We start from the raw sequence: 70,658 nt of genomic DNA, 5'->3' as shown, positions 1-70,658 counted from the left end.
TACAAAAAAAGATGACGCAAAGAGGAAAACAATTAATTGTAGAAGATCCTGTCATTGAAAATTTGAGATCAAACCTCTCTCTTCAACGTAATGACCACAGAATACGAGTGAGTGTTCTTTTTCAAGCCCAAACTTTTCCGAGTTCATTCCAATTTTCTTCCTGGAAAAGGCACACCCTTTTGTCTCTTTTCCTAATTTCTACCTTGGTCTTCTCCGTCAACACAACTCCACTCTTGCTCACCACGTTACCATCTTCCCAAGGAATCCCCTCTTTGACTTCTCTTCTCTACACACACTACTCTTTATTTATAACCTCAAAAACTTCATCTTCCACATTCCACAATATCTATTATCCCACAACACCACTCCTTCCTAGTTCCTAGTACACTATGTTGTCACTTTCCAACGTACACCTTTCCACTGCCGTTCTGCTCAAACCCATTTTCCTTCATGGCTTGTCCGGTTTCCTCCACCTTCTGTTGCTCGTGGCGGTTGTGCTGTCATGGGTTTGGAGGAAATTCACAGCAGGTCCCGGGGATGAGTCTAAGAAGAAACCCAACAACTCCCTCTTCAAAACGACCGTTTTTTCTTCTCTTGCTCTTTCCGCTTTCAATTTCCTCCTCTGTTTCATTAACTACTTCTACTGGTATACAAGTGGCTGGTCAGAAGAAAAGCTCGTGACCCTTCTGGATTTGGCGCTAAAAACGCTTGCTTGGGGGGTTGTTTGCGTCTGCTTGCAAAAGGGGTTCTTCAGTTCCGGCCAAAGAAGGTTCTCGTTCTTCTTCAGAGCCTGGTTCACTTTCTACCTCTTTGTTTCTTGCTATTGCATCGTGGTGGACATTGTTGTTATGTCTGGGAGACGCGTTTCTCTGCCAACACAGTACTTGGTTTCTGATGTGGTGTCCACTTGTGTTGGTTTGTTCTTCTGTTACGTGGGGTACTTTGTGAAAAACGAGGTTCATGTTGATAACGGCATTCATGAACCTCTTTTTGAATGCTGATTCCTTGGAGTCAAAAGAGACCAAGGGTGGGGGACTCAGTTACTCCTTTCTCATATGCTGGAATTTTGAGCATTCTTACCTTCTCTTGGGTGGGTCCTCTTATAGCCGTTGGTAATAAGAAGACCCTGGACCTTGAGGATGTTCCTCAACTAGACAGCAGAGATAGTGTAATTGGTGCTTTTCCAACTTTCAGAGAGAAAGTTGAGGCTGATTGTGGTGGAATTAATAGTGTCACCACACTGAAGTTGGTGAAATCGTTAATAATTTCAGCATGGAAGGAGATTCTTATCACAGCTTTTCTTGTATTGTTAAACACTTTGGCTTCTTATGTTGGTCCATATCTCATTGATGGTTTTGTTCAGTACCTCGATGGACAACGGCTGTATGAAAACCAGGGGTATTTTTTGGTTTCTGCATTTTTCTTTGCAAAGCTTGTGGAGTGCCTGACCCAAAGGCATTGGTTCTTCAGGTTGCAGCAAGTTGGACTCAGAATCCGAGCGCTGCTGGTAACGATGATTTATAACAAGGCTCTGACCCTTTCTTGTCAATCAAAGCAGGGTCACACTTCTGGGGAAATAATCAATTTCATGACTGTTGATGCTGAAAGAGTTGGTGTCTTCAGTTGGTATATGCATGATTTGTGGATGGTGGCTCTGCAAGTTACACTAGCCTTGTTGATTTTGTATAAAAACCTTGGGCTGGCTTCAATTGCTGCTTTTGTTGCAACTGTTGCTATTATGTTGGCAAATGTTCCATTGGGATCATTGCAAGAGAAGTTTCAAAAGAAGTTGATGGAGTCAAAAGATACAAGAATGAAAGCCACATCTGAGATTCTAAGGAACATGAGGATCCTCAAACTACAAGGATGGGAAATGAAGTTTCTATCAAAAATAACCGAGCTCAGGAAAAATGAGCAAGGTTGGCTAAAAAAATATGTTTATACTGCAGCTGTGACCACATTTGTGTTTTGGGGTTCCCCCACATTTGTATCTGTGGTTACTTTTGGTACCTGTATGCTTATGGGGATCCCCCTTGAATCAGGGAAGATCTTGTCTGCACTTGCAACATTTCGGATTCTTCAAGAGCCCATTTACGGTCTTCCAGATACAATTTCGATGATAGCACAAACTAAAGTTTCTCTTGATAGGATTGTGTCATTCCTTCGTCTTGATGACTTACGATCTGATGTTGTAGAGAAGCTTCCTTGGGGCAGTTCCGATACAGCAATTGAAGTAGTTGATGGAAACTTCTCTTGGGATTTATCTTCCCCTAGTCCAACTTTGCAAAATATAAATCTTAAAGTTTTTCATGGGATGAGGGTTGCTGTTTGTGGTACTGTTGGATCAGGCAAGTCTACTTTACTTTCTTGTGTATTGGGAGAAGTACCAAAGATATCAGGCATCCTTAAGGTTTGCGGAACAAAAGCCTATGTTGCTCAATCTCCATGGATACAAAGCGGCAAGATAGAGGATAATATATTGTTTGGTGAACGCATGGATAGGGATAGGTATGAGAAGGTACTTGAAGCGTGCTCCCTGAAGAAGGATCTGGAGATTTTATCATTTGGTGATCAGACAATTATAGGAGAACGTGGAATAAATTTGAGTGGTGGACAGAAGCAAAGAATACAAATTGCACGTGCACTTTACCAAGATGCTGATATATATCTATTTGATGACCCTTTCAGTGCTGTGGATGCTCACACAGGATCTCACCTCTTTAAGGTAATTTGGTTTCATTATTTTGTTTATCATGTGCAATATAACCTGAGCTACTATATTTGTTTGTGCATTGCAGAATACAAATAATTTTCCTTGATTTAACTCTTTTGAAATGTGGTTCTTCCAACAGCATGACTCTAGTTGTAGTATTTATGTAAGTGAACCTTTCTGTTTTGTGTATGGCAGGAATGCTTGCTAGGCCTTTTATGTTCAAAGACAGTGGTTTATGTCACTCATCAAGTGGAGTTCTTACCTGCTGCTGACCTTATATTGGTGAGTGGATTTATAATTTTATTGTTATTAATGTAAAAATAGATTTTGTTTTTAATCCATCTTGTTATCCTTGTTGTTAGGTCATGAAAGATGGGAAAATTACTCAATGTGGAAAATATACCGATCTTCTTAATAGTGGTGCTGATTTTATGGAACTTGTTGGTGCACACAAAAAAGCTTTGTCTACACTAGATTCATTGGATGGAGCGGCAGTATCTAATGAAATAAGTGTGTTGGAACAAGATGTAAACGTCTCCGACACGCATGGTTTTAAAGAAAAAGAGGCTAGCAAAGATGAGCAAAATGGTCAAACAGACAATAAAAGTGAACTACAAGGCCAGCTTGTTCAGGAAGAAGAAAGAGAGAAAGGTAAAGTTGGGTTTTCAGTCTATTGGAAATGTATCACAACAGCATATGGAGGAGCTCTTGTACCATTCATATTGTTGGCTCAGATTCTTTTTCAAGCTCTTCAAATTGGAAGTAATTATTGGATGGCTTGGGCGACTCCCATCTCAGAGGATGTGCAGCCACCTGTTGAAGGAACGACTCTTATAGCAGTCTATGTTGGTTTGGCCATTGGAAGTTCTTTCTGCATCCTTGCCAGAGCGATACTTCTTGTCACAGCTGGTTATAAAACAGCTACTATACTCTTCAATAAAATGCACTTCTGCATTTTCCGTGCTCCAATGTCATTTTTCGATTCCACTCCAAGTGGACGAATCCTTAACAGAGTATGTATTTTCCATTTTTGTCATAATTTTTAGAGATATGATTTTTGTGTCTTAAATAGCATTTTCCCTCTAGATTAATAGTTCCCTGATTTTGTTAAATGTTTTCAGCAACTATAAATTATATAATATTGTCACTTGTGTCTCTTCCTGTTGTTCTCTTGCAGGCTTCAACTGATCAAAGTGCATTGGATACAGACATTCCTTATCAAATTGCATCGTTTGCCTTCATTTTGATCCAGCTTCTGGGAATTATAGGAGTGATGTCTCAAGCTGCATGGCAGGTTTTCATTGTCTTTATACCTGTGATAGCAATCAGCATCTTGTATCAGGTATTAATCTGACCATGTAACTACTGATAATAAGGTGACATATATTTCTTGCATTACTTGCATCCTTCTCTGTCAATAGCCTTAACAGCACAGCTTATGAACCAAACATATTTTGCAAAATTGACACCATTATACAATATTACATGATGATATATAACATCTTACAAGCTTATAATATTGCAGCAATATTATATTCCATCAGCCCGAGAACTATCACGCTTAGTTGGAGTCTGCAAAGCCCCAATCATTCAACACTTTGCTGAAACAATTTCTGGTACTTCAACTATTAGAAGCTTTGATCAGCAGTCAAGATTTCAGGAAACAAATATGAAACTGACTGATGGATATTCTCGGCCAAAGTTCAATATTGCTGGTGCCATGGAATGGTTGTGTTTCCGCTTGGATATGTTGTCTTCTATCACATTTGCCTTTTCCTTAATATTCTTAATATCTATTCCACAGGGATTCATAGATCCAGGTGAGTTATTCCTATCTGTTACAAATCAAAATTTAATCTGCTAATCTAATATGGAATTGAACATAATTGTTTCTCTTTTATAACTTTTTTGTGATTTTGAAGGCCTTGCTGGTTTAGCTGTTACATATGGACTTAATTTGAACATGGTACAAGCTTGGATGATATGGAATCTCTGCAATATGGAGAACAAAATTATATCAGTAGAAAGAATACTTCAGTATACTTGTATTCCTTGTGAGCCTTCCCTTGTTGTAGACGATAATCGGCCAGATCCTTCTTGGCCTTCATATGGCGAGGTTGATATACAAGATTTGAAGGTAGTTTGAGCTATTATATGTTTATGATTTTGTGCTTTTGTTTTCTTTCATTTTTCGGTCAATTGATTTATGAAGTTCATATCAAGGTTTTCCTTTCCGTAATGGCAAGAAATTAGCTTCTGAAACAGAAAAATCATGCCAACATATTTCATAGCATAATTTTTACCAGATGTTTGTGCGACGTTTGTAATGATGTCTTGCCCATGATGAAGGTTCGTTATGCTCCACATCTCCCACTTGTCTTGCGCGGTCTTACATGCAAATTTCGTGGAGGACTGAAAACTGGCATTGTTGGGAGAACAGGAAGTGGTAAATCCACTCTCATACAAACACTTTTCCGAATTGTTGAGCCTACTGCTGGCCAAGTTATGATTGACAACATCAATATCTCTTCAATTGGACTTCATGATTTGAGGTCTAGACTAAGCATTATTCCTCAGGATCCAACAATGTTTGAAGGGACAGTGAGAAATAATCTGGACCCCCTGGAAGAATACACTGATGAACAAATTTGGGAGGTCGGTTGGTTTTTTATGTGGACACTAAGTTTTGTTCAAAAGATTGTTGTATGTGTAATGTTTCACCAGATTTGTATTGCGTTCACTTATTTACATTCTTTTAAATAGGCCTTGGATAAGTGTCAACTTGGAGATGAAGTTAGAAAGAAAGAAGGAAAGCTCGATTCCAAAGGTTTGTCTTCGATCCTTATTGAACTTAAATGCATAGTGAATCTAACCTTGAACTTATTGCTAATGTTGAACTTGATGTTGTAGTTACTGAGAATGGTGAGAATTGGAGTATGGGTCAGAGGCAGTTGGTCTGCCTTGGCAGGGTGCTGCTTAAGAAAAGCAAGGTTTTGGTGCTTGATGAAGCCACTGCATCAGTTGATACAGCTACGGATAATTTGATTCAGCAAACTCTTAGGCAACATTTCTCTGACTCTACAGTCATTACCATTGCACATCGAATAACTTCTGTTCTAGACAGTGATATGGTTCTGCTTCTCAGTCAAGGTTAGGAAAGGATGTCATTCTTCAGAGAACTTTGATATTCTGTGCCTTCATGTTTCGTTGTCTGATTTGGTTAGGCATTGCTGCAGGACTTATTGAGGAGTATGACACCCCAACAAGGCTGCTGGAGAATAAGTCATCATCTTTTGCTCAACTTGTTGCTGAGTATACCATGAGGTCCAACTCCAGTTTTGAGAAATCTGATGATCATTGATTGAAACATACAGAAACAGAAGTTTGTTGACAATGACGAAAATCTGGTGGATTACATGGATTTTCTTGTTTTATTTATAGAAAAATGGATTTTATAAAATAGGGCTTTTAGCTGTGAAATACTCTATTCTCTTTACAAGGGTGAAGGATGAAATTATTGTGGTAAGATTTATACAAAAGTCAAATAGAAAATCGAGTTGGTTTTGATGCATTCTTAGTATGTGTAGACCAAAGGCAGTATAATGTCCTCTAATTAGTCAACTCGATTTAATAAGTTTCGAAAGAAGTCATATAAATTGTCTCACATTGTGAGAACTCATAAGATGTGTTCTATGGTATTTCCTTCTTTATGTCTATTATTATTGTGCCTTTTCTTTTAGCCTTTTGTAATTGGGAAGTGCGTGAAACTGTAATATCTCTACGCAATGTTTATTGGAATAAATATGGGAAGAACCTTAGAGGATTTATGGAAGGATGAGGTGAGAAAGGAGTTTGATAACAAAGGATATGTGGATGAGGCAGATTTGCACCAATTAATATACTTAAAGTGCACCATCAGAGATGCCATGAGGTTACATTCACCTGTGCCATTTTATAATTCCTAGAATAAATAGAGAAAGGTGTCAAACCAATGAATGAAATACCATGATAATTTACAACATTGTCTTGTCAATATTTGTATTAAATATTGAATGTTAAGTTAATAAATAGACTAAAGAGTTTAATAAGGAAAATAATTCACAGGTATCTAAAATCTACGTGACATTTAGAGAGAACATGACTGTAATATGAAAAAGTGATAAGAAAGAGAGAAATGAAAAGAAACAATAGCTATTTATGAAGTGTTTGATATATGAAATGCTCACACATCACTAAAAAATAGTACTAATAAGTTAGATGAATATGGGGGACTTTGGAGATGGAAATTTGGTTAAACTCTGGGAGGACAGGTGGATCCGAATACTGATTCTAATCTTATTCCTTGGAGTAGCGGTATGATGGTATATAAGAATTTACTGGTGGCTGACTAAATTAACCATGAAACTCTTCAGTGGGATGTTCAACATCTTTTTCAGGAACCTGTTGCTACAAAAATTCTTTCCATTCCCCTTCGAAGGAGATACAATAATGTGAAATCTGACTATTTTCATGCTCTTGGTACTCTCAAGCTTCATCCATCCAGTTTGGATGTTGATCCAATTTGTTCTAGATCTGGACAATTCATGTGTTGCTGCTATGTGAAGAGTCAAAGAGAGCTGCAAAATTGGAAATTAACAACATGGACCAACACTCCGACCAAATCCTATGGCTTTTTTTTTCTTCGATGTGGGACAATTTTGGATTTTCTGAAATGTGGGGAGGACATTTTCGTAAATGCTCTTTAAAAATTAACGTTTACTTAACACTATCATAAGAGGGGTGTCAAATATTAGTGTAATTTGCTCATTAGTTTTTGGTGAGAGTCATGGAAATAAATCAAATAATGTGTTGCAGAGTCTTATGGCACATATTTTTATTGAGCCTTGGTTGGGGTTACTGTTATGTGTTTTTCGTATGTCATGCTCTTTTGTAACTATTTCACTAAACTTATTTAATTATTAAATTATTTAATTATAATTATAATCAATTACCTGGATTATACAAGTCTATTAATTACATATACTCATTTTAAATTTTATATTTACTTTATTTTAAAATAATATTACTAACTTTTTTAATATATGTCATAATGGATATTATTTACAACATGCGTAATAAATAAAGAAATACTGTGTAATCCTTATCGACATCAGATAAAAAAATCTCAAGTTATGAGTTTTCGGAGTAAAAGCCTATTTAGAATGATCACATTTGCTTATAGCCTAATTTAGAATATTTTCTTTATCCATACTCTCATTTTTCTCTTGACTTCTTAGGAATTTCTTCATGAAAAAGAACAAAAATCTTATAAGATAAATTTTGAAGCAATAAAGAAACATAAGAAAAACACAAATGAAGAACAAGTTGATAACTCACTAAGGTGGATTCCGATCAATCTTATAATTCAAATTAAATCAATTAGTTTAGTTTAAATTTTTTCCCCATTTAAGTTAGACTTAAATTGAATGAATTCAAATTTAATGTTAATTGATTTGGATGATTCGCATTTTTAAATTTGAATCAATTTAAATATATATATATATATATATATATATATATATATATATATATTGATGGATCTAGGATCCTACATTACTGAAATATTTTATTTTAAAAATAAATTTAGTTATATATAAGAAATAAATACACCATTCATCAAGATCGATACAAGTAGTTAATTTAGTTAATTTTAATATATAATATCATAGATTTAAATGTTATTTCAAAAATAGTTATGGAATCAAATGGTTTAACTGTGATGGTTACATTTAATGACACTGCTAATCTTTTAAGGGATAATTTTTTTCACTAGTGAATATGACTAATCTCATTAGTAGTCTTTATAATAAATAAAAGTATAAAAGAAAATAAACAATTAATGCATTTAACATGATCATATGTTACTTGTATTTAAGGGACAAAATTCTCATTTATTTTATATATATATATAGGAATAAAGGTAGTAATAATTATGATATATACAATAATAAATACATAAATAAAGATATAAGAAGAATGAAAATGAGATAATGAATTTAAACATGTAAAAATTAGATGTACAAAATATAAAATATTTGTGATTTTATTAAAATAAAAGGATGTATTTGCTTACTTTCACTTGAGAATAAATTAAGTGGTTCAAACATAAAATTAGGAAGTGTAAAATATAAAATTATAACACAAATACTAGTGATTTGATTTTATTAAATTGAAGGATGTATTTACTCACACTCATACGAATATAGGTCTCTCTGTCATTGGATATATATTAAAGCTTTGTGCTCTTTTGAGTCTTTCATTGTATTTCACTTCATTTTGCCTTAAAATCAATGTTTATTGTTGGAGAATTTGATTTATTTTCTATTAATATATATAGAAGGGATTTTGTGATATAATTAATTAATTATGTGTTTTTTTATGATTTATGTTACTATTTATTTGGTATATGTCAATTATATTTAAATACATTATTTGTATTTTATGATAATATTATTTATTAATTTTGGAACAAAATCATGTTATTTTTAATTTTTTAAAATTATTTTGTTCAGATATTCAATGACTGAAAATCAATCAATCCATTCATCATCATTGATTTAGTTTGGGATGAAAAAATTAAAATCCAAATCAAATAAAACTAATTAATAAAATCAATTGATTGAATATTATTTTCACCTAAATCCAAACCAAACTCATAGTCAACTTTTTTTATTCGTTTGTAATTTCGTAATATGAATGATAAGTTTATTAAAGAATAACTAGAAATGTGAATAGTCAATAAGGTAATGGATAGTTCGTTGATAATCTCTGTTCTCCCGTGAGCATTTATGAGAATAACGACGATAAATATTTGTAGATGATTATCTTTGTTCTCCCGTGAACATTTATGAGAACGACGACGTGAAATAAAGGCGCGAATGGATTCATGCATCGTACTCTGTGTAAATTTAACAACAAAATTATAAAAAAAAAGCCATGGAAAAATTAACTGACACTATTAAAAAAACTATATTTGATGTGATAATTGACGCTATAAAAATATTTACCCTTTATATATTTTAATAACTAAATTTAAATACTTATACTTAATAGATAAAAAAGAATAATTATAAATTTTATTACAATTACAACTTCTTCCTACCAATTCTCTTTCTTTCTTTGTAAGGCAAATTTTAAATATATTTAATATTTTAAGATTTTTCATTTAATATTTCATATAGGAAAATTAGTATAAAAAAACACTACCGTATAGCATTATAAAAAAAGATGACGCAAAGAGGAAAAGAATTAACTTTAGAAGTTGTCATCGAAAATTTGGAGTGGTAACATTACCAAACAGATTTAAATAATGCAACACAGTACTAATGTTATACGTACAGTATAAAGTAAGGCCATTGGAAATATGGAGTAGTAGCATTACTTAAAAAAACGACTGATAACATTACTAAACAGATTAATTACCCCACTAGAAATTTGAGATCAAACCTCTCTCTTCAACGTAATGACCACAGAATACGAGTGAGTGTGTCTTTCAAGCTCAAACTTTTCCGAGTTCATTCCAATTTTCTTCCTGGAAAAGGCACACCCTTTTGTCTCTTTTCCTAATTTCTACCTTGGTCTTCTCCGTCAACACAACTCCACTCTTGCTCACCACGTTACCATCTTCCCAAGGAATCCTGTTAGGCGTTTACTTGTCAACTATGATCTACAAGCTAATGGTAACATTCTTCTTCCTGATTTTTATTTCTGATACTGTATTTATAACATGGAAATATGATAATAAAGCTGAATATTCAGTAATTATCCAGCTACCCTGTAACTAACTCGAAAATGGAATTGTAACAGAATTGGTTATTGTCTCAAACCAATTTCCTATAACAGAATTACAATAACAATTATCCTATTATCTACTCAGCAAGAGTATTCTGTGTAACTCAAATGTAATCCTGAAAGTGGGCTGGCTTCTTGATATTTCTCTTGGGCCTATCCTTGGTGGGTGCTTCTCTACTAATCATTGTCCTGTTGCTAACAACACCCTCCCCTGGAAACTCAACCTCGTCCCCGAGGTTGTAAAGTGAACGAAGAGCGTCCCAGTCCTCCTAGGAGGTATCCTCCGGCGCGAGGCCACGCCATTGAACCAGGACCGAGCGTGACGGTGGGTCCGTGGTGGTGTCCAGTTTCCAATCTAGGAAAGAGAGGGGCTCGACGAGAGGGTGATGATCAACCTGTGTAGGTGGAAGGGGGTCGTCCACAGGAGGAGGCTGGCCGTGATGGGGTTTTAAGAGGGACACGTGGAAAACAGGATGGATTTTGGAATCCGCGGGGAGCTGGAGGCGGTAGGCCACAGGTCCGACACATTCCGTGATCGGATAAGGACCGTAGAATCTCTTGGCAAGCTTGGAATAATGGGGGCGCATGGAGAGTTGCCGATATGGCTTGAGGCGGACATAGACTAAGTCACCTGGCTGGAAATGGACATCCCGACGGTGGCGGTCAGCGTGGTTCTTCATTGCCATCTGCGCTTTCAATAGACGACTTTGCAACTTAGTGTGCAGAGCTTGGCGGGTGGACAAGAGGGAGTCTGCAGCTTCCACTGACGAGGTGCCCGTGGTGTATGGGGGGAAAGCTGGGGGAGGCTTTCCGTACGTGATCTCGTACGGTGAGAGGCCGGTCCCGGAGTGAGTGGACATATTGTAACTCCATTCGGCCAAAGGGAGAAAGGAGTGCCAGAGGGCAGGCTTGTCATGAACGAACGAGCGGAGATACTGCTCCAGAGTTCTATTAAGGACCTCCGTCTGGCCGTCAGATTCAGGGTGGTACGCAGTGCTATAGCGGAGTTTGGTGCCACAAATGCGAAATAGTTCGCGCCAGAATGAACTGAGGAAGATTGGGTCTCTGTCGGAGACCAAACTGCGGGGAAAGCCGTGCAACTTGCAGACAATGTCGAAGAATAGACAGGCAACCTTATAAGCAGAGTACTTTGGGGGAAGTGCGCCGAGGTGGGTACCCTTAGAATAGCGGTCGACCACCACGAGGATGGTGGTGAAGCCGTGCGACGGCGGAAGGCCGGTGATGAAATCAAGCGACAAGTCCTCCCACAGGCCAGAGGGAATTGGCAGAGGTTGGAGCAAACCAGCGGGTTTACGGGCCTCATATTTAATTTGCTGGCAAATCCGGCACTGAGAAACGAAGCGGTGGACGTCACGGTGCATGTGATCCCAGTAGAAAGAGTCACGGAGGCGGCGCAGCGTCTTCTTTTCACCCATGTGTCCACCCAGTGGGGTGGAGTGGAATTCTTCAAGGAGCATGGGGATGAACGGGTTGTCAGGGGGCAACCACAGCTTGCCGCGAAAGGAGATGCGGCCGGAATTGATGGAATAGTCAGGGTGGGCCTCGGGTTGCTGGTGGAGTGTGGCAAGTAATTCGTGGTAAGCCGGGGATTGCTGTACTGAATGGTGGATATCGGCCATGCAGTCGAGAAGAGGAACGGAAAGGATCAGGCATTGGCCGGCGGGGGTGACTCGAGAAAGAGCGTCTGCGGCTGCATTGCCGGAGCTAGGCCGGTATTGGATGGTGTAAGAGTAGCCCAAGAGTTTGACCAGGTACTGCTGTTGTTCGGGAGTCTGGATTACTTGATTCATCAAGTCCTTCAGACTCTGATGATCGGTAATAATGGTGAAAGGATGGCCGAGGAGGTAGCGACGCCATTTACGGACGGCGGAAGTGATGGCATGGAGTTCCCGGACATAGGTGGAAGAACGTTGCAGCCTGGGGCAGAGAGTCTTGCTAAAATACGCAATTGGATGAGCATTTTGTGATAAAACCGCGCCGACGGCGACCCCTGAAGCATCTGTTTCCAAGCAAAATGGAATCGTGAAATCCGGCGGAATAAGAACGGGGGCCGAAATCATTACCTGTTTGAGGGTGTCGAAGGCGCGTTGGGAGTCGTCAGTCCAATGGAAGCCGTCTTTACGGAGTAATGAGTTTAGTGGGGCAGCCAATGGGGCATAACCTCGGATGAAACGGCGGTAGAAGCCGGTCAGACTAAGGAAACCACGGAGAGCGGTGGTGGTAGTGAGGGTTGGCCAATCCACGATAGCCGAAATTTTGGAGGGATCTGGGGAAACTCCTGTGGCAGAGAGAATGTGGCCCAAATACTGTAATCGGGTCTTAGCAAAGACGCATTTGGACTCGCGGAGGTAGAAGGAATCACGGGCCAGGGTGGAGAAGACAGCCTCGAGATGAAGAAGATGATCGTCCCAAGATGAGCTGTAGACCAAGATGTCGTCAAAAAACACCGCAACGAATTTGCGTAAAAATGGTTTGAGCATTTCATTCATAGTTGCCTGGAACTTTGCTGGGGCGTTACACAGCCCGAAGGGCATCACGCAGTATTCATAGTGGCCGGAATGAGTGCGGAAGGCGGTTTTGTGGATGTCCTCCTCTGCCATGCGGATTTGGTGAAATCCCTGGCGCAAGTCCAACTTAGAGAAACACGAAGCCGCACCAAGCTCGTCCAGCAGCTCATCAATGGTGGGCATGGGAAAACTGTGCTTGATGGTAATGGAGTTAAGGGCGCGATAATCGATACAACAGCGCCAGCTGCCATCCTTTTTTTTAACGAGGAGGACGGGGGATGAGAATGGGCTATGGCTCAGTCGAATCAAACCGGAATCTAGCATAGTCTGGACTTGCTTCTCGAGTTCGGTTTTCTGGCTATGTGGGTAACGATAAGGCTTAACGGTGACTGGTTTGGCCCCTGGGGTGAGGTGAATGTGGTGGGAAATAAGTCGGGCTGGCGGTAACTGGGTTGGCTCCTGGAAGAGGTGGTGGAATTTGGTTAGAAGAGGGTGAAGGGCAAGGGGTGGGGGTTCTGTGGCCGGGAGTAAGGTGGGGGTGGTAGAAAGTGGGGAAGAAGGAGCAGGGCCTAGCTGGAACAGGGCCGCGACGACCTGTGTTCGAAGCATCCGGCGAAGCTGGTGGGCCGAGGCTAGGGGGGGTGTAACCGGGACGTCTGCAAAGAGGGTGATGGGAAGGCCCAAGTGTGTAAAAGACATGGAGAGGGCGGTGTAATCAGTAGTAACCGGGCCCAAGGCCCGTAACCACTGGACCCCAAGGACTAGGTCAGCCCCACTTAAGGGTAACCCGAAGAGATCAGTGGTGAAATGGTGCCCCTGAATGGTGATGGAGACCTGAGGGTAGCGGCGGTCACAATGGATGACGCCACCGTCGCCCACCATAACAGGAAGGGGGGTCACCGGAGTCGATCGGAGGCCGAGGAACTTCGCCACGCGCAGTTGCACAAAATTGTGCGTACTGCCACCGTCCACGAGGATGGTGAGTTGATGACAGCGAACGGTGCCGTAAACGCGGAAGGTTTCCGGGGCGGGCATGCCGGATAAGGCATTCAGACTTAGCAGGGGAGGGGAGTCGTCATGGTGGAGGGGCAACGAGGTTGGTGGAGGGGAATCAGGTGGCTCTGTGGTGAGGGGTGGGTCGGGGTCCTCGGCCGCGATGAGAAGATGAATGCGGGGATTGCAACGATGCCCCGGAGACCATCTCTCGTCGCAGTGGTAGCACAACCCCTTATCTCTTTTCAGGGCTAGTTCTTCAGGGGTGAGGCGGCGAACGGGGGGTTTGTTTGTAGCCGAGGCTGAGGAGGAAGGTGGGGGGTTGGGGGGATAGTGAGGGGTGGTGTTAATCGGGAAATGGTGGCGGTGAGTACGGCGGCGGTCCAGAAGTTTATCTTCTTGAAGCTTGGACAGGGCCATTGCCTGGGGAAGGCACATAGGTTACAGGGCTTGAACTTCACGACGCAATTCGGGGTTCAAACCTGAAATGAAGCAGCTGAGCAACAGGGGTGGGGCGAGTCTGACGATGCGGTTGGCGAGTCGCTCGAACTCTGAGAGATATTCGTTCACGGTGCCGCGTTGCTGAATTTTGAAAAGGGCTCCATATGGGTCGTCGTAGTACGACGGGGCAAAGCGTGTCTCTAATGCTTGTAGCATTGCCTGCCAGGATGTGAGGAAACCGTTCCTCGACATCCATTGGAACCAACAGAGGGCGGGGCCCTCCATATAAAAGGAGGCCACGGTCAAACGCTCGGCATCGGAGACGCCCTGGTAGTCGAAGAATTGGGTAATTTTAAAGATCCAGCCGAGAGGATCCTTTCCATCGAAGCGGGGTACTTCCAGTTTCATGTGTGGTCGCGCATGATGGAAAGGAGGTGGTGACGGCGGGGTTTTGGGTGAGGGTGGGGTTGTGGTAAGGGCGGCAAGACGGTCGAGGACGGAATCAAGTTTTTGATTGAGGTCCGTGTTGGCTTGAGAGAGGGTGGCCTGGTGTTGGGTGAGCTTGAGAACGGCCTCCTCGAGACGTTCGATGGAGGTCTGGCGGGTGTTGTGTTCCGGCATGGAGGCAGGTCGGACCAGACTGTTAGGCGTTTACTTGTCAACTATGATCTACAAGCTAATGGTAACATTCTTCTTCCTGATTTTTATTTCTGATACTGTATTTATAACATGGAAATATGATAATAAAGCTGAATATTCAGTAATTATCCAGCTACCCTGTAACTAACTCGAAAATGGAATTGTAACAGAATTGGTTATTGTCTCAAACCAATTTCCTATAGCAGAATTACAATAGCAATTATCCTATTATCTACTCAGCAAGAGTATTCTGTGTAACTCAAATGTAATCCTGAAAGTGGGCTGGCTTCTTGATATTTCTCTTGGGCCTGTCCTTGGTGGGTGCTTCTCTACTAATCATTGTCCTGTTGCCAACAAATCCCCTCTGACTTCTCTTCTGTGCACACACTACTCTTTAATTATAACCTCAAAATCTTTATCTTCCACATTCCACAATATCTATTACCCCACAACATCACTCCTTCCTAGTTCCTAGTACACTATGTTGTCACTTTCCAACGTACACCTTTCCACTGCCGTTCTGCTCAAACCCATTTTCCTTCATGGCTTGTCCGGTTTCCTCCACCTTCTGTTGCTCGTGGCGGTTGTTCTGTCATGGGTTTGGAGGAAATTCACAGCAGGTCCCGGGGATGAGTCTAAGAAGAAACCCAACAACTCCCTCTTCAAAACGACCGTTTTTTCTTCTCTTGCTCTTTCCGCTTTCAATTTCCTCCTCTGTTTCATTAACTACTTCTACTGGTATACAAGTGGCTGGTCAGAAGAAAAGCTCGTGACCCTTCTGGATTTGGCGCTAAAAACGCTTGCTTGGGGGGTTGTTTGCGTCTGCTTGCAAAAGGCGTTCTTCAGTTCCGGCCAAAGAAGGTTCTCGTTCTTCTTCAGCGCCTGGTTCACTTTCTACCTCTCTGTTTCTTGCTATTGCATCGTGGTGGACATTGTTGTTATGTCTGGGAGACGCGTTTCTCTGCCAACACAGTACTTGGTTTCTGATGCGGTGTCCACTTGTGTTGGTTTTTTCTTCTGTTACGTGGGGTATTTTGTGAAAAACGAGGTTCATGTTGATAACGACATTCAGGAACCTCTTTTGAATGCGGATTCCTTGGAGTCAAAAGAGACCAAGGGTGGGGACACAGTTACCCCTTTCTCAAATGCTGGAATTTTGAGCATTCTTACCTTCTCTTGGGTGGGTCCTCTTATAGCCGTTGGTAATAAGAAGACCCTGGACCTTGAGGATGTTCCTCAACTAGACAGCAGAGATAGTGTAATTGGTGCTTTTCCAACTTTCAGAGAGAAAGTTGAGGCTGATTGTGGTGGAATTAATAGTGTCACCACACTGAAGTTGGTGAAGTCGTTAATAATTTCAGCATGGAAGGAGATTCTTATCACAGCTTTTCTTGTATTGTTAAAAACTTTGGCTTCTTATGTTGGTCCATATCTCATTGACGGTTTTGTTCAGTACCTCGGTGGACAACGGCTGTATGAAAACCAGGGGTATTTTTTGGTTTCTGCATTTTTCTTTGCAAAGCTTGTGGAGTGCCTGACCCGAAGGCATTGGTTCTTTAGGTTGCAGCAAGTTGGACTCCGAATCCGAGCGCTGCTTGTCACAATGATCTATAATAAGGCTCTGACCCTTTCTTGTCAATCAAAGCAGGGTCACACTTCTGGGGAAATAATCAATTTCATGACTGTTGATGCTGAAAGAGTTGGTGTCTTCAGTTGGTATATGCATGATTTGTGGATGGTGGTTCTGCAAGTTACGCTAGCCTTGTTGATTTTGTATAAAAACCTTGGCCTGGCTTCAATTGCTGCTTTTGTTGCAACTGTTATTATTATGTTGGCAAATGTTCCATTGGGATCATTGCAAGAGAAGTTTCAAAAGAAGTTGATGGAGTCAAAAGATACAAGAATGAAGGCCACATCTGAGATTCTAAGGAACATGAGGATCCTCAAACTACAAGGATGGGAAATGAAGTTTCTATTGAAAATAACCGAGCTCAGGAAAAACGAGCAAGGTTGGCTAAAAAAATATGTTTATACTGCAGCCCTGACCACATTTGTGTTTTGGGGTTCCCCCACATTTGTATCTGTGGTTACTTTTGGTACTTGTATGCTTATAGGGATCCCCCTTGAATCAGGGAAGATCTTGTCTGCACTTGCAACATTTCGGACTCTTCAAGAGCCCATTTACAATCTTCCAGATACAATTTCGATGATAGCACAAACTAAAGTTTCTCTTGATAGGATTGTGTCATTCCTTCGTCTTGATGACTTACGGTCTGATGTTGTAGAGAAGCTTCCTTGGGGCAGTTCCGATACAGCAATTGAAGTAGTTGATGGAAACTTCTCTTGGGATTTATCTTCCCCTAGTCCAACTTTGCAAAATATAAATCTTAAAGTTTTTCATGGGATGAGGGTTGCTGTGTGTGGTACTGTTGGATCAGGCAAGTCTACTTTACTTTCTTGTGTATTGGGAGAAGTGCCAAAGATATCAGGCATCCTTAAGGTTTGCGGAACAAAAGCCTATGTTGCTCAATCTTCATGGATACAAAGCGGCAAGATAGAGGATAATATATTGTTTGGTGAATGCATGGATAGGGAAAGGTATGAGAAGGTACTTGAAGCCTGCTCCCTGAAGAAGGATCTGGAGATTTTATCATTTGGTGATCAGACAATTATAGGAGAACGTGGAATAAATTTGAGTGGTGGACAGAAGCAAAGAATACAAATTGCACGTGCACTTTACCAAGATGCTGATATATATCTATTTGATGACCCTTTCAGTGCTGTGGATGCTCACACAGGATCTCACCTCTTTAAGGTAATTTGGTTTCATTATTTTGTTTATTATGTGCAATATAACCTGAGCTACTAAATCTGTTTGTGCATTGCAGAATACAAATAATTTTCCTTGATTTAACTCTTTTGAAATGTGGTTCTTCCAACAGCATGACTCTAGTTGTAGTATTTATGTAAGTGAACCTTTCTGTTTTGTGTATGGCAGGAATGCTTGCTAGGCCTTTTATGTTCAAAGACAGTGGTTTATGTCACTCATCAAGTGGAGTTCTTACCTGCTGCTGACCTTATATTGGTGAGTGGTTTTTACAATTTTATTGTCATTAATGTAGAAATAGGTTTGTTTTTTAATCCATCTTGTTATCCTTGTTGTTAGGTCATGAAAGATGGGAAAATTACTCAATGTGGAAAATATACAGATCTGCTTAATAGTGGTGCTGATTTTATGGAACTTGTTGGTGCACACAAAAAAGCTTTGTCTACACTAGATTCATTGGATGGAGCGGCGGTATCTAATGAAATAAGTGTGTTGGAACAAGATGTAAACCTCTCTGGTGCACATGGTTTTAAAGAAAAAAAGGATAGCAAAGATGAGCAAAACGGTAAAACAGACGATAAAAGTGAACCACAAGGCCAGCTTGTTCAGGAAGAAGAAAGAGAGAAAGGTAAAGTTGGGTTTTCAGTCTATTGGAAATGTATCACAACAGCATATGGTGGAGCTCTTGTACCATTCATATTGTTGGCTCAGATTCTTTTTCAAGCTCTTCAAATTGGAAGTAATTATTGGATGGTTTGGGCGACTCCCATCTCAGAGGATGTGCAGCCACCTGTTGAAGGAACGACTCTTATAGCAGTCTATGTTGGTTTGGCCATTGGAAGTTCTTTCTGCATCCTTGCCAGAGCAATACTTCTTGTAACAGCTGGTTATAAAACAGCTACTATACTCTTCAATAAAATGCACTTCTGCATTTTCCGTGCTCCAATGTCATTTTTCGATTCCACTCCAAGTGGACGAATCCTTAACAGAGTATGTATTTTCCATTTTTGTCATTGATTTTAGAGATATGATTTTTGTGTCTTAAATAGCATTTTCCCTCTAGATTAATAGTTCCCTCATTTTGTTAAATGTTTTCAGCAACTATAAATTATATAATATTGTGTCACTTGTGTCTCTTCCTATTGTTCTCTTGCAGGCTTCGACCGATCAAAGTGCATTGGATACAGACATTCCTTATCAAATTGCATCATTTGCCTTCATTTTGATCCAGCTTCTGGGAATTATAGCAGTGATGTCTCAAGCTGCATGGCAGGTTTTCGTTGTCTTTATACCTGTGATAGCAATCAGCGTCTTGTATCAGGTATTAATCTGACCATGTAACTACTGATAATAAAGTGACACATATTTCTTGCATTATTTGCATCCTTCTCTGTCAATGGCCTTAACAGCACAGCTTATGAACCAAACATATTTTGCAAAATTGACTCCATTATACAATATTACATGATGATATATAACATCTTACAAGCTTAGAATATTGCAGCAATATTATATTCCATCAGCCCGAGAACTATCACGCTTAGTTGGAGTCTGCAAAGCCCCAATCATTCAACACTTTGCTGAAACAATTTCTGGTACTACAACTATTAGAAGCTTTGATCAGCAGTCAAGATTTCAGGAAACAAATATGAAACTGACTGATGGATATTCTCGGCCAATGTTCAATATTGCTGGTGCCGTGGAATGGTTGTGTTTCCGTTTGGATATGTTGTCTTCTATCACATTTGCCTTTTCCTTAATATTCTTAATATCTATTCCACAGGGATTCATAGATCCAGGTGAGTTATTCCTATCTGTTACAAATCAAAATTTAATCTTCTAATGTAATATGGAATTAAACATAATAGTTTCTCTTTTATAACTTTTTTGTGATTTTGAAGGCCTTGCTGGTTTAGCTGTTACATATGGACTTAATTTGAACATTGTACAAGGTTGGATGATATGGAATCTCTGCAATATGGAGAACAAAATTATATCAGTAGAAAGAATACTTCAGTATACTTGTATTCCTTGTGAGCCTTCCCTTGTTGTAGACGATAATCGGCCAGATCCTTCTTGGCCTTCATATGGCGAGGTTGATATACAAGATTTGAAGGTAGTTTGAGCTATTATATGTTTATGGTTTTGTGCTTTTGTTTTCTTTCATTTTTCGGTTAATTGATTTATCAAGTTCATATCAAGGTTTTCCTTTCTGTAATGGCAACTAATTAGCTTCTGAAACAGAAAAATCATGCCAACATATTTCATAGCATAATTTTTACAAGATGTTTGTGCGACGTTTGTAATGATGTCTTGCCCATGATGAAGGTTCGTTATGCTCCACATCTCCCACTTGTCTTGCGCGGTCTTACATGCAAATTTCGTGGAGGACTGAAAACTGGCATTGTTGGGAGAACAGGAAGTGGTAAATCCACTCTCATACAAACACTTTTCCGAATTGTTGAGCCTACTGCCGGCCAAGTTATGATTGACAGCATCAACATCTCTTCAATTGGACTTCATGATTTGAGGTCTAGACTAAGCATCATTCCTCAAGATCCAACAATGTTTGAAGGGACCGTGAGAAATAATTTGGACCCCCTGGAAGAATACACTGATGAAGAAATTTGGGAGGTGGGTTGGTTTTATATGTAGACACTAAGTTCTGTCCAAAAGATTATACTTGTAATCATTCTTTAAATTTCTATTGCGTTCACTTATTTACATTCTTTTAAATAGGCCTTGGATAAGTGTCAACTTGGAGATGAAGTTAGAAAGAAAGAAGGAAAGCTCGACTCCAAAGGTTTGTCTTCGATCCTTATTGTACTTAAATGCATAGTAAATCTAACCTTGAACTTATTGCTATTGTTGAACTTGATGTTGTAGTTACTGAGAATGGTGAGAATTGGAGTATGGGTCAGAGGCAGTTGGTCTGCCTTGGCAGGGTGCTGCTTAAGAAAAGCAAGGTTTTGGTGCTTGATGAAGCCACTGCATCAGTTGATACAGCTACGGATAATTTGATTCAGCAAACTCTTAGGCAACATTTCTCTGACTCTACAGTCATTACCATTGCACATCGAATAACTTCTGTTCTAGACAGTGATATGGTTCTGCTTCTCAGTCAAGGTTAGGAAAGGATGTCATTCTTCAGAGAACTTTGATATTCTGTGCCTTCATGTTTCGTTGTCTGATTTGGTTAGGCATTGCTGCAGGACTTATTGAGGAGTATGACACCCCAACAAGGCTGCTGGAGAATAAGTCATCATCTTTTGCTCAACTTGTTGCTGAGTATACCATGAGGTCCAACTCCAGTTTTGAGAAATCTGATGATCATTGATTGAAACATACAGAAACAGAAGTTTGTTGACAATGACGAAAATCTGGTGGATTACATGGATTTTCTTGTTTTATTTATAGAAAAATGGATTTTATAAAATAGGGCTTTTAGCTGTGAAATACTCTATTCTCTTTACAAGGGTGAAGGATGAAATTATTGTGGTAAGATTTATACAAAAGTCAAATAGAAAATCGAGTTGGTTTTGATGCATTCTTAGTATGTGTAGACCAAAGGCAGTATAATGTCCTCTAATTAGTCAACTCGATTTAATAAGTTTCGAAAGAAGTCATATAAATTGTCTCACATTGTGAGAACTCATAAGATGTGTTCTATGGTATTTCCTTCTTTATGTCTATTATTATTGTGCCTTTTCTTTTAGCCTTTTGTAATTGGGAAGTGCGTGAAACTGTAATATCTCTACGCAATGTTTATTGGAATAAATATGGGAAGAACCTTAGAGGATTTATGGAAGGATGAGGTGAGAAAGGAGTTTGATAACAAAGGATATGTGGATGAGGCAGATTTGCACCAATTAATATACTTAAAGTGCACCATCAGAGATGCCATGAGGTTACATTCACCTGTGCCATTTTATAATTCCTAGAATAAATAGAGAAAGGTGTCAAACCAATGAATGAAATACCATGATAATTTACAACATTGTCTTGTCAATATTTGTATTAAATATTGAATGTTAAGTTAATAAATAGACTAAAGAGTTTAATAAGGAAAATAATTCACAGGTATCTAAAATCTACGTGACATTTAGAGAGAACATGACTGTAATATGAAAAAGTGATAAGAAAGAGAGAAATGAAAAGAAACAATAGCTATTTATGAAGTGTTTGATATATGAAATGCTCACACATCACTAAAAAATAGTACTAATAAGTTAGATGAATATGGGGGACTTTGGAGATGGAAATTTGGTTAAACTCTGGGAGGACAGGTGGATCCGAATACTGATTCTAATCTTATTCCTTGGAGTAGCGGTATGATGGTATATAAGAATTTACTGGTGGCTGACTAAATTAACCATGAAACTCTTCAGTGGGATGTTCAACATCTTTTTCAGGAACCTGTTGCTACAAAAATTCTTTCCATTCCCCTTCGAAGGAGATACAATAATGTGAAATCTGACTATTTTCATGCTCTTGGTACTCTCAAGCTTCATCCATCCAGTTTGGATGTTGATCCAATTTGTTCTAGATCTGGACAATTCATGTGTTGCTTCTATGTGAAGAGTCTTATAGAGCATGCATGGTTTGCTTCTCCTCTAGGGAGAAGATTGAATATTGTAGATGAGCCCAATGACTTGATAATTAAGAGAATGCCCGGGGAAAATATGTATGACTGTCATAGGAGAAAAAGAATAGGGTATAATGCATGATACAAGAATAAATGAAAAAGAATCGAGAAGAAAAGCATGGCTCTAAATTACACAAAAATGTATATTTGACTTTCCAAAATTGAGGAAGTATACGTTTTAGAGAATAAAATATAATTACAATTATTAACCAAAAACTTGATGATTAATATTTTAATAAAATATTAAAAATATAATTCGGTGTAGGCGAGGGGGGACTTCTCTTTTTTTTTTAAAAAAAATCCATATTAAAGGACGTAAAATAAAGAGGAGCAGTAACATGTTATAAGAAAAAAAGGACTTGATTTTAAGATAATAATAAATTTATCAAGAAAAACAATAATAAAACATTTATTAAAGAATAACTAGAAATGTAATAACCAATGAAATAGTTAATAAGTGGTGGACATATCAATATGAGGTCCTCTGATATTGGTAGTACTTTGGATTTTTTCTTCTTCTTATCTTCATCGGTAGTGCTTTGTTAATTCGTAGTTTGTAGATAATATTTGTTCTACCGTGAGCATTTATGAGAACAACGACAAGTAAGAAAGGCGCGAATAGTTTCATGCAATATTCTGTGTAAATAGTGTAATTTAACAAGAAGAATAAAAACATTGAAAATTATAAAATGTACTGTATACAATTCATTTAAATAATTAACTGAAAATATTAACTACTATGTAAATAGTGTAAATTCAAGAAGAAAATTTAGAACAAATTTAAGAAAATTAAAAAAAATAATTTAAAAGTACAAATAAATGAAATTTAAGATGAAAAAAAGATTTTAATATAAAATAAAATTTTCAAATAAATTGAAATTAAAAGAATTTTGTAAAAATATTTATAATTTTACTTTACTAAATTTAAAATAGTTAAATATCTAATATTTATTTGTATTGGTGATTTTAGGGGGGGAAACATAAAGTGAGGATTTTTTTTAATTCGGATGGCAACTTGGTGAGGAAAGTCCTGCATTCAATATGTCTCCTTAAACTCAAAGCTGCAAAGTAGCTATGACCCTTTCTGCCATGTATCATGCTTCATGCATGCAGTTTCTTGCAATCTGTTTGATTATGGCCAATCTCAAACAAAGTACCTCAGCAACATCTGGTTGAACACATTCGGGCATGACATTGGTTGCGGATATGCTAAAACATCAACCCTCCAATCTCAAATAAATTTTACCAAATCCTGTACCTTAATTTGGTCTTTTTCTCTGAGGCATCAAGCAATGTTCCATTTAACTAGATCTTTGGGTGGAAACTTATAAAGATTGATCAAAATCATGCGCCCCTTTGAAGACTAAAAGAGTATCAGCTTTTGCGGTAACATGCTCCACTGTCCAAAATCTACTCTCAATCAAACAGCCTATGATTTCTTCACTGCCATAGCAGGTTGTAAATCTCAGCTACCACTTCACAATCAGTTCCATTCAACCATGTAGATAGCCAATCATCGTAGAACTGTTGACCATCATCCATTCAACCTGCTCCACTTTTGAACAAAAGTAAGGGTTGATTATGTGGTGCATGATTTTTTTTTTGTGGACACATTAATATTTTTAATGTAGACCAAGAAGTTGTATAGAAAGTTAAAAATTTTAATATTCTACTGCAATTTCACGTCACCTTCTACAAGTTGAACAACAACAAAAGAAGGTACCCCACTTCGCAACTATTCTACAAGGGAGAGCAGCTATCAACTTTTAAAAAATTAAAGAATAGTAATGAAGTCTGAATCTAGAATTTAATGTAAATTATGATAACCTAACATTTATTATTAATTCAATTAAATTCCACCTTGGCCTTGTCGTCAACTCAACTCCACTCTTGCTCACCACGTTACCATCTTCCCAAGGAACTCCTTTTTGACTGCACTTCCCTTCTCTGCGCACACACTCTTCATAACCTAAAAAATTTCATCTTCCGTACTATCTAGTATTCCATTCCTTCCTAGATCCTAGTACACTATGTTGTCACTTTCCCACGTACACCTTTCCACTGCTATTCTGCTCAAACCCATTTTCCTTCATGGCTTGTCCGGTTTCCTCCACCTGCTGTTGCTCGTGGCGGTTTTGCTGTCATGGGTTTTGAGGAAATTCACAGCAGGTGCCAGGGACGAGTCTAAGGAGAAACCCAACAACACCCTTATCAAAATGACCGTGTTTTGTTCGCTTGGTGTTTCCGCTTTCAATTTCATCTTCTGTTTGCTTAACTACTTATACTGGTATAAAGGTGGCTGGTCAGAAGAAAAGCTCTGCATGACCCTTTTGGATTTGGCGCTGAAAACGCTTGCTTGGGGAGTTGTTTGTGTTTGCTTGCAAAAGGGTTTTTTCAGTTTCGCAGAAAAAAGGTTCTCGTTCTTCTTCAGAGCCTGGTGCGCTTTCTACCTCTTTGTTTCTTGCTATTGCATCGTGGTGGACATTGTTGTTATGTCTGGGAGACGCGTTTCTCTGCCAACACAGTACTTGGTTTCTGGTGTCCACTTGTGTTGGTTTGTTCTTCTGTTACGTGGGGTATTTTGTGAAAAACGAGGTTCATGTTGATAACGGCATTCAGGAACCTCTTTTGAATTCTGATTCCTTGGAGTCAAAAGAGACCAAGGGTGGGGACACAGTTACCCCTTTCTCATATGCTGGAATTTTGAGCATTCTTACCTTCTCTTGGGTAGGTCCTCTTATAGCCGTTGGTAATCAGAAGACCCTGGACCTTGAGGATGTTCCTCAACTAGACAGCAGAGATAGTGTAATTGGTACTTTTCCAACTTTCAGAGAGAAAGTTGAGGCTGATTGTGGTGGAATTAATAGTGTCACCACACTGAAGTTGGTGAAGTCGTTAATAATTTCAGCATGGAAGGAGATTCTTATCACAGCTTTTCTTGTATTGTTAAACACTTTGGCTTCTTATGTTGGTCCATATCTCATTGATGGTTTTGTTCAGTACCTCGATGGACAACGGCTGTATGAAAACCAGGGGTATTTTTTGGTTTCTGCATTTTTCTTTGCAAAGCTTGTGGAGTGCCTGACCGAATTGCATAGGTCCTTTAGGTTGCAGCAAGTTGGACTCCGAATCCGAGCACTTCTTGTCACGATGATCTATAATAAGGCTCTTACCCTTTCTTGTCAATCAAAGCAGGACCACACTTCTGGGGAAATAATCAATTTCATGACTGTTGATGCGGAAAGAGTTGGTGTTTTCAGTTGGTTTATCCATGATTTGTGGATGGTGGCTCTGCAAGTTACATTAGCCCTGTTGATTTTGTATAAAAACCTTGGGCTGGCTTCAATTGCTGCTTTTGTTGCAACAGTTGTTATTATGTTGGCAAATGCTCCATTGGGATCATTGCAAGAGAAGTTTCAAAAGAAGTTGATGGAGTCAAAAGATACAAGAATGAAGGCCACATCTGAGATTCTAAGGAACATGAGGATCCTCAAACTACAAGGATGGGAAATGAAGTTTCTATCAAAAATAACCGAACTCAGGAAAAATGAACAAGGTTGGCTAAAAAAAAATGTTTATACTGGAGCCGTGACCGCATTTGTGTTTTGGGGATCCCCCACATTTGTATCCGTGGTTACTTTTGGTACCTGTATGCTTATGGGGATCCCCCTTGAATCAGGAAAGATCTTGTCTGCACTTGCAACGTTCCAGATTCTTCAACGGCCCATTTACCGTCTTCCAGATACAATTTCAACGATAGCACAAACGAAAGTTTCTCTTGATAGGATTGTGTCATTCCTTCGTCTTGACGACTTACAGTCTGATGTTGTAGAGAAGCTTCCTTGGGGCAGTTCTGATACAGCGATTGAAGTAGTTGGTGGAAACTTCTCCTGGGATTTATCTTCCCCTAATCCAACTTTGCAAAATATAAATCTTAAAGTTTTTAATGGGATGAGGGTTGCTGTCTGTGGTACTGTTGGATCAGGCAAGTCTACTTTACTTTCTTGTGTATTGGGAGAAGTACCAAGGATATCAGGCATCCTTAAGATTTGCGGAACAAAGGCCTATGTTGCTCAATCACCATGGATACAAAGCGGCAAGATAGAGGATAATATATTGTTTGGTGAACGCATGGATAGGGAAAGGTATGAGAAGGTACTTGAAGCATGTTCCCTGAAGAAGGATCTGGAGATTTTATCATTTGGTGATCAGACAATTATAGGAGAACGTGGAATAAATTTGAGTGGTGGACAGAAGCAAAGAATACAAATTGCACGTGCACTTTACCAAGATGTTGATATATATCTATTTGATGATCCTTTTAGTGCTGTGGATGCTCACACAGGATCTCACCTCTTTAAGGTAACTTGGTTTCATTATTTTGTTTATTATGTGCAATATTATAACCTGAGCTACTATATTTGTTTGTGTATTGTAGAATAAAAATAATATTCCTTGATTTAATCTTTTGAAATATGGTTCTTCCAACAGCATGACTCTAGCTGTATTATTTATGTAAGTGAACCTTTCTGTTTTGTTTATGGCAGGAATGCTTGCTAGGCCTTTTATGTTCAAAGACAGTGGTTTATGTCACTCATCAAGTGGAGTTCTTACCTGCTGCTGACCTTATATTGGTGAGTGGTTGTCATAATTTTGTTGTCATCAATGCTAAAATAGGTTTTTTTAATCCATCTTGTTATCCTTGTTGTTAGGTTATGAAAGATGGGAAAATTACTCAATGTGGAAAGTATGCTGATCTGCTTAATAGTGGTGCTGATTTTATGGAACTAGTTGGTGCACACAAAAAAGCTTTGTCTGCCCTAGATTCATTGGATGGAGCGACAGTATATAATGAAATAAGTGTGTTGGAACAAGATGTAAACGTCTCTGACACGCATGGTTTTAAAGAAAAAGAGGCTAGCAAAGATGAGCAAAATGGTCAAACAGACAATAAAAGTGAACTCCAAGGCCAGCTTGTTCAGGAAGAAGAAAGAGAGAAAGGTAAAGTTGGGTTTTCAGTCTATTGGAAATGTATCACAACAGCATATGGAGGAGCTCTTGTACCATTCATATTGTTGGCTCAGATTCTTTTTCAAGCTCTTCAAATTGGAAGTAATTATTGGATGGCTTGGGCGACTCCCATCTCAGCAGATGTGGAGCCACATGTTGAAGGAACGACTCTTATAGTTGTCTATGTTGGTTTGGCCATTGGAAGTTCCTTCTGTGTCCTTGCCAGAGAATCACTTCTTGCCACAGCTGGTTATAAAACAGCTACTATACTCTTCAATAAAATGAACTTCTGCATTTTCCGTGCTCCAATGTCATTTTTCGATTCCACTCCAAGTGGACGAATCCTTAACAGAGTATGTATTTTCCATTTTTGTCATAATTTTTAGAGATATGATTTCTGTGTCTTAAATAGCATTTTCCCTCTAGATCAATAGTCCCTTTATTTTGTTATTTGTTTCAACAACTATAGATTATATGATATTGTGTCACTTGTCTTTCTTCCTGTTGTTCTCTTACAGGCTTCAACTGATCAAAGTGCATTGGATACAAACATTCCTTATCAAATTGCATCATTTGCCTTCATTATGGTCCAACTTCTGGGAATTATAGCAGTGATGTCTCAGGTTGCATGGCAGGTTTTCGTTGTCTTTATACCTGTGGTAGCAGTCAGCATTTGGTATCAGGTATTAATCTGACGATGTAGTTATCAGGTATTAACCTGTGACCCATATTTCTTGCATTACTTGCATCCTGGTCTGGCAATGACTTCAACAGCACAGCTTATGAACCAAATTTATTTTGCAAAGGTCATTCCATTATATAATATTACGTGATAATAGATAACATCTTACAAACTTGTACTTCTGCAGCAATATTATATTGCATCAGCCCGAGAACTATCACGTTTAGTTGCAGTCTGCAAAGCCCCAATCATTCAACACTTTGCTGAAACAATTTCTGGCACTTCAACTATTAGAAGCTTTGATCAGAAATCAAGATTTCAGGAAACAAATATGAAATTGACTGATGGATATTCTAGGCCAAAGTTCAATATTGCTGGTGCCATGGAATGGTTGTGCTTCCGCTTGGATATGTTGTCTTCTATCACATTTGCCTTTTCCTTAATATTCTTAATATCTATTCCACAGGGATTCATAGATCCAGGTGTGTTATTCCAATCTGTTTGAAATCAAAATTTAATCTTCTAATGTAATATGGAATTGAACATAATTGTTTCCCTTTTAAATTATTTTTTGAAGGCCTTGCTGGTTTAGCTGTTACATATGGACTTAATTTGAACATGATACAAGCTTGGATGATATGGAATCTCTGCAATATGGAGAACAAAATTATATCAGTAGAAAGAATACTTCAGTATACTTGTATTCCTTGTGAGCCTCCCCTTGTTGTAGATGAAAATCGGCCAGATTCTTCCTGGCCCTCATATGGCGAGGTTGATATACAAGATTTGCAGGTAGTTCGTGCTATTATATGTTTATAGGTTTGTGCTTTTGTTTTCTTTCGTTTTGCAGTCAATTGATTTATGAAACTCATGCCAAGTTTTTTTTTTATTAAATGGTTAGAAGTTAGTTTCTGAAACAGAAAAATCATGCGAACATATTTCAAAGCATAATTTTTACTAGATGTTTGTGCTACATTAATAATGATGTGATGCCCATGATGAAGGACCTATCACTAACATGCTAGGAATTAATATTTTATCATGATTAATAACATTACCAAGCAATAAATTTCAATTTCAATTTGTGCCTGGTAGTTTTAAATTTGAAATTATTAAGAGCAACCAATAAATTTTCGAATAGGTAAGCATTCTCTTCTTGGATAACATCTTTGAAATCTTTGATTAGAGCCTTTTTGACATTAACATGCACCTTGTCACCCTGTTAAACAACAGAGTTTAGAAAGAAAAAAAAACGATTGCATGATGCATATAGGATATATGAGTGATTACCTTTGCATCAAGCGGTACCATCTCCATGTTATTCATGTCTGCAGAATTTTTAAAGTCTGGAATGAACCATAAACGAATCACCCTTATTTGCACCTCCAATCAATCCTTCCAGGTACTATCTTTGAAATTTCTGTCACCCTTTTGGCCATTTTAACCGGAAAAGCTTATTTGTATATGGAACTGATCAGAATTTCCGTGTAGAGTAGAATAAAAAATTATCAGAGGATGAGATTATCTAATTAATAGTGGCTACCATTATTGTATGTCATACTTTAATTAATTTTGCCCAGTGGCTCATAAGAAATTTCCCAAGTGAAATGCACTAGATACTCAAATCAGCCATTAATGATATGCGTTGCACAGTTGAAGAGCGAAGATAAAATATGTAAAGCTCTGCATTGATTCTTGGAATTAGTTGATTCCCGATATTGGCTGATAATTGGTTGATTATATAATAGAGTGCATATGAAGAGTTTTTTGTAACTTGTCATTAAAAATTTAGAAGTTACACGTGATTTAAAGTTGAACCAAAAAGCTTGTCAGGATAAGAATAATTTAATGCTTATTAAAAAACGTAAACATTAAATATGTGTCTTTCTTATAAAAATAAAAATAAGTTGTAAACTAATGTTTTATGCATGTTTACGTGAAAAAGATGCTAGACTGGGAGCGGGAATTGCATGTAGATTGAGCGGGAACAGAATTTTGCAGAACTTAATAGCTTTAGTAATAAAAGATGATAAAGAAACATATTCTAAAAGAAACAAAAATGATAAATAAACAGTTAATAACTTACATTTTACTTCCATTTTCTCTTTAATTTCCTTTATCCTAGTTCGCCTTCAACAAACAATAGTTAATAAAAAGTGAAGGAGGAACATTAAAGACTGATTGTATTAGTAATTTTTTAAAATATTTGATAGATATTAATAATAAATAATTTAAATATTTTAGGGAAAAAAGATAGATATATAAAAACAATTAAAACATAATTATAAAAATAAAAAATTGATTAATTAGATCTCCAACGTAAAGTAAAAATTATTAAAGATAAAAATAAAATTTGTAAATTATTTTTTTATTTATGAAAATGAAAGAAAGTATCATGTGTTTATAATAATTTATAGAATTTGTTCAATTAATTAAATTTGTTATCCATAAAAATTAAATGATATCAAACAATTTATAAGATTCACGCATCCTGTTTAACTGTTAGATTCCCCTGTAAATCAACTAAGCTATAACAATTCGTTAATTGGTCATCAACATAAAACATATTTAAGAAGAAAAATAAACTGAAATAGTTGAAAATAAAATAGAACCCACTTGTTGCGCCGAACTTGGGAGCTGGCAAGTAGCAACTACCAAGGGCCACCAATGCACGCGCCACCTTTTCCAGTTTCCACTATTCCCTTCCAAACCCTAATTTTACTCCAATTCTCCGTTTAACATTTGCAATTTTTTATTCCAAAACACCCCAAAATATAATTTATTTAGCGCATATACGTTTCCTCTTTCTTTTTTGCCGTTCCCCTTCCTGTGTTGCATAACACAACCAATTCTTTTACCACTCTGTGATTTGATTACTAAGCAACATACAACTACTTTCTCAGCTTGATTGAGTTTATTTACAGTTCTTTGTACGAAACTTTGATTTTGAATTGGTGGGTGTTTTTGTTCTGTTATGAGTGATGATGACACTCGAATCTTGGGTTCTCAGTCACCAAATGTTCTCCTCCAGTTCCAGATTGTTTTACCCCGCGCATGAGAATCGGCGAAAGAGCTTGCCAATCAAAGTTTTGGGTAGAAACACTAGATACTCATTTCCCTTTGTGCCCAATTGTGTTGCTCCATCCTCTTTTACAAGGCTTCATGCTTCAAGTTTTGAAGCAGATGCCAAGTTACAAGATAGAACTCGACTGAGGTGTTTAGGTAGTAGCAGTGATTGTTTGAGCGATAGAAATGTCGTTTCCAACTCCAATTTGAACTGTATACAGGAATTGTTAAAGAGGGGAATCATCCTTGCTGCAACTGTTTGTGGGTTATTGGTGTTTGGATGTTCACGAGTTTTCGCCGTTGAAGGGGTTGTGAATGCAGGATATGGTGTCTTTGGACAGAGCATTCTTTTGCTTAGGAATACATGGCCTAAAGTGTTGCAAGTTCTTCGTATATTTAAGGAGCAAGGTTTGGTGCTGGCAGTGCTTTTGGGCCTTTCAGCTTTTTTCTCAATGGCAGAGACTTCAATCACTACTCTTTGGCCTTGGAAGGTATCTATCTTGTTATTTTATCCCTCCTTTTTCTGAATGATACTATTTATGTTATATGAAAGTAGGAGCTATGCCTAGGAAACAAAAACCCTTTTTTGTACCCCTGCTATGGCATTATTCAGTATAGACCTATTAAATAATTATTTGGCAAGTTGACCAAAGGATTGTTGCCAAACTTGATTGGATGGTAACATTGTTGACATTTGACAATGAAATTTGTTTTGCTATCCAATTTCTTAAAGTTTCTCATTTTTTAAGAAATGAAGTTTGGATCTTGCATTAGATCATACTGACCAGAAATTAATCTGCCATGTACCTGAGTTCAACACCAGGATTTCTTGTGTTAAATATTCTATCTTCTTTTCTCAAGTTATTGAGAATATAAGTTTTTCAAGATTTGATATAATAGCACAATATCAGACATATATTGCTTTGTATTCATGTATTTGTGCTAATGTCTAAAATCTAATATAACATCATAATTTGATTGAAATATTGGTTTCACTGCAGAATTTATGAATGACTAAAAGTTAGGGATTTCATAACTCATGTATATGTTAGTAAGGAAATTAAATGTTGCTGATAGAATCAACTACTAGTCTACTATATTTCCTTTTCCTTTAACATGCTTGCATATTTTGCACATCAGATTTGTTATTCACTATGATTAGTTTAGCTGATTAAAGTTTGAACCCTGAATTCTTATAAATATCTGTTATGACAATGTGTAAGGTTCGTGAGTTGGCTGAAAAGGAGTCTGAAAACGGTGTCTTCAGACTACTCCGAAGTGATGTTACTCGGTTCCTTACCACAATACTTATTGGCACAACGTATTCTCCTTGCATTGATCTTATCATTGAAAAATATCATTTTTTCAGTATAGAATGTTTCTCATGCTAGTATTTTGTTGTATGCAGGGTGGTCAATATTGGGGCAACTGCTCTTGTCACTGAAGCAGCAACTGCTATGTTTGGTGAAGCTGGTGTCAGTGCAGCAACAGGAGTGATGACTGTATGTTTTGATTTTCTTGCTCAAATGTTAAAAATCTACTATTTCTAGGACATCAAAACATGCTTAAAGGGCTTATGCATTGATTTGATTATCAAAAATTCAGATGCACTAGGCCACTTGATTATTATTCATTTGGAACATTGAATCTTTCAGTATATCAACATGCTGCCCATTAAACTTGCAAACTCCTGATGTGGTGGGAACAAGAATTTGACATGTAAAGCTTGCTAGCTTTATCACCAATTTGTGAAAAAGGTGCCTTAGCTAACTTTTGAGTAAGATAGAAACGGGGGGATGATATGATTCATTATTTGAATTCATACATTTAAGCTCTCCATAGACAGAAGTTTAGACAACATTATAGGATGTAGGATATACCTGCCTAATTTTATGTTATTCTTTTGTTGTTTTGTTATAGGATTTACAATAGAATCATAAATTATCTTTTCAATCAGATCGATTGCATCAAATTGATCACAGAACAGTGCATATGGTGTGCAGGTTTGTATGTTTTCATATAATTTTTTTTTTCATATATCTAATTTCTTTCTTCTCTTTGTAATCAAACAAGGTTGCCATTTTGCTTCTCACTGAAATCACTCCAAAAAGCATAGCTGTTCATAACGCCACAGAGGTGGCTCGGTTTGTGGTAAGTTGTAAATTTCTTGCCTTTTCTTTTATAATATTTGGGAACAGAAATGATGCTGCTGATTAATCATTTTTGACAACACATCATTCATATTTACATGATATTTCTGCCTCAACTTCTTTTGTAACAAATATTGATATTGATATTGGTCCTAATGCCTCTAGGTCAGGCCAGTGGCATGGCTTTCCCTGGTGTTGTATCCTGTAGGAAGAATTGTTACTTATCTTTCAATGGGGATGCTGAAATTGCTTGGCCTAAAAGGAAGAAGGTCTGTTGAAAAGATAGCCAGAGATTAATCTTCTTTTATCATATTATATCTATTTCTTTTGCTTCTTTATGGATGTTTTGTGAAATCTAATTTTAATCTGATGCTAACTAAATCTTAGTTCCTTCATCTTAAGGATGGTGTTCTTTTATTTTCACCCATGCTCCATGATAACTGTCCATTTCCTAAGGTTGAGTTTTTCCTAAATGTTATGACAAAGAGAACAAATGGGAAAATTAAAATTATTTTATTAATTATGAGGGATTTATACGTGGTAGATGGTTAACAGTTTTTCTGTTTTTGGGTTCCAAATTTGGTTGAATGATGTGGCACAAGGGAGTAACTGTTTTTTTTTTCCTTTTATGTATTTTTGAACCCTGGTTTGAAAGAGCAACTGTGGTTTGCCACCTTAGTATGTAAATCATGTGGAAAGTGGCATCTGTTTGTTGAAGCAATGATTGTGGGACATATTCTTGTTGATTTTTTTAAAATTCAACACTAAAGTTATTGCTTGCTTTACCAGTGAGCCATATGTAACTGAAGATGAGCTAAAATTGATGCTAAGAGGTGCAGAATTAAGTGGGGCAATAGAGGAGGAAGAACAGGTAATGAATATTGGGTTTAATATTCTAATAATATCATTATATATTTGTCTTCAAAATGTTTAGCCTTTTCTCTCATTTATAGAAAATAAAATTTCATAAAGCATATATAAATTTTCAATTTTCCATATGGAATGAGCCCCCATCATATTTTCTGATAATGATGTATGTTACATTATTGTCACACTTCTTTACAACACTTGCAAAAGCCTTATCTTCATTGATTGTTATAGATATTTTAATCCATTTTTATTTGTCTGTTAAAATTTAAGCATCTCAAATATATATATATATATATATAATATTACAGGATATGATTGAAAATGTGTTAGAGATAAAAGACACACATGTCAGAGAGGTTATGACACCTCTTGTTGATGTTGTTGCAATTGATGCAAGTTCAAGCCTGGTAGACTTTCATCACTTGTGGGTCACACATCAGTACTCAAGGTATTTTGAAGATTTCCAGGTTTCAAATTTACAGTGATTTTACTTTTCCAATGTGCTAATTGAATCATGACACGTTTCCTAGGGTACCTGTTTTTGAGCAACGTGTTGATAATATAATGGGTATAGCATATGCAATGGATCTGCTGGATTATGTTCAAAAGGTTGGCAGATTTTACTCATCATGTTTATTGAGTTACAAGTGCTTTACTTATTAATTATATCCCCCAATCTCATAGTTTGCAGAACTATAATCTGTTTGATTTTGAAGGGTGAGTTGCTAGAAAGTACTACGGTTGGAGATATGGCTCACAAACCTGCTTATTTTGTACCTGGTAACTTTTTTTCATCATTCATGTTGATATTACCTATGCTCACCCATATTCATGCAACGTAGCCACTGTACATATAAAACATTATTTATTTTACCTGATGACTATAATTGGGCCAACTATGCCAGGTGAGGAACAACAAAAAAGAAGCAATACGCTATTAGATCCATTGTCAGACTTTTTTTACATTTAGCCTTTTGTTAATCTAAATTGATGGTGCATTAAAGCAAGTTTCTTATTCTCTCATTGCGTTGTCATCTCTGCTGTGTTGATTGTGTTACTCCATATATGTCAGTGCATTTTCAGAATAGATTCTGCTGGAGGCTCTGAATTGTCCTTCTTGCCACTTCAGCATCTATTTTAAAATTTAAACATGCTAATATGCTATCTTTGTTTCATCAAGATATATTATTTTCCGTTGATAAATTTCACAATATCTTTAATGCCCTGTGACAAACTTATAATACAGACTCACCAATTGGAAGGGTAGCAGGGGAATGTTCAACAATTTGGCATTCTGTCATGTGCTAGTATTTTATGATGAATTATTCATTAATGTATGGACAAAGAATTAAGCAGCAGCTGACTTACTATGTCTTGACTAAACTTAATGATCAAAATCCCTGATTTTCTCCTCATATGGGAATTGAATTGTTAAACTGGTTGAACTGTCTGGGATAGGAATACATCTATATCTGTTTAACTTGGTGCAGAATGTTAATAAATCCCTGATTTGCAGATTCAATGTCTGTTTGGAATCTTCTTAGAGAGTTCAGAATCAGGAAGGTTCACATGGCGGTTGTTCTTAACGAGTATGGTGGAACTGTGGGGGTATGTGCACACCAATCCAGAATACAACCAACTTCAATCTTTTTGTCTGACATAAATATGAATATAAATCTGTAAATTTATGATTCACTGGTGATGCATACACTGCTAATTACAACCATTGACCCCAAAAGAAGTATATGAAAGATATCAATTTGAACATGCTATCCCTATTGGTTTAGTTTCTTTCAAAATCTTTTCCAATTATTTATCAACCTCTTTTTAATGCTAATTTGAAATAAAAGCTAACAGAATCAACATTGAGATCATTCCCGTCATCGTGAACTATTGCAAGAATATTCATAAATAATCCTGTAGAAATATTAGTTTTTATACATCTCTAAGTGTGCTACAGCTCTCTCTTGTAATATGTTGTACTATACGCTGTGTCTTGTTCTCTAATATAATTTAAATTATTTTTTCTCTAACTTTACATATCCAAAATCATTGTAATAAAACCAAAAGTCTTTCTGGTTATAAGGCAGGCTATTCTGATTTACTAAATGTTCTTATTTACCCACTATTCTCTTCATCCGCTTGCCTTTATCTTTCCTAGTTCTTGTTAAAATTAAGTTTGAATGTCTAATGGCAGTGTTTCTTCGATCCTTTGAGTTCATTTTTTAAATGATTTTATGGTTCACCATTCCACACACCTGTTGCATTTAGCAATGACTGGTTCAAGAATGGGTGTAGACATAAACCACTTTTATTATTGATAGCTAAATCAAGAGAGAGTTTTACGTCTTCGGACAGTTTATTAGATTGTAACTAGACTCTCCAAGTCTTCTGAAATCCATTCCATGTAATCTGCTTATAAGTTCTAACAACTTTCAGTTTATCAAATCTAGATGTCTTATTGATTTTGCCATCTAACAGATTGTAACACTCGAAGATGTTGTTGAGGAAATTGTTGGTGAAATATTTGATGAAAATGACTCAAAGGTAAATGCTTGTGCTTAATCTTTACTTTGTTTCTTTTAAATTTATTTTTAAATAACTGAAAGTGAAGCATATATTGAATTCATCCATCTTTACTCTGTTTCACCCAAAAAAAGAAACAAAAGATTCTTTTTATTCTGCACTCTTTGTTCAGCAACAGTTTTTTTTATGGAATATTCATTTGTCCTGACTGCATAATATTTGTATACCTTTCTTAGTTATTGTCCCATAATCTACTGCTTTGAATGGCTACTAATTTAGATGCTAACAAATCTACTGTTTAATGGCTACTAATTGCTTTGCTAAAAGTCCAGCTTGTGTTTTAGGCTTTCTATTTTCATGGCTTCAGATTGATATAATTCAAAGCAGTTAAAAAGTAAGTTTTTTCAAGTATACAACGAACTGAAGTGTAAAGTAACAGAATCTCTCCAGAAGGAAATAAAGAGGTCAAACTATTGAGATGGATCAATGTTTATTTGAGCAATGATGGGTTTATGATGTTATTTCATAACTAGGAAATCTTTTTTGATAAAAATAAATATAAGTAAAATAATTTTTTCTTAGCCATGTTCAATGTTCAAATACAAACTCTTCAAAGCATCATAGTGTAAATATGAGTATGAAATTGCAGTAAATGAGAGGATGACCAGTAATGCTGTGTAAAAGGTGATAATAATGCATGTAAGTGCAAAAGGGTTCTGGAAGATAGAATGCAACTTTGATAGAAAAACAGATATCAGTATACAACTTAAGCTAGGTTTGATTCTGACGCTGCCAGTAATCCTACACGTAATTTCTGGGCAACTGATAAAAACTAGCTCAGACTGAAGATAGAAAATGATACATATGCTGAATACTAACACTGAAACTACTGATATCAGTGGGATATCACATCAATACTATCCAAAATATGGACTTGAAGACTATAACTATTAATGGACTTTGAATTTAGCTATTATTGCCTAGTTATGCATTTGATTTTTTATGACTAAAACTACTTTCTGCTTGCTAATTTTTTATTAAAGAACCTTTTTACATTCTTTCCTGGTTATTCCTACAGGAGGAGATACAGAAAAAAACTGGTTACATTGTAATGCGAGCTGAGGGTGTTTTTGATGTGGATGCAAACACATCCATTGATCAGCTCTCTGAAGATTTGAACATCAAGATGCCAGAGGTTTGCCACTTCTTTTTGCATGCAACTGACATATTTGTCTTTTGATGATGACCCTGCTTATTTGACTGGAGCTAGTGTGACCTTCTTAGTTGGACTATCTAGTCAGCTTTTGCTTCTTAAGGGGAAAATATCCAAGATCACAACTTCTTATTAGTAGTATATCAATAATTAAGTTCATGAATTTGCCCTTCAGAATCATTGTAGCATCGTAGACCCATCTTTGCTTCTCAAAAATTTCATCCGCTTCCTTGGATTTCAAATAGGCATCACATCAATACATTTCTTATGCTAGTTTGTTATTTCTACACAAGTTGTGTACTAAATTGGGAAAATAAGCAACTTTGCTATATTTTTGGAGAAATTTATGCTGTTAACAACAATTGGGTTTCATAAATCCTGGGGCTTAGAGTTGAGTTGAGAGACAATCAGCTCATTGGAATTAATTTTCCTTACTGTTCATATTGCTAAGTCTGATGAAGAATTTCAGGCTTCTTGATACTTAGGTGACATCTGCTATTTCAGGGTCACCAATATGAGACGGTATCAGGCTTTGTGTGTGAAGCATTTGGATACATTCCAAGGACAGGTGAGTGCATCAAAGTAGTTCTTGAAAGGGAAGATGAAGATGATAACAATGAGTCCAATGCTGACCAGCAGGATCAGAAGGAGAAGAACCAGAGTTTCAAACTTGAGGTAATCAGTCTGTTGCTATCTTAAAATTCCACTCAGGGTAGTCCTATTGTTTTTTGGTTATATATGTGCAAAGTTGGAGAGAATGGATGGTGAGAGCAAGTATGATGATAGCATAATACAACTACAGTATACTTGCATAAGTTGCATGTACCCTTTTTTCAGTACTATTTCTCAAGCTACACTAAAGATGTCAATGCGATTTTCTTCAAAAAGCTTGATCAACAAGTTTGTGCTTTGATTTCTGGTTTTTGAACATATTGTTAGTGAAGCCATGTCAGAGGACTTGGTATATTGTTAGCTTGTCAACTCTACAGCTTTTCCATTTTGTAGGGTTCTATGTTGTCTCGGGATTGGAATTATGTTTTGCATAATTATTGCAATTTTTAAACTTGTGAGCCACATTCATATGGTTTCAAATTAACTGTTTTTTTTTGGCAATCTGTATGAAGTAATAAACTGAATCTGGAGCTTATCCTTAGCCTCCCCCATTCCCTTCGTCTTTGGAATCGAAAACACACAGCTTCTTTGTCTTTGGTGCAGATACTAGCTGGAAATGCCAGAAAGGTGAGCGCTGTTCGGTTTGAACACATAAATAATAATGATGAAATGTTGGAGACTAAAGTAACTCGCATGATCCCCAAAATCATGAAAAGAAAATGGAGGAGTGATGCAAACTCAGACAATGATGCAGAATATGACGGAGATACATTTGCAAAGACACCACAGGATGACATTTCTAGTGAATATTTAGTTGATCAGGAAAATTCTAACAGAGGTTAAGTTTGTCCGTTATTCATATTTTTTCTCCTTTCTTTATACCTGGCATGCTTTTGTGCCATTTTTGCAACAGCCTATAAGATGAAAAAATTGAGATACATGTTCAAAATGAGAAGCAATGAGTTCAAGCATGTAAAACCTTGCAAAAGACGAATTTGAGGCGTCTTTGCTAACGAAAGTCTTTGGTATAATAAAGATGTCAGGTTTGATCAAAACCATAGCCATTCTTCCCAACCCCCTCTCATATATATAAAATGTTTCCTCTCATAAGATATATATACACACACTCACACACAATAACTTAGCACTGTTGAAACACAGTAATTTACTTGTGTTTCTTCACAAATTTGGAGGAATAACTTAAAAACAATTTTCACTTCCTATCACTGGTAAAGAATCTGTCACCAGATTAACTAATTGGAGGTAGATGTAAAATTTGTGATGCTGGAATATATTTTGATAGATTATACGTTTCTTCTTTTTGGTTCTAATACAATTTGTCTTTATCTCCCCCAAATTTTAATCCTTATCAATTAATGGTGAACTTCAAAATTGTACTTTATTCAATCCTATTTCACTCCTTTTTTTTTTTTTTTGAAGCAATCCTGTTTCACTCTTAACTCCCGGTTTTGATTCTTTATTTATAAAATATTCAAGGAAGCGTGCCACTAGTGTTTTCGAGGTTGATGATAAATAAATCGTGTATTTGCTTAAATGTGAGCCATCTCGGACCGCATTTTTTGTATAAAGATATATTAGAAAATAGCATTTTTTTTCGTTTATGACATTAGGAATTTATGTTTGAATATTTTTATTTTAAAAGTAAATTTGAAACGGAACTTCATATTAAAATTCTCAGCTTAATGTAGTCAAATGTACCTTTAGGGGGCAAACAGATCGAGCCAGGAAACAATCAAATATTATCTTTTTTTTCCCACAAAATCATTTGACACCTTGAAAAGCAAGTTTGGCCAGTATGAATTGTCCTTGCTAGTTGAATTTGTAGACATGTATCATGATTTTTGTTTTATGATGGGTTCGTTTAAAGAGAAAGAGAGTGAAAAAAATAACACTAATGTGAGATTCATATTTTTACATTTTATTTTAATTTAAAATTTTCATTTCAATTCATTTCTTTTATCATTCCATTCTTCTCTAATGAACGAGTCCTTAATGTTTTGCTCAAAATATATAAATGTGTACAAGCATAGTGAATTTTGCTTCTATAATTTTTATTTATCTTTAAAAGTGTGCGTTTTAAAATTAAACTCGAAGGAGACATAATTTAATTCCCTTGCCAATGATGCTCGAGCTATAAAATTCATTTTTCTTGGCTAGTGGAGAAAAGTAAACAAAAAGGTAAACAGAAGAAACTACTACAACTGAGGGAATTGAATCGAACCCCCATGGCATCAGCTGTCAATTCATTCAGCGTATACACGTTTCGGCTTTTTAAAAAAGAAACAATATTGATAGCAAGTCCACATAGAAGAAATTAAGAAAATATATCATCAAGGAAGTTTTTGAATATATGTATATAAACTGTTTTATTAAACACCTGTTTTATTAAACACCTGTTTAATAAATTTTTATCAAATGAAAATTTTAAAATTTAATTGTGAAGTATATTTCAAAAAAATTGTAAAGTATACTAAAATTAGTTAAAAGAAAGACTTATTTGATAAACTTTTCATAATACATGTTAAAATAAATTAAAGATATATTATAAAAAGGTCAGCAATCTTTTTCTTTACAATTTCAAATAAATTCTCCCAGACATTTCCCACATCATGAACAAATTGAAGACATAAAACAATATTAGTAATGGGATAATATATAGATCGTGATATACTAATTAAAATTTGACAGTTTAGTTTAAAAAGATTGTGCAACGGATCAAGATAATATAGATCAGGAGTGTGTGTTTTCTAAAAGATAACAAATTAATATCATTTTTATGCAAGGTAAACAAGCATGCTCCTTACTAACGTGAGGTACATAAAATTTCTACAAAATCAACCATGGCACAAACAATAATCGATACAATTTTGATTATTAATTTAGGAAAACATTAACAAATAAATCACTTTCTAACCCCCACATGAATATTAGAAATAACAACACACACAAAAACTATATAAAGATACAAATTCACACACGCACACACACACACGTGTGTGTGAACTCTCTTCAATATTCTTCATGTATCATTGGCCACACTAACTAGCCTAGCATACTTGTTCACCTTCTTCCTCAAACATGCTGCTACCCCAGCTGCATCTATTCCTTCTCCTATAATAACCACTTTTTCTTTCTCTTCCCTTTGAAAAGTAACCGAAGTGACACCTATATATATAAACATCATATGATCCAAAAACAATTAATTATAAATCATGTGCAGCACAAATAATTAATACTGATAACTTAAGCCATATTTAATTTAATTAGTCACCGAAATAAAATAAAAATGATTTTCGATAAACTTACCATCTGCCATAGTGCATATGGTCATAATCTTCTTCTTGCACCTCTCACAGTGGAGTGGCACCTCAATTACGATCTTTTGCTGCTCCATTAGAAGTAGAACATTTCATAATTAATTAACATGTATACATATATGTATATCTGGAATTAGCTGAAACTTATGTAGAATCATCAAAACTGGAAATTGTTCTGGAATTGTAGATAAGTCAAATTGAAACTTTCTTGACAAAGAGGAAAAACACAAACTGAAATTTAATGAATTAAGCAAGTTGCTTACCTTCATAGTCATGTTTTCCTCAAATTAGTGAAATTAAAGAGCTCAATATTAAGTTCGGATTCTTCTTAATTAGAACTTAGAAGTACGATTATTCACCATCACGCGTACACTTATATATAAGTATGTGTACGTTCAACTAATTGACTTGCAACGTACATTGGCGCGATCCACTTTTTATGGATTCAACGCGGCTGCCATATCGCATTATCAAACGAAAAATAAGTCAACCTGATTATGTTAAAAGTCAATATTGAATCACATGGATGGAGATACATTTGAATTCTCTGATCATAATGTTATATAAGTGATGGAATTTACTTTTAATTTTTTTTAAAACAAATTCCATTCTTTCAGTGAAATTCAAAAATTCAATTACATCAAATTATAATTCTTTATAAAAAAAATATTTTAATTGCCACGAACAATTACAAATGAGCTTAAGAGGTAATTTTTCTTTTTCTTTTGTAATTTTCAGTAGTACATTTCTCTGTTACGACTACAACCCAGCCAAGAATACATTCTGAAAACAAACCAAAAATACCAATAGGCACTGATCCTAAACGGCACGATCATGATAACGTTCTATTCTTTTTCTTTTTTCTTTTTTCTTTTTTCTTTTTTTAGAGTAATACGATGACGCTATTGCCGATGTCACCATTTTATCAATTGATTATGTTATATACGGAATCTGACTTGTAAGTTGTAAACCTCACAACCATGCATGGCATGCTCATGCATGCAGCCCCCCTTGATAGCAGTATCTTACAATTGCAAATTCATCATTCAAAAGTCAAAACTTTATTCACAAGTATTTTCTATTTCTTTTAAGAATAATGGACATTCGAATACTACGTACGCTAAGCATGTGACTTATAGATGTATTTTTAAAAGAAAACTATATACTACTAATAAGTCAATTCAATAAAAAAAAAAGAGTTCAACTTTCATATACAATGTTAATGTAAAAAGTTTATACAATCAATCATTAATTATTAAATTTTACTAATCAGTATCCTAACAACATTGTTCAAAAGAAAAAAATTAATTTACAAAAAGAAAAAAAATAATGTTTAAATTATAAGAGAATGTAAAAAAAATTCATAAAATTATAATTATGTTTCTCCCAAAAAAAAATTATTTAAATTTTTAACTAGTGTCATTACGACACTTGTTAGTATTTGTCTTAACTTTTATATATAATTTGTAAAAATTAATAAATTTAGCATATATAACTATTATGTAATTTGATGAAAATGAAAAATATATAAATTTCTAAAAAAAAATATACAACTATCAATTATTAAAAATGTTTATATGTGCATTATGTTAATTAAAAAATATTTCATAACACAAACACTTATTGATAATTTGATTTTGACTATATTTAACAAAATTAGCTGAAAAGTTAATTGATAATTGGAAGTTCAAAAATTAGCTTATTAAATTGTAAATGTTCGATAAAATTATTTGTTGAAATAACTAAAAATATAAATGACATGAAAGTAATAAAATTATGATTTATTTTTTAAAAAAAGTAATAAGAAAATTTGATAAATATATTAAGGACAAAAATAAAAAAAATATAAAAAAAAAACTAAAAGTTAGAAGCTAGCATTTTAAAAAATATTACTTAAAATAGCATTTCAAAAAAATACTAAAAATTATTACAAAAAATTTATTTACCGAATCATCAAATAAGTTTTTCAACTACTAAAAAAAATCAATTACGTCAAATAAGTTTTTCAACTACTAAAAAAACAAAAACAAATTAAATATCTTACACAAATACCTTAGTGAGAAAACTAAGTGTGAAAGCTGTGTGGAATTGACTAAAATATGCAAAAGGGCAATAAATTCCTTGGATATATAATGCAAAGCAACATGAGGACAGAGGGAACGAATCTAATTAAGTAAGGACATGCTAACTTACTAACTAGTGTCCATAATTGAGAGGGTGATATCTTCATATATAGAGTGCATAAAAATCATTTAATTCAAATTTATTTTAAATTGTGATTAAAAAAACTCATAAATTTCTGTAAAAAAAAACTTAAAAATAAGTATAAAATAAAAATTTGAGCGTTATATGTCAATAATCATACTGATTATTATAAATAGATGTATCCTTAATGATGAATTAATATTTAAATATAAATAGAATGAATGGGTGTTGTTTACTTTTGAAACTAATATTTTATCTGTTCACACCACAGGGGAGCAAAGCTTATCTGGCAAAGGTAGGTCCCTTTCTTGCACGTGCTGTTAATCTTACATGCTACACTCTCTCTTCAGTCTTTACATTTCATTTTTAGGTCAGAAATTTAATAAAACAGGGAGTCAGCCTTACATGAATTATATGTATAACTTTTCATTCTAACAAGGAGATATATATTTTTTTGGTAAAGAGGATATATAATACTATGCAGTTGAAATTCAATTTTCAATATTTCTTTTGTTTATATAATAATAATAATAAAAAAGTCTAACTAACCCCTGAACACAATAACTCTTAGGATGAGTCTAAACAGGGACAGACCCAGCCCTAGAAATTAGGGGGCCTAATATAATTTAGATGATTTTGTGACCTATACAGGCTACAACCAACTTTAAGATTGGGTTTGAACAGAAAGACTACCATGCAGCCCAAAGTGGTCCTAAAAAATTATCATCTACATTCCGCACTATCTTTTTTGAAGGGGGCACAGTCCACACTATCTTAAAAAAAAAAATGAAAAACTAAAGAAACAAATTTACAGAAATCAAATATATAAAATGAATGTAACAGAGAGTTTTATTTTGAATCCTCCTGTTGTTTAAATCAGATTTGGGCTTAATTTTGCAAGATGAGTTGTAGGTTGTTGTTTCCTGCACTGTTTGTTTTTTTTTCTTCTTTTAGAATGACCAATTCAAAATGTAAACTTACATTCCTGATTATAAAATTTATTTTTTGGAATAACCAATCCAAAAGATAAAAATAAAATTCCGAAAAAAGGTGCACGAAGCAACACGGCCTAACAGAAAATAAGTGTTGTGCTTCAGTGGGTAGAATTAAGTTGCATCCCAATTAGCTGCTCCATTTGCGGATCTTGGGATTTATTCCAGAAAAATGGGTGCGATTCAGCTGTAACCTTAGTGACATATATACGTATCATGACAAAAAGATTTCGAGAGAGTCACTCTCCCTTTATTGGCATGCATTTTAATTTCTTTGATTCATAATTTCCTCTTTAAGTTGACATACTTGGTCACTTATTCGGTGCTATATATCATGGTAGTGAAAAATATGACAACGACAATGCTGGAAAAGGACCATGTAATCAAAAGGCAAAGTACAATACACGAAATTGTTTGAATAAAACTTGATTGGATCAATATGAACATTTATGCATATTATTTTAATCCTAAAATGTTTCACTACGCGAACATTGCACATCACTGGCAGCACGTGTTTTTGGACCACTTTTCCAAAATATTTGAGTCAAGTAGACAAGGTTGGCCATAGGTAAACGTAGCTAATAGCTTGTGTATGAAGGCTGGGTGTGTTTGAATCATTGGGGCAGGGAAAGGTTCTGACGTAACGGAACCATTAATATGTAAATGTCTTGTTTGCAACCACATTTATGAAGTAGTAGTACTACTGTATATAATTTTCGCATGCTTTCATTATGCTATACACGCACATTTCCTCCCTATGTTCATGAAAATATCTACACCGTTATGTTTTTCTATTTTTCTATTTTTCTTTTGTTGGTCTTCCAAGAAATCAATAAAGATTCGTTCAAATAAAAGTAGACAGTAAGGATATAGCGATTATAATTTTTATTTAACGAAAATAAAGTTGTTAGATTGGATTCTAATTAAGTTTATATCAATAATTTGATGCATAGTACTCGCTAATTATTTTGAAGATATGAAATTTTATATATATCATCGATAAATTGTTTTGTTAATATGTTATTTTTCACCTCCGCTTACATGTACGATTTTTAACTGCATCGAAAATGACATCTACCTCGAGCAAATTCAATCAAATTGAATAGACGACTCAATTTCAATAACAAAGTATTTACTTATGATTTTTTTGCCCGAAGAAGCACTACATCAAAACTACAAAATCTAATACTAACCATACGTGCATGGAAGTATACTTAAACCAATTGAGATGGCAATATTTTCATATAATTTTGACAAATTTATATAATTATATTATGGGATATTATAATTGCACAACTCTAATTAGTAATTATACAAAATAGTGTTTTGAAGGTACAACTTAGTCGGAAATTAAAATATTTCCCAGTTAGGTTGCTAATTAAGCCATTCTTTGTTCTCACTATTCTATATATTTCGTCACATTTAGACTGTATAAACTATAAAGACCATGTCTCTTTGAATAGCATAATAGACACATTTCAAAATAGATTAACCACTCACCTAATTTCACTTGGTTTATCTCCAAATCACTGTATAACATCAATACATCATTATATCTCCCCCTTTTATCACCCACATTTGAACTCCATCACTAAATTGTTGAAGCACTCTCCAATCCACAGCTATAAATCCCTCTGACCCATTACGTACATTCCTAGTGAGCAAATACTATGTTAGATATTATCGATAAGTTCAGTCTCTTCCATTTATTCCCAGAAAAAGTTATGCCATGATTGCCATCCCATAAAGGAAGCTAAATGGATAACAACAGTATACAGAATATTATCAAAGCTAACGCACTAGATATCAAGCAAAACAAAATAAACTTGTTATAATTGAAAAGAATATTCAGGCGACTTTAATTTGTAGAACAAGCTCACAATTATATTTGATTAGTAAAACATTTGATCTCTATATAAAAACTAAATGATCGACCTAATTATACTTTTGGTCAAATATTTTAAGGATAAGGGATTTTGATTTCTTTAGTTTTAATTATTCCCTTTCAGTTTTTTAATTGTTGAAGTTAAGTGTTTATATCTAATAATTATATTCACGTATCATTGAGTTATATAAAATAACAAAAAAAATATTATTTTTTTAAATAACAAATAAAATGTAACACAAACTATTTTTTATTTTCATTTAATTATTTTTAAAATTTTTCTTGTACGAATCTACCCAAATTAACAATATCACACTCCTATTACATCTGTTTTAATTATTAGATGAAAATGTAAAATAATAAACTTATTCAAACAATTAGAAAACTAAAAATATTAAGAAAACTAAAGTCATACATAAACTAAAACATGGGAGAACTAAAATCACAATTAGGCCCAATACAAACCATCCGAAAGGATAAGATTAAGGAATTGTTGCCTTTCATTTGATACTCCTCCCTGATGTAGGGTCTAACTAAGTATATAACAAATCTAAAAATGAAGTGCCAAATCTACATCAACAAGATCATATAATAAAACTGTTGGGGATGTTGTGGGCCCTCCCAAAAATTCGAGGGGCCCTGTTTACCATCACAAAGAACTCAACTCAATGAGTGTGCTGTGTGCATACATGGTGTGGACCTTTCACCAAGTTGGCTATGTGACACTGATTTATTTATGCAACTTTTTTATATTTATATTTAAAGATGTGGCATTGTCCTATCTATGGTTGTGTTGTGTTGTGTTCCCTCCCTAACAAGTTGAAATGTAAAATGTTTGTTCCATTATTCCACCACACAACTAACCCTTTAATCCTTAGCCTCTTTCCAAGGCCTGTATTTTCCCTCCCTTGGTCCCCGCTTTACAAGATTTGAGTTTCTGAATCTCAAGGATCTTATCCAATGGCACACATTCAACTTGGGTCCATATCTTTATCTAGTTTTTAATTGCTTAATGATTATTTTGATATATAGTACCTTTTAATTTGTGGATTTTTTTTCTTCTTTCTTTATAATGACTAGGGAATGTTGGATGAATTTCTTATACGAATTTTCATGTTCAATATTCCTTAAACATTTTCCTTACATTTTTACAGAAATAATATCAAACAAAACTTAACTCTTATTGACACAAAAAAAAAAAAAAAAACCCATCTTTGTGTGACTCGAAACTTAGTATATACGTATGACAAACATTGCCGACCTTGCTGTGCAGTTGAAGAGTTGAAGTACTAAATTTAGCACGTTGGATTTTCCGAATTATTATTAATTATTATTTTTATTTTGTGAAAAAAAGTGAGTTAAGTTAAGAGGGTGATTCTAGTAAATGGGGCAGTTCCAAGCAGTTATAGTCCTCGAAGATTAAGCAAAATATTTTGCCTCAAGTATGTGACTATTCAACATCTGTGATTTTCTAGAAAGTTTTCAATTTTAAAGGAAAATAAATATTGCGGAGTCACAGTACTTGAGTTTAGAGTGTGTGTAGGGGTCACTATATTTGATTTTGCAGAAGAGAAGAGAAGAGAAGAGAGAGAGAACCATAAATGGTGTCTTTGCTACTCTCTGGATTCTGAGCCTTTTCAAAAGCATTTCTCTGTTTGATTTTTGGATTAGGATGACACAGCTCTCTGAATGTACGTGAAGGTCCTTGTGTTGTAGTGAGAGAAAAAGGTTGGTGAAATGAGCAAAAGTTGAAAAAGTTCCATTCTTGAAATATTGCACCACTGTTTATCTCCTGTTCTTTGATGGGTATGCAGCTTTTCAAGATTTTGTTTTTGTTTATTTGCTCCTTTTTATTTTCTTGGGGTTTGGATAGTTGTTTGAGATTATACAAACTTTTCTTTATTTTGTGAAAAAATTGGACCTTTAGTCACCAATGTTGAAATGTCAGTGCCCGGTTTTTAATTTGCAAATGCTGGTTCGTTTTCTTGTAGTCATTTGTTCTGTTGCAACTTTCTAATTTTTGCTGTGTGTGATTAATGCATGTGGATATTCCTGAGCGTGTTTCCTGCTCATTTTCCATATTAGGAGCAAGACCCGTTTCTGGGCTGCATTAAAGTTACTTCCTTTTTAGGTGATGCCAGAGAAAATTGAGGAAAATATAATGCACTGTGGAGTGTTTTCTTATTCCAAGAATTTGTCACTCTCCCTGTCTTGCTAGGTTATTTATAATATTTTGATTCGTGGAATAGGGCGCCTTTTTGTACAAGAGCATCACCTTTTTTTTTTTTTTTGTTTCTGTTGGATTTATTGAATCTCTTCCTCAGAATTTGTACACCTTTTTTTGGTTTTGGTTGTTTAGTCAATTGTTATGGTATATCAGGTTTGCAATTTTGTTTTGTAAGCTTAGGACTCTGGTTTTTCTTGTACCCTGTGCTGAATGCCTGAATCTTTGTGATGTGGTTTTGTTGTGTTTCTTTGTACTTGTTTTGTGAGCAGTATTCACTCAATTTTGTTTACGCTGGCTGGACTTTTTGCAGTAAGAAGATAAGAGTTATGGATTCTCCCTACACAAGAATAGTCTTTGAGAAAATTCAGAAATTTGAGCCAGAGCATGCTAGAAAAATAATTGGCTATCTCTTCTTTCAAGGTCATGGAGAACAAGAAATGGCTAAATTGGCTTCATGCCCCGACTATTTTATCTGTGAAGTGGTAGTTCAGGCCAAAAAGGAACTCCAAAGGTTGGCTGCTAAACCAGATATGCTCCCGATTTCTCGTACTGTCAACCCTCAACAAGGTTTAAGTGATTTATCAGTAATCTCCCCTAGAACTCCTACTTCACCAAACTTTCAGATGCCTCCTCCCTATTGGGATCCACAATCTGCTGCAAACATCAATCCAGACTTTATGGGAATGAATTACTTGGATTCTATTGTAGAACTTCAGAAGCAGACACAGATGCTCACTTTGGAGAATCAAATAGATGCTGTAAAAACTGGGACTGGAGGAATCGCCAACGATCACTATGGCTTAGACGCTTCTGCTGCCAATTTGGGTGGGAGAAGGTTTTCTGAATTTCCAATGAAGATGTGTCACTATTTCAACAAAGGATTCTGTAAGCATGGAACTAGCTGCAGATTCTATCATGGGCAAGTTGTCCCTGAGAATTTCTCTCAGATGCATGCAAATGATGCTATTGGTGAGGATCAGGTGATTTCCCCAGGGTCACTGGCTCAGTTAGAGTCTGAAATTATTGAGCTCCTAAGAGCAAAAGGCGGTCCAATGTCAATTGCTTCCCTGCCAATGGCATACTACGATAAATATAAAAAGGTACTGCAAGCAGATGGTTATTTAACTGAGAGTCAGAGGCATGGTAAGTCTGGCTATAGTTTGACAAAGCTTCTTGCACGACTGAAAAATAGTATTCAGCTAATAGGCAGGTAAAGTCTTACGATTGTTTTTTTTTTTTTTTTTTTTGCATGTATTATATATTTAGTTATTGATGCTTCTGACTCTATTTTGACTTTTCTTGTGGTTACTTTACAGACCTCATGGGCAGCATTCAGTGGTTCTGGCAGAAGATTCTCCCACACAAATGCAAAAGGGAGATTTTGCTCGAAATATCAGTGCTTCATACCAAATATATCTGACGTTCCCAGCTGACAGCACTTTCACAGAGGATGATGTCTCAAACTACTTCAAGTATATTACATTTTTTGTTGTTAAAGTGCATGTTTGCACTTCTTTGCAGCTAATTATTTGCGTTAATGAACTGAATTCTATATATTTCCTTTGTAGCACTTTTGGACCTGTTGCAGATGTCAGAATTCCAAACCAGCAGAGAAGGATGTTTGGATTTGTGACATTTGTTCATTCAGAAACTGTCAAAAGTGTTTTGGATAAGGGGAATCCCCATTGTGTTCGGGGTTCTCGGGTGCTTGTGAAACCTTACCGGGAGAAGGCAAAGGTTAATGAAAGGTGAATTCACTGTCTTTTCCTTTCAATTTCTTTTTTAATTGGAAGTTCTTGTAGTTTTAGGGCTTCAAATTCTCATTTATTCCTGTAAATGTAGTTATTTTAAGTTAATTTTGTAAAAATGAAAGTTTGTAGTTTTTTTAGTTTGACAGGACTACATTCGGGGTTCTAGAGTTAGCAAAACTTGATTAAAATTTATTCCTTGCTGTTGATTCCCTTGTTCTTAGTTCTTACTTCTTGTTCTCCCCTTTCCTCTTATTGAAAAAAAAGGACAAGAGACAAAGGATGAAATAAATGTGTCTAATTTACACAACCTCTTATTTATAATGAGTCATAAATACAATAAATAATGGTTTCTCTAATTTACATAAATACATACGGTTCGTAATATCTCATAATACCCCGAATTACAATATTTGCATAATTTTCTAACATATTTACATAATCTCTCATATTCTCCATCAAGCTAGAGTATATAAATCATATGCACCAAGTTTATCACATATATAACTAATTTGAGGACCTTTCAGCAACTTTGTGATGACATCTGCTAGTTGATCATTTGAATTGACAAATCCAGTAATGATGTGTCTAGATAAGATCTTTTCCTCGATGATGTGGTGATCTCTCTCAATGTTTGGTCCTCGTAAAAGATTGGATTTAAGGAAATATGGAGGGCTGCCTGTTTGTCACATACATGTGTCATTTGTGCAACTTGCCCAAAACCTCAATATTTGGAGCATCTGTTTGAGTCACATTAGTTCACAAGTTGCTAGGGCCATGGCTTAACATTCTGCATATGCATTGAATTTTGCAACAACACTCTTATTTTTCCAAGAAATCATGGTATCACCAATAAGAATGCAGTAGCCAGAAGTGATATCCTGTCAGTAGGGAGATCCTGCTCAATCTGCAACAGAGTATCCCACAACTCTAGTGTGACTTTTTACATCATATAAAAGACCTTTTCTTCGAGCTTCTTCAATATATTGTAGGATGCAAATTACTGCATACAGTGTCCTTCACAGGGAGGATTAAGTATCTGACTTACCACATTGACTGTAAAAGAGATATTTGGATGAGTAATAGTAAGATAGTCCAGTATTCCAACCAATGGCTCCCCTTAAATGATAGAGCTTGGCATTAGGATCCATGGGAGTTTCTACAGGTTTAGCAATTAGCATCCATCAACCTTATGCCCTCTAAGATATCCATTGCATACTTTCTTTGGGAAATGACAATACCATTCTTGGATTTTGCCACCTCAATTCCTAAGAAACATTGAACCTTTGCAAGATCTTCTGTCCAAAATGTAGACAGAGATGTTGCTTTACCTGCAAAATGCAATAGTGATCACTACCTACAATAACATTGTCGTTAATATACACAACCAAGTAAATCCATCCTGTGACTGAATGGCAAATGCATTATTTGAAGTGTCAAAGCTAGTCTTCTCTCTGTCTCTTTCTATTCTTTAAATGCAAAATAAGATGGACAAATGTTGTATCTTGAATCGGTATTTACATCTTAAGAAATCTTACATGCTTCTGCTTATATACCTTTTGGTCTTTAGACATTATTAAAGTATTTTTTTTCCCCATAATAATTTCAGTGTGCATTTTAATCTGGATGCAGGAAGTACACAGATAGAATTGAGCACCCTATTTGTTATTCACCACACTATGTAGATATGGACGCTGAACTTAACTCAAGTATGATATTATCTAGTTTATAACCTAAATTATTTCTTATGGTTGACAATTTAACTTCCCAATGATTGGTTTTCTCATCCAAGTTAATGCTCTGCCTTCTGTCCTTTCCTTTTGTGGGAGAAGCCTTTGTACAATCTAATGCATAATTATAATTATTTAGTTCCAAGAAGTTTTGGGAGCCATGGATCCATTAGGAGACACCTACAACTAATTGAACAGGAAGAGCAGGAGCAAGCTCTTGAACGTCAGAGAAGTCTTGCACAGCTGCATTTTGCCCAAAAATCTTTCTTCAGTTCACCTCATTTTGGCTTCTCCATGGATGAGTCAAGGATTTCAGATGGTGTGTACTAATATAAATTACATTTCTATTTATCAAGTTTCAGTATGTTCTATATATCCTTCTATGTTATATTGATTGAAATAATTTCTCTTGCAGATCACTTCAATTTCCAGCCAGCAGAAGAATCTTTCAGTTTTCCACTGCATGTCAAATCCAGGCATACAGACTCCAATTACTCTGATGAGGACAGGCATGCATCAATTTCTCAGAGATTTATCTTCCCTCTTACATTCTATTTCCTACCTGTTTTGTATACATTAGGCTTAATTGTACTTTTTGTTTCTCTACTATGGTCACTGCGATTTTCGTCCCCTAATAAATTTTTGCTTGAAGTTAGTCCTTTAGTTTTTTAGTTATTATAGTCAAGTCCTTTCAAAATATGAACCAGATCCATTAAACCATTTTAAATCATCTTTCATTCAGAACCAAGCAATTGAGACATTATTGCAACCAAAATTATTAGATCCCAAATTTTGCTCTTTGAATCATCGCACACAATAAAATCTTACAAATTTTATCAAATTTGTTTATTGTGAACCTTTGAAGTCATTTTCTATCTCAAAAAAAATCATTTTAAATATCTAGTTATTTGAGTTGTAAATAACTATTTGATGAAAGGATTTTATTGCAACCATTCTGATATCTCTATACCACAGCCAGACCGGTAAACCCCATAAACAATAATTCCTTTGTGGTATACTGTAGTAATCTGCTAAAAAGATTAGTAAAACACTAAAAGTTTCCTTTAATGATCTTGGCTGTAGTAGAACACCATTCGTTTTGTCAAGTAGCAAATATGAGAGGCATAGTAAAAGCTACCTCTGCTTGTTTACAATTTCTGTGTAGATGATATTATTTGTTAGCAAACATGCAGTTTTGCTGCTGTACTTTTCCTGAAATATTTTGTTGACTATGGATAATGTTATTTATTTACTTTTTAAATTTGATCCAGCAATGAAGGACTCAATCTCCCGGACAGTCCATTTGCATTTCCACTAGATAGATAGTGGGATGTAAACATTCATAGTTTCAGACACATACAAGAAATATAGAGTTCAAACAGATCCAGGCCAATGGTAGCAGCTTTCTTTTGATACATAATACAGTTCTTCTATTGAACTATTTCTCAATTAGTACAGCAATTTAGTCAAAATTCCAGCAAGTACATACACGCTGAAGAAGAGACATGGGAAGAATTTCCTCTTAACAATTGGGATTGGTGGCATTAACAGAAGTTTAATGATACATGTAAGAAGGTTATAGTTTTTAATTACAGACAGGTGGCAAAAGGTTTGAATTTTAGATCGTATAGTTGGGTTTTATTCATGAAGTCATCGGTGGATGAAAAGAACTAAGCGTATTATTGTACACAGTTTTAATTAGATTGAAGGACCTCTTAGAATCCGTGTCTACTCACTGTGAACCGCTTTAATAATGGTTTTATAGCAAGTCCACTTTATATGTATTTTGTATTCTTTAATGCCCAATTCTCTGTCATTGTATAAAAAACTAACGTATCCCAGTAAGCGAAGGTACAAGAAAGGGTCATTGTACTCAGTCTTACCCTTGCATATGCAAAGCGGAACCAACAAGGTTGTGTCAAAGTCTGTCACTATCCTTGAAAAGTTGTGTGAAGCTCTTTGGAGTAAGTAATCAAAATGTTTTCGTTGGAAACGCCTTAATGCTATCCTCAAAGGCAAAATTACTTTCCTTGTTTAATTCATTCGCAACTTGAAGTCCAAATTTGCTTATTTCTTTATTTTTTTTCTTTTATTTTGTTCATTTAGTTTATTGCAGGAGATTTTTGGCAGCTATATTAAGACATATATCACATGTGGTATTGAGACAATTTTAGATAAAACAAGATTGTTTCGATCTTGAATAGGTCCAATGGAAAGTGAATGTGGTGGGTCTTCATTGACAAAGGCATTAATTAATGCGATCATTATTGGAAAGTGATATTCATGCAATATAAAATTTGACCCTTGGGAAGTTACTTTCAATTTTTTATTATCGGAAAATATTACTTTTAGTTTTTGCTGGGAGTAAATCGAAGTCATGAATTTTTCCTCATTTTTTATTTATTTTTATCGTCAAACTAATCTTGTAACTCTTAATTTACATTCAACTTACTAATAATTACTCATAAAAATGTATTATAGTTATCAAGAAAGTTTAGTTTGGTTGGTTGAAAAAGACGCATGAGTTGTAAATATTTAGTACTTGTTTTCAATAAATGTGATTATTGGTTTTAATGATTGTAAAAACAGTACCAATCCTTTTAAGAAAATGATAACCACTTTATGAGTAGGGTTACTAAACTAGAAATCCATATATTTTGAGTTCTGCTAAAAGTAGAATCTTGATTTATTGTTCAGCTTTGTCATGTTTGAGGTTGAATTTTTCTCACTTTAAACCACTTTCTTTCCCCACATGACTTTCTATCTCAAAAAGAAAAAGTATATTATCGTTTATAACGCTAATGCTGGATAAGAAGAAGCTTGATTGTTCTAGCTTGTTTTTGCATCATCAATTACTGTTCAATTTTTCTTCATGTAATTTTTTCAGGGAAAATATGCTTAATGAATGCAAGGTATTACTTGATTTAGGCTAGCAGTAGGACCAAGATAGCTGGACTAAAATATGAGAAGTATGAAGTTTATATAGATATCATTATTCATTGTGTATATACGATAAGAATAATATTAGTCACAATTCACAAACGAAACTTTACACAGCTAACAAGCAAGATAAAGTTTGGAAGATGATAAAAATAAATAAACCAAAATCACTTTTCGTGATTGAAGAGGAAACAATTATTAAATAAAGCTTGCCAGAGCGCCATCGTCCATTCCATTGCAAGCAACATGACAAAAGTTATACGAGCCAGAAAACAATTTTTAATTTGTTAACATTTAAATGGCAATTATTTGAACGTGTACCTATATTGAAAGGATGACTAATACAATGTTTAATGTAATGAACCTTAATCTAAACCTGTCTCTTGCATCATCTGCTATTTCAGTGAAATCGTAATTTCAAAAAATTAATCCATTTCCAAGCATGTGCTAATAATTTCTCGTTATTTCTTTCCTGTAAACCATATCCAGTTTATGATGTGGATATCTTTGTTTTTATCACAATAAAATTACCGATCTCTCAGATGAATCTACCAATGTTTGATTATAATAATTTGCTTTATTCATTCTTCTGAGAATACACGACTGAAAGATGAAAGTGATATATTACACCAACTCAATGTAAACCAAGCAACCCCCTCCCCAAAAATAAATAAATTCAGAAGATAGAATTCCATTACTAGTACTGAATATATGAATGTTATTTCAACTCATACATGTGATACAAATGGCCGCAGGGTAACAAAAAAATTATGATATAGGTCTGGTGAAGGTGACAAAGGTTACATAAGTCCAACTGATTTCAGATACACAAAAGAATGAAAACAGTAAAAAGATATATCTACACGAACACATCATTGAAGGTAAAAAGGAAACATGAGAGTAGTGATGACAGAATCCATAAGCTGGATATTAAAGTTAAAGTTGATACAGCTTCAATTTATACCAATTAAAGTTTGCAATATTGTCCACAACCTGCGATGTGTTAGAGACTTAGGGTTAATAACAGCATATTAAATGTATTAATTATTAACTAAGAAACAAGCTCACCTTAGGGTGACAAACTGCACCATGATGTGTTCTGCTTTTCAGCCACAAGCACAGCAATAATAAACTTCACAGAAGTAGTCGAGAAGCTTCTGCTGAGAATCAGACACTGATACTTGGTGTGTCATGAAACATGTGCAGACAGTATGCCAAATAGCCGATTAAACTCTAATTATTGAGCTTCAGCCACAACGCAGACCATCAAGAACATTTTATAAAACACATGTTGCATGACAGTAATATTACAGCAGATTCTTCTTCCAGTATTCATGCAAGTTGACTGATACAAACTTGATTCTGATCAGTCACATTTTTCTTTCATATTTCTCAGCAAACTTTTTTAGTAATAATCTCTGACGAAATGCCAAATATCTATCCAAACTAGTTCCAGCCCACTGTTGGCAAAAACATTCATCAGTTGGAACTAGAGATCCAAGTGGAAATGGTCCTTTTGGAGCTTTCTTTAGGGAAACCAAGAACCTATGACGAGGACGAATTCTCTGGTCTAAAGATAAGCTAAGATACATCGGGTATTTGGTCAAGGATTGCACTTCATTGTTAAGTTCATTAACCAAGTACAAATATTTGGGCTTTAGATTCTCCTCCAAGGACAGAGAAAGCACCTGCAGGCACAGTAATCAACATTAACAAGAATATATGGCAATATCATATAACATTTTATTTTCCTTGTTCTATTTGTGCAAATGTAGGGTATCCTACTAAAACACGATAATTTGGAAAGGATGAATGGAAATTGAACAGTAAAACACGATAATTTTCATATATTAATAATGAGGGAAATACATGCAAAATGACCTGTGTTAGGCTTGTCAAAACTTTCACGATGTCTGAATTTTTCATTCCTATGCTCCTTAGGAAATTTATTCTTGGAAGTAATCCATCATCTATGCTGTAATGGAGAAGTTGGGGATGTTTTGTCACCATCTTCACAATGCTATCTCTGGGTGCACCCAACTCTTTGGTAAGAAACATAGAACGAGTATTCCATGAAATGTCAATTCTCTGCACAAGAATTTGGGGACTAAGCTGAATGACCTTACCCAAATCTTTCTCCTTGATGCCAACTTCCTCAATTAAATATCTAACTGTTGGTTTTAACGAATTCTCAACACTATAAGAAAACAAGGATGGAGCAGCAGCAATGATTTGCCCTATTCTAGAATTAGGTATGCCCAGACCCCTCAAGAAAGCAACACGAGACTTCAAATTGTTCTCCACTGTATACTCAAGAATTTGTGGCTGCCTCAAAAGGATTCTTCTTACATCACTTTGTTTAACACCAACACTCAATAAGTATTCTAACCTTTCCTGTGCGGAACACACATTAATTTGAAGTGATTGCATGCGTCTCTCATACATTTGGACAAAGTGTGATTCTTTCATTCCAAAAGTGCTCAAGTAATCAAGAAGTGGTAACCATTTCACATCCAAAGGAATCTCTTCGGATAACCGGGGATATTTTTTATCTTTTACATTTCTACTATGCTGCAACTTGAAAAAAGATAAATAAACATAAGGTTCAACAGCACCACAAGTACATTAAATGGCACAATTTGACAGTTCACAGCATACCTTTCCACTCTCATTTCGTTGTAACGATGCCACTCTCTCACTCCTAGGCAATCTAATGCTTTGTTTGTTGTCAAAAGATCTCAAACCCCACTCCCATTCCTGTTGTCTATCTTTTCCTGCACAAACAAGATTCTGAATATTCAACTATCCCCCTTAAAACTAATCATCAATAAAACTCTTTCAAGCATACCTTTAGTTGTCTTTGACTTAAATCTCTTGTTGTTATTAACATCTAAGTTAGCAGGCTCAGAAAATTCCTCCTGCACACATGTTCCGCAATGAAAGGGAAAATTAACAAATAAAGAAGCAATCATCATCAATATCAAATTTCAACAGATAATTAAGCATTCCTCAGTTTTGTTACATTGGACTACAGAAACAATTCAAATGCATAATTAAAAACCCACTTCACTTATCAATTGAATTAGAAATTCATCCTAGAATTTAAAGAAAACTTTTTGACCAAACACAATGAAATCACAAAACTCACATCAGAAAGCCAATCATCATCCTCGTCGTCGTCGCTGACGTCGTCGTCCATTTCTTCGTCGCTGTCGTAGAACAACAGTGCCTCTCCATACTTTGACTTCCTGTTGCTCTTGAGAATCCTCGGATTGGAATGTGCTGCAAGTTTCACCAAATTCTTCAAACTTGCAGAACCCAAACGCCTTCTCTCCAAAATCCAAAATTGAGAACGAAAACTCGAAGGAGTCGAAAAGTATAGCAATGGATTATAAGGATAGAGAGGCAGAATAGCAGCCATTGTTGGAGAGAGAGAAACAGAAAAAAGAATATACTCCAAAACCCTAATAATAAGAATCTCTGCACTTCCAGAGGTTTATCTTCTTTTCTATCTGAAACGGTGTCGTTTTTTACTTAAAACCACATCTGAAACATGAGTCACACGAAGTAACGCGTATGTGGCGCGAGCCCATGGGCTAAAAAAGCCCACGTGGCATTATTATAACGGTTGGGTTGTTGTTGTGAAGTGTGAAATGAACGGGCTTGGGCAGTTAGTTACCGTACCATGGAAGCAGCAGCAGCGTCGCACAGAACTGTCACGTGACTCAAAAAAAGACAAGGTTTGAATAATGTTTGTGTTAAGAATGCAAGAAGAAGAAGGGTGGGTGCTGTGCCTGTGAATGTGGATGATGTAACCACAGTACTTGACCCAGCTCCAGTGCAAGTCACATGGCAAATTGTGGTTGGAGCTATAGGTACCTTAACTCACACAAATCACAACCTTTGATATTATACTTTGCTTGCCATGTTTATTTCATAGGACAAACAAAATTTATAAATACACGATGAGATATTATAACTTTTAAGTGACAGAGCTATCTATTGAAATTCAGTTATTGTCCTTTTGATTCGGAAAAAAACAAAATTTAGATGCAGTTTATGAGGTGTTTTTGATATTATTATTCTTAAATCAAATTACAGGTTCTTTTAATCAATAATCTGCTTAATAGAGATTTGCATAACTTCAATTCTGATTAGAGAGTAACATCAAAAGACTGCAGTGAAGTTTTGTGGTTATCTATATAGAAAGAGAATGGTGTTCCGAAATTGGGTTTTGATTTTGTGTGTTTGAATTTTGCGGCTGGGGTTACCCCTTTTGTGGTGGCAGGGATTGAATTTAGCAAAAGAATTGTAAGTCGCTTTTTTTTTTAGGTTGAGCTGCTAACTCATAAGTTATGAAATTCAGTGTGTTTCATGTCTTCATTGTTGGATATTGTTACAGATAGCTCAAAAAAGATGTGAGGTGTGTGGAGGGTCAGGGCTTGTTCTTAGGGAAAAGGAAAAGGACTATCTCCGCTGCCCAGAATGTGGTATGATTGCATTCACTTCTTCGTCCTCTCATATCATGTACTCAATAAAGTATGCAGCTGGGAGAATGTTATTGAATGTCTCAGAAATATTCCTGATTTATGGGGCTCTTTGATGTCTCGGTAGTTGAGCATCAAATTCAGTATTGAATGTGTGTAGTTATAAATTTTTTGGATGTACATTGAACACCTAGGAATTGCAGAAATCCCTGCATTCTCAAGCTAATTTGAATATCTACTGTCAACCTGAGAAAATTTTGATGTTGAAAAGGAGATATTTTTCATAGATCCTCTTCCTTTTGGTCTACAGTTCCTTTCATTTTGGTTATGAGGAGCTATGGCAAGTGTATGATGGTCAATTCTAACATTTCTTTAGTAATTCCCCTCCAGCAGTGTAATTGAAATACCATTGTTGAGCTGTACCGTTGACATTACTTCTCATTGCTTTGTTGTTTCCCTAATTTTCTTGTCATTTATGTTTTGTTGATCTACTTTTAACTAAGTTATCTGTGACAAATTTACCTTACAGTCCTTCATATGCTGTATATTGCAGGCGGGTTTCTTCCTTGGCAATCCTTGAAAAGATTCTTCTCCTGTTAATTTCTACAGCATTGTATAAAAAGCCATACTTCAACAATGACAACTTTATTTTAGCAGAGATTCGCTGTTTGTGAGAGCATTCTCTATTATACACAAATGTAAACAACATAGTAAAGCTATTTGCAATGATTACCAACAAAAAAATTTATTAGAAACATTGCAATTCCTTTTTTTGAGAGAAATGGTATTTGCTACCTTATTGATATACTCACCTTGGGAAAAAAATTGGTGCATCAATGATAAAAAATAAGAATGGGGACTTTCTTCTGAGCTAAGATCAAGATGCTGCACACACACACATATCAGCATGGCTGAGCTCTATACATTGGCTATGCCTGATTTCACAAAAAATGTAGTTTGATATCAATATTAGACTCTTTTTTGTGCCATTGGAGGCATTTTAAAGGTGAAATCTCAATATTTGGACTGTTTTTTTTTAAGTGGTGTATAAGCTTGATTTTCTAGCTGTTTTTTCATTGTAGGTTGTTCCTGTGTCTAGGATTCTGATTGAATTGGCTCCAATTTTCACTAATCTATTCAGCTACGGGTTGGATTCCCTATTTCTCCATTTTAAGACTATCAATCCATTATAAAAAGTTAAGGTGAAAAGAAGAAATTTAATCCATTCCATATGAGGATTATATACCAGTTAAATCAATAAAGTTTTGTATGTTTTCTCTGTAGTAACTAGTATTTGTTGTCTAGGGTAGCCTAGGTATCTTTTCTTCTGATGAATGATATGTATGAATTGTTAGAAAATAAAATAAAAATGAAAGAAATAAATAAGAAGAAGATACATAGTCTTAAATTAAATAGCAAAATAACAGTAGCAAAATAAATTTAATTGACAACACATGAATAATAGATTATAACATACAATAAGCACAAGGAAAAACTAAATTAAGGAAAAAAATTAAATAATCTGGGTAAAGCCCGTAAACGCTATTCTTAGAGAGAAAACGCCCCACTGCACTGGTAAAAAAATTTAATTGCGCTCCTCTCCCAAGATACGACAACCCGTTGGTTTCGATCGTGTACAGCGAAAGGATCCTCGAACCTTCTGAACATCAATGTTCTTGCTCTCACAAAAATAAATTTTTTATAGGAATAGAAAGAGACAATTTGTTGGGAGAAAGAAACTAGAGGCTCTGTGTCCTCTGTAGAAAAGAGAAAAGAGATATATATAGACATTTTTGCAACAACAAAATATGACCGTTGAAAATATGACTGTTAGAAACCAACTTATAGTTGTCACAACGTAATAAACTAGTTGACTCATTAACATAAAATCTTACGAAAATCTAAAATAAATATTTTATTTTATAAAATAGAATTAATATAATTAATATATATTTATAAATTTTAAATTAAAACACAAATATTTATCGACATGAATTTGCTTTGGCCTTGGTATCAGATAGTCTGATCTGATATAACCAACTATCTGAGAGCCTTAGTATATGATATATCCATGTAACGAATCAAACCTGGACTCAACAACTGGTTTCAGACGACAGTCTCTATATCTTCACTGAATGTCTAATTTTTGCCAGAATTTCAGTGATTTTGGAAATGAATGGGAAGCATGAGCAAGTCATTGCCTTTTCAGTCTCACACATCATATACTTGATATATTTTATAAGAACTTTTAATGCAACTACAGGATTGATAAAATTTAAAATGTATGTAAAGTTACTAAATGTATTACTTACCACTATCTTACAAGTTTGAGAGCAAGTGTTTATTTTATTTTACCTTTATCCCTTATTCCAAATAATGTATATTCTTAACACCAATCATGTCCAAATTCTCCAAGTTTTACCGTCTATTTCAAGCTACTGATAGTTGTTGAAGGAATCCAGAATTGAAAAACAGATTCCTCTTGTAAAGTCTCTCAAGGGCATTTTATCATTTTGAGGTTGATTCGTTTATTCCACTTACAATATACATACCTCGTATTAATTAAGGTGGTCAACACTTATTTTCTTCTCTTCAGTATTTGTTCTGCCAAAAGGGCTCCAAATGCCCTAAAGGACATTGGCATTATTAAATCCTTTATATCAATATCAATACCAACGCCATATAAGAAGATTCTCTTCAAATTAGGCAGCCCTGGTTCTTCTTCTTCTCTATAACTATGTTACTACTGATGTCACATACTAGTAATTGTTACATGACGCTTGGTTACCTAAAGTAGTCTACACGAATCTGTAACAAAATCTTCCAACCATATCCTTTGTTTAGTGTCCCTACTTTTAGGTGTATAGTCTTATATGATTTATAAGTATCTTAGGACTTTATCATATTGACTTTGAAGAGTGCATGATCTTGCAGTAAGGTAAGACTTTACTGACACACAAAAGTGCCACGTTAATAAATTTGTTATGTATAGTGATTATTTCCTCTCTGCTCCGAAATAGTAGTATATTTTTGTGCCGTTTTGCGTTTAAGAATCCTTGGCTTGGTGTTTGAATTAGTGCACAGCCACAATTTTGGACTTCAAATTTCTATCTATTAAATTACTCCGTTTTTAATAGTATTGATGGACTTCGACTACAAAATTTTGCTACTTTATTGCGTCCCTTTCTCGCTTTCTAAAGGGGTGATGGGATGAAAACGGATCCTTTGCTTTGCAACCAACTCTCTCTCTCTCTCTAGCTCAAACTCCACCAAATTACAGTCGAATACTGCATCTGATGCTGCACATTAATTGATCGCAATTGGTCAATGTTAATGGAAATTGGTCAATTTTTTTTTGGGATGGTCAACAATACTGACAATTTTTAATGTCAATTGACTAATTCACAAAACATTGGTCAATCTTCAATTAACATGCACCAATATTGCGATTAATTGAATAATCGTAAAACAAGTTAACCAATGACTAGCCTCTTAAATGCAATGTATGGTTGTAGATAGTAATTTGACTATAGAAAGTTGATTAGAGAGGATCCAAATCTGTAATGTGACCGTTTAACAAATTTATTGAGTATTTAAAACATTTTTATTACTGGTAATTGCTTCTAACTATTTTAAAAAGAATATTAGTAGATGATTTGTAATTTTAATATAACAAAGATTTTTATAAAATATTTTCTATTTTTATTTTCTGAATTAGAGCTCTAAACTCATTCATTAAGCTTCTTCTTCCTCTTCTTTTAACAAATAGAAAAAAAGGTTAAATTAATTTTTGGCGTTTATAGTTTAAATATTGGTACCTTTTAGTCTTTATAGTTTGAAAGTGATATTTTTAGTCTTTATAATTTATATTTTAATTCTCTTTTAATTCCTATAATTTAAAAGTGGTTTTTTTAGTACTCATGATTTGTATTTTAATTCTCTTATAGTCATGAAAGTGATTTTTTTAATCCTTATCATGTGTATTTTAATTACCTTTTAGTCTTTACAACAAAAATATATATAAAAATAATTAGTTACAAATTAATTATTAATTATCAATTATTTTATATTATAAATTATTTTATGATAAATTAGTTACAAATCACTTGCTAATATTCTTGTAGTTAATTATAATTGATAATATTACTCATATTTTAATAATAAGCACTAAAAAAAATTAAAATATAAAATATAAAAACTAAAAATATCACTTTCAAATCATAAGAATTAAAAATGAATTAAAATATAAATTATAAAGACTAAACAGATCAGTCTCAAACAACAAAAAAATAAAATATAAATGATATGCACTACAAAAATATTATAAGGAGTAAATGATACTAGGATGAAAATATAAGCAACAAATAAGTAATTAAAGCTAAAAAAAATAACCGCTACAAATCTATGACGTATTGCTGACAAGAAATTCATGTCATCGTACGATTTACCACATGAATAATCAGGGTGTTGCATGCAGCATGTTGGTGTTGAAACAAACAGATAAAGAACAAAGTGAAACCAATTTAGCTCAAATTTCAACTCAGCTTCCAGACACTCAAAACGAACAATACAAACATAGCATTCGTACTAAAGATACTTTTATGCATGTGGGTGTGATTGCTCGTGAAAGTGGTTGAAGCCAAACGCGTCGCGTTGGTGGTTATTAATTAAAAACTGCTCTTATTGTTGCAATTTTAATCATGCATAAATGCAAGTATTAAACAAAGGAGGGAGAAAAATTATTGATGGTCTTATACTAATACTAATGCCTAATTTATATCCCTACAAATGATGAAAACCGTGTGGGCAATGTTATCAACTACCATACCGACACACTCTCTTTGCTTTTATTGTCTTTTCTTTTTCAATTACACGCGCTAAAATCATTTACAAGAGACGTCAACAAATGACCAAACTTAATAAAAATCTTCATGTCGATGGGGAAAAAGATCACTTTTTTCTCCCCAAAATTAAGATTAAAATGTAAGAAACAGCTATGTAAAATTCTGGAAAATGGTTTTAAATACTCATTTTAACTCATCAAAGAAAGTATGCATATATTGACTCCTTACATGATTTTTCTCTTCCTTCATACGTGAGTCCATTTTACAGATACGATTTGTTTGGTTTAACTTAAAGTTAAGTTATTGGCAGTTAAATCACGTTTTTTTCAGGTGACGTATGACTTAGGTCGTTGCTTGCATCAAAGCCTCTACCCGCTAATTAATGTTTACGTGCCATGCACGTGCGTCTGTATTCGGAACAGTGAGTGAACCCAAATAAAACAGGTTTCAGACTTGTTATTATGCATTAATTAATATTTATCAATTTTATTAATGAATAATCTATAAAAAAATTAGTTAATCATTTATAGTAAAATATCTTTTTTTAATTACTATTTCTTGAAGAATTTGAATCTAATTCTATTCAAATTAATTACATGTAAATATGCAAAGGAGTTTTAAAAAGAATATAAAGTATAATATTTAATATTATTAATACTTTTTTTGTGATTTTAGTAAAGCAGAATTAATTTTTATTTTGTAACCAACGATTTTAAGATGCGTTAAAAATATTCTTTATCTTTTAAGAAATGAAGAAATAAAATTGAATGCTTAACTGCTTAGGAGGTGTTTAACAGAAAAAACACGAGTTTAATTAACTTTATAAGTTTATTGACAATGAGTAAACGAAAAATTTGGGAGATAAACATGATTGAATCTGCTTAAATAATTTTGTGGGGGAAAAAAACAAGACTAATAATTGCTTAAATAAGCGCTCCTATAAAATATAGCACTCAACAACCTTGTATTTGGTCTTTACCTCCAACCTTGAATAAAACTACAAAAACAAAAACAAAAGCCCACATGCATGCCAATTCCTCCTCGTTACTTTTACCTGCAAAAGTGCCAAGTCCTTGCATCAGTTCTCTATTGTTTTGGCCTCAAAGTTCAGATCATGCTTTCCTTTTCATTTAAGGTGAGAGTCTCTGAAAGTATTGTGCTGATCTTGTTTTCTACTTTTCTTGTTTTGTATGAGGATGTATTGTGGTTTTACTTTTTTACCATATAGAGGTGTTTGTGCTGCTCATTTTGAAGTTGAAGGAGTTGCTGCATCTTGTCTTATTTATCAGAGAAGAAAAAAGTTACTTTTTATGGAAGTTATTGAGTTTGTGAAAATGGGTTGCTGGTTTATAGTAGTGATTTTTTCGCTTTTTTGTCTAGCTTTTCAGTTTTCTTGGGGGGAAAGCTTAGTGGAACACTTTAGGTTTTGTTGAGTCAACAGGGTGATTGATCTGAGTTTCTGTGTCTCCGTGTGTTTGAATTTGTATTTTTAGTTTATAATTGGAAGTCCCTATTCACCTTTTTTATGTAATGGAGATGAAGTTTAGAGCATGTTTCAAGAAGTTTGAGTTCAAGAAAATACTAATGGATCTTCAAAGTATTCCTTTAAGGAATTGAAAATCATCAATAGCATGTGGGAAGCATTTCTGAACAATCTTATCTTTTCACTTTTTCAATTAATAAGAAAGAAAGGGACAAAGAAAGAACAAGAAATGGTCTCTCTTTTAAGTAGCAGCAGGTGTTCGAAAATTCATTATTTAGTTAGATTTTTCAAGTCAATCTCCATTTCTTGATTGCATCAAATTTTAAAGCACAGACAGTAACATGGAAAGTGAGAAACTAAAGCAGAGACTGATTATGAAAAATTCAAATAAAATGATAAAATTGCAGTTTTGTTCAGATATTAAGAACTAAATTCTTTTCATGTGGATTGTGAAGATCAGACTGCCTCTTTGGTGCGCTGCAAGTTGGAATAGCATATAATAAATCTGGAAAATATAGTATGTTGTATATAAGTTTGGTTTTCTAGTTTTGAAATGCCTGCTTTATGCCTTCAATAAAAAATCCAACTCTGTCCTTACTGGTTTCTAGCCTTTATTTGAGTAATAGATTCCATATTCCTTAACTCCTGACTTCAAAGAATACATTTTAGGCAATAGCCTCAACACTACCTGCTTCTTGTTCCATCGGAACTGAAACTAACTTTTTGTTTTTATAGGGTTGTAGATCTGGTTATTTTGTTATCTATCTTTGTTGCTTTAACTGTTGTGTTACCCTTTCTGCAGAATATCTCAGAATTTGAGTACACTGCTAATGTCCAGATGGAATTGGAGTAAAATGTGGATAACAAACACTTTAAATAGAAGTTACTGACATTTGTTGTTCCAAAAAAGAGAGAAATAATTTTGGTGTTGTTTGCATATATTCAAAGAACCAGTTACTTTTCAAATGCAAATGTCTCAGAAACATAAAATGTCCTATGACTCTAGCAGGTTCACCAGTGAGCCTGTGCAAAATCTGGGGTCATGTTGCTTCCTGCAAAGTGGGAACCTAGACTACTACTCATCCTCTGATAACAGTAGCCATGCAACCTACCCTTCTGTTTGTACTTTCGAACAATATTGCACCCTGGAATCTTCTACAAACAACAATTTACCTTCCCTAAATTCTTCATCTACTGTCAGTTTCTCACCTAACAATAGCCCAGTCTCAAAGCTGCAATCAAAATCAAACGTGTTGAGTTCGCAGAATTCTCTTGAACTTGTTAATGATTCGCTAGAAAACGAATCTTGTTTGACACTTAACAATGACGAGCTGAGGCACAAGATAAGAGAGCTTGAAAGTGCTTTGTTGGGACATGATACATATATTCTGGATACTTATGATACCATAATTCCAGAAGAATCTGATTCATTTATGTTAGAGGCAGAAAGATGGAAGAGAATGATGGAAATGATATCTAGAGGGGATTTGAAAGAGATGCTCTGTACATGTGCAAAAACAGTGGCAGTAAATGATATGGAGACAACTGAATGGTTGATGTCGGAGTTGCGTAAAATGGTCTCCGTGTCTGGTGATCCAATCCAACGACTGGGAGCATACATGTTGGAGGCTCTTGTTGCAAGGCTGGCCTCTTCAGGAAGCACAATCTACAAAGTCTTGAAATGTAAAGAGCCTACTGGTAGTGAACTCCTTTCACACATGCATCTACTTTATGAAATCTGTCCATATCTCAAATTTGGGTACATGTCCGCAAATGGAGCTATTGCTGAAGCCATGAAGGAGGAAAGTGAAGTCCACATTATTGATTTTCAGATTAACCAGGGAATTCAGTGGGTAAGCCTAATCCAAGCTCTTGCTGGCAGACCTGGAGGACCCCCCAAGATTAGAATAACAGGTTTTGATGACTCCACTTCAGCTTATGCCAGGGAAGGGGGCCTTGAAATTGTTGGAGCGAGGTTATCAACGCTTGCACAATCATATAATGTACCCTTTGAGTTCCATGCTATACGAGCTTCTCCCACTGAGGTTGAACTCAAAGACCTTGCACTTCAACCTGGTGAAGCTATTGCTGTGAACTTTGCCATGATGTTGCACCATGTTCCAGATGAAAGTGTGGATAGTGGGAACCATCGTGACCGGTTGGTGAGATTGGCAAAGTGCTTGTCTCCTAAGATTGTGACACTAGTTGAGCAAGAATCACATACCAACAACCTCCCATTCTTCCCCCGTTTCGTTGAGACGATGAACTACTACTTGGCTATTTTTGAATCAATTGATGTTGCTCTGCCGAGGGAGCACAAAGAAAGGATTAATGTGGAGCAGCATTGTTTGGCTCGAGAAGTTGTCAACTTAATAGCATGTGAAGGGGAGGAAAGAGTGGAACGTCACGAGCTTCTGAAGAAGTGGAGATCGCGTTTTACTATGGCTGGATTCGCACCATATCCACTGAACTCGTTTATTACTTGTTCAATAAAAAATCTTCAGCGAAGCTACCGAGGACATTACACTCTAGAGGAGAGAGATGGGGCTCTGTGTCTTGGTTGGATGAATCAAGTTCTTATTACCTCTTGTGCTTGGAGGTGATGATCCAATGGCAACTGGTTCATTTTTGTTATTTCAGACTTTTAGTTAGTTTATGTATCATCATAATCTTCTTACGCAGAATTCATAGTCAAGTTACTCTGTAGTTTGTTATAAAATAAAATAAAAAAAGAAACACTAGATTTATGTTAATAATGCCAGTACCAGCAAGCAGGAACTCATCAAAAGTAGAAGAAGAAGCAAGCAGCACTATGTATTCTGTATTTTGCTATGATACCCCTTACAAAGATAAAAGAATAATGACAATTTACACCTACAAAAACATGTTAGCTGAAAATTATTACAAAACAAGGAAGAATGGAACTGGGATTTCTTACTACAAAGTTTTCTAAGCTAAACTACATTTCTCCTAAACCAGTTGAGTGAGACCCTTCATATTCACCATCAACTTCATTTACTGCAGTTCCAGCAATTATCCTGCAAATTATTGCTGCTTTTTTCGCGTTTATGTACTCTGGCAGTGGCAGTTGTTCTTTTTCTCAACTCTTTGTCACTTGTATTCAAGTGAATCTCGGCATATCGTGTGTTGAAATTAAATTGAATTATTTGGCAAAGATAACAAGATGGATCTTTACACAGATCGTGAACTTTCTTAGAAGATTTTCCTTGAAAACATATCATTGTAGTACCATACAACCGCAACAGTTCATTCCCATCAACTGTGCTCCTCGGATGCCTTGGATTTTGCTCAGAGGCCACCTTCTTGACATATTCTTTATACTTCTCAAACCTTTCAAGGACTTCTTATGATTAACTCACCCTGAGGACTGTTCTAACCTTCTTCATTGGCTTTGATGTGTTGAACCAAGCTTTTTGAAAGATCATCTCCACAATTTTTCTTGATGGATCTCCAACACTCAGCTCTGCCATAATTTTATAATGACATTAACAACTAAGAAGTTAGTAGAACAAAACATATAGATAGTGAAACAATGGATAAAGGAAGTATGAAAATATAAACCTATTGCTCTAACTAGTTTCTTCTTATAATCCTGTTACATTACAAGGACTTCTATAAAATCACAATTCTTACATTTCAAACTTATTTATCATGAAACACTGATTTTTTAAGACAAAAGAATGTTGTGTTCATGCAAATAAGAGCAGCATGCAACTTAGTAACTTACTTACCTTGAAGCCTTCCCAGTGTGTTGCTTGGTCTTGAACCACTAGGCTAGTTGGAGTTTGTCAATGGAATAGATCAGCAGAATATTAGTTATTAATTGACACAAATTTGTTGGCCATTCAAAACAATAGATCTTATATGATTATACAATTGTAATTATCTTCTTAATTAGTTATCCCAACTGTAAGATAACATTTATTCCATATTGACTATTTAATGCACAAATGTAGAAATAAAATTGTATGAGCACTATTTAATGCAGAATTCTCCATAGGAGAACACAATTT

General features: G+C 35.2%; 6 protein-coding genes, 1 long non-coding RNA gene and 1 pseudogene across 13 annotated transcripts; 6 read left to right on the top strand and 2 right to left on the bottom strand.

The window, feature by feature from the left end:
* Positions 1 to 121: 121 nt before the first annotated feature.
* LOC100811245 (ABC transporter C family member 3-like) lies at positions 122 to 6,429 on the top strand. The gene is given in 12 exon segments (XM_006575644.4): positions 122 to 989; positions 991 to 1,035; positions 1,037 to 2,725; positions 2,909 to 2,995; positions 3,076 to 3,726; positions 3,891 to 4,055; positions 4,239 to 4,533; positions 4,636 to 4,850; positions 5,063 to 5,368; positions 5,477 to 5,540; positions 5,624 to 5,863; positions 5,950 to 6,429. Coding segments are annotated over 12 exon segments (4,482 nt in total). The 5' UTR covers positions 122 to 389; the 3' UTR covers positions 6,075 to 6,429.
* An 8,776-nt stretch (positions 6,430 to 15,205) lies between these two features.
* On the top strand, positions 15,206 to 21,663 carry LOC100818714 (ABC transporter C family member 3). Of its 2 annotated transcripts, XM_003519574.4 has the most exons (10): positions 15,206 to 17,959; positions 18,143 to 18,229; positions 18,311 to 18,961; positions 19,128 to 19,292; positions 19,476 to 19,770; positions 19,873 to 20,087; positions 20,300 to 20,605; positions 20,711 to 20,774; positions 20,858 to 21,097; positions 21,184 to 21,663. In XM_003519574.4, exons 1-10 carry the CDS (start codon positions 15,626 to 15,628, stop codon positions 21,306 to 21,308), a joined length of 4,482 nt encoding a protein of 1,493 aa, XP_003519622.1. In that variant the 5' UTR covers positions 15,206 to 15,625; the 3' UTR covers positions 21,309 to 21,663. The 2 variants fall into 2 exon arrangements, with proteins under 2 accessions (XP_003519622.1, XP_014626241.1); XM_014770755.3 differs by lacking the exons at positions 19,873 to 20,087; positions 20,300 to 20,605; positions 20,711 to 20,774; positions 20,858 to 21,097; positions 21,184 to 21,663 and having other exon boundaries at positions 19,466 to 19,614.
* Positions 21,664 to 24,518: 2,855 nt separating this feature from the next.
* LOC100817653 (ABC transporter C family member 3-like) lies at positions 24,519 to 39,800 on the top strand (annotated as a pseudogene). The gene is made up of 20 exons (XR_413354.4): positions 24,519 to 26,978; positions 27,164 to 27,250; positions 27,329 to 27,979; positions 28,145 to 28,309; positions 28,496 to 28,790; positions 28,886 to 29,100; positions 31,596 to 31,865; positions 32,598 to 32,695; positions 32,783 to 32,876; positions 33,448 to 33,525; positions 33,690 to 33,793; positions 34,314 to 34,395; positions 34,703 to 34,842; positions 34,925 to 35,003; positions 35,111 to 35,174; positions 35,911 to 36,002; positions 36,876 to 36,941; positions 37,999 to 38,115; positions 38,638 to 38,808; positions 39,349 to 39,800. The product of XR_413354.4 is annotated as an ABC transporter C family member 3-like (transcript).
* A 1,711-nt stretch (positions 39,801 to 41,511) lies between these two features.
* Positions 41,512 to 42,432, bottom strand: LOC102669549 (heavy metal-associated isoprenylated plant protein 47). Its single transcript, XM_006575643.3, has 3 exons — positions 42,347 to 42,432; positions 42,073 to 42,151; positions 41,512 to 41,931 (listed from the first exon to the last, which is right to left on the bottom strand). The coding sequence occupies exons 1-3, from the start codon at positions 42,356 to 42,358 to the stop codon at positions 41,786 to 41,788; spliced, it is 237 nt and encodes a 78-aa protein (XP_006575706.1). The 5' UTR covers positions 42,359 to 42,432; the 3' UTR covers positions 41,512 to 41,785.
* Positions 42,433 to 48,032: 5,600 nt separating this feature from the next.
* On the top strand, positions 48,033 to 54,654 carry LOC100810174 (zinc finger CCCH domain-containing protein 18). Of its 3 annotated transcripts, none has more exons than XM_014770746.3 (8): positions 48,033 to 48,971; positions 49,703 to 50,602; positions 50,709 to 50,864; positions 50,961 to 51,140; positions 52,773 to 52,849; positions 53,010 to 53,189; positions 53,286 to 53,379; positions 54,142 to 54,654. In XM_014770746.3, exons 2-8 carry the CDS (start codon positions 49,719 to 49,721, stop codon positions 54,194 to 54,196), a joined length of 1,626 nt encoding a protein of 541 aa, XP_014626232.1. In that variant the 5' UTR covers positions 48,033 to 48,971; positions 49,703 to 49,718; the 3' UTR covers positions 54,197 to 54,654. The 3 variants fall into 3 exon arrangements, with proteins under 3 accessions (XP_014626232.1, XP_014626230.1, XP_040865593.1); XM_014770744.3 differs by having other exon boundaries at positions 48,034 to 48,893; XM_041009659.1 differs by lacking the exon at positions 48,033 to 48,971 and adding an exon at positions 49,025 to 49,140.
* Positions 54,655 to 56,504: 1,850 nt separating this feature from the next.
* On the bottom strand, positions 56,505 to 59,377 carry LOC100809638 (transcription termination factor MTERF9, chloroplastic). Of its 2 annotated transcripts, none has more exons than XM_006575642.4 (6): positions 58,959 to 59,377; positions 58,659 to 58,728; positions 58,469 to 58,584; positions 57,692 to 58,387; positions 56,879 to 57,498; positions 56,505 to 56,803 (listed from the first exon to the last, which is right to left on the bottom strand). In XM_006575642.4, exons 1-5 carry the CDS (start codon positions 59,229 to 59,231, stop codon positions 57,181 to 57,183), a joined length of 1,473 nt encoding a protein of 490 aa, XP_006575705.1. In that variant the 5' UTR covers positions 59,232 to 59,377; the 3' UTR covers positions 56,505 to 56,803; positions 56,879 to 57,180. The 2 variants fall into 2 exon arrangements, with proteins under 2 accessions (XP_006575705.1, XP_003518542.1); XM_003518494.5 differs by having other exon boundaries at positions 57,692 to 58,381; positions 58,959 to 59,355.
* Positions 59,378 to 59,487: 110 nt separating this feature from the next.
* On the top strand, positions 59,488 to 61,178 carry LOC102669454 (uncharacterized). 2 transcript variants are annotated; one of them, XR_001386075.3, is made up of 4 exons: positions 59,488 to 59,685; positions 59,912 to 60,121; positions 60,213 to 60,300; positions 60,851 to 61,178. It is a non-coding gene; the product is annotated as an uncharacterized lncRNA (long non-coding RNA). The 2 variants fall into 2 exon arrangements; XR_413353.4 differs by lacking the exon at positions 59,912 to 60,121 and having other exon boundaries at positions 59,552 to 59,685.
* A 4,819-nt stretch (positions 61,179 to 65,997) lies between these two features.
* LOC100817120 (scarecrow-like protein 21) lies at positions 65,998 to 69,348 on the top strand. The gene is made up of 2 exons (XM_003519571.5): positions 65,998 to 66,276; positions 67,427 to 69,348. Exon 2 carries the CDS (start codon positions 67,590 to 67,592, stop codon positions 69,225 to 69,227), a length of 1,638 nt encoding a protein of 545 aa, XP_003519619.1. The 5' UTR covers positions 65,998 to 66,276; positions 67,427 to 67,589; the 3' UTR covers positions 69,228 to 69,348.
* The last annotated feature ends 1,310 nt before the right edge of the window (positions 69,349 to 70,658 follow it).

Source organism: Glycine max, chromosome 2 (genome assembly GCF_000004515.6).
Source record: "Glycine max cultivar Williams 82 chromosome 2, Glycine_max_v4.0, whole genome shotgun sequence".
Classification (NCBI taxonomy): Eukaryota; Viridiplantae; Streptophyta; class Magnoliopsida; order Fabales; family Fabaceae; genus Glycine; species Glycine max.
Note: the sequence above shows the minus strand (reverse complement) of the source record. Positions and strands in the feature narration are given on the sequence as shown.

Coding starts and splice junctions, on each gene's coding strand:
- LOC100818714 (XM_003519574.4), top strand. CDS start 15,626: ATGTTGTCACTTTCCAACGTACACCTTTCCACTGCCGTTCTGCTCAAA. Junction 17,960..18,142: donor CAGGATCTCACCTCTTTAAG/GTAATTTGGTTT, acceptor TGTGTATGGCAG/GAATGCTTGCTAGGCCTTTT. Junction 19,293..19,475: donor CAATCAGCGTCTTGTATCAG/GTATTAATCTGA, acceptor AGAATATTGCAG/CAATATTATATTCCATCAGC.
- LOC102669549 (XM_006575643.3), bottom strand. Junction 41,932..42,072: donor CATATGCACTATGGCAGATG/GTAAGTTTATCG, acceptor TTATATATATAG/GTGTCACTTCGGTTACTTTT.
- LOC100810174 (XM_014770746.3), top strand. CDS start 49,719: ATGGATTCTCCCTACACAAGAATAGTCTTTGAGAAAATTCAGAAATTT. Junction 51,141..52,772: donor AAGGCAAAGGTTAATGAAAG/GTGAATTCACTG, acceptor ATCTGGATGCAG/GAAGTACACAGATAGAATTG. Junction 53,380..54,141: donor AATTACTCTGATGAGGACAG/GCATGCATCAAT, acceptor AATTTGATCCAG/CAATGAAGGACTCAATCTCC.
- LOC100809638 (XM_006575642.4), bottom strand. CDS start 59,231: ATGGCTGCTATTCTGCCTCTCTATCCTTATAATCCATTGCTATACTTT. Junction 58,729..58,958: donor ATGATGATTGGCTTTCTGAT/GTGAGTTTTGTG, acceptor ACATGTGTGCAG/GAGGAATTTTCTGAGCCTGC. Junction 57,499..57,691: donor TTTTGACAAGCCTAACACAG/GTCATTTTGCAT, acceptor CTGTGCCTGCAG/GTGCTTTCTCTGTCCTTGGA.
- LOC100817120 (XM_003519571.5), top strand. CDS start 67,590: ATGCAAATGTCTCAGAAACATAAAATGTCCTATGACTCTAGCAGGTTC.